General features: G+C 39.1%; 4 protein-coding genes across 6 annotated transcripts; all 4 read right to left on the reverse strand.

Moving 5' to 3' along the window:
- Nucleotides 1-1,088: 1,088 nt before the first annotated feature.
- On the reverse strand, nucleotides 1,089-6,655 carry LOC137594083 (putative gonadotropin-releasing hormone II receptor). The gene is made up of 4 exons (XM_068313367.1): nucleotides 6,533-6,655; nucleotides 5,360-5,944; nucleotides 1,696-1,900; nucleotides 1,089-1,600 (listed from the first exon to the last, which is right to left on the reverse strand). Exons 2-4 carry the CDS (start codon nucleotides 5,906-5,908, stop codon nucleotides 1,089-1,091), a joined length of 1,266 nt encoding a protein of 421 aa, XP_068169468.1. The 5' UTR covers nucleotides 5,909-5,944; nucleotides 6,533-6,655.
- A 15,022-nt stretch (nucleotides 6,656-21,677) lies between these two features.
- On the reverse strand, nucleotides 21,678-24,062 carry LOC137599691 (secretory phospholipase A2 receptor-like). The gene is made up of 3 exons (XM_068320740.1): nucleotides 23,588-24,062; nucleotides 22,785-23,071; nucleotides 21,678-22,519 (listed from the first exon to the last, which is right to left on the reverse strand). Exons 1-3 carry the CDS (start codon nucleotides 23,943-23,945, stop codon nucleotides 22,331-22,333), a joined length of 834 nt encoding a protein of 277 aa, XP_068176841.1. The 5' UTR covers nucleotides 23,946-24,062; the 3' UTR covers nucleotides 21,678-22,330.
- A 2,380-nt stretch (nucleotides 24,063-26,442) lies between these two features.
- Nucleotides 26,443-33,357, reverse strand: glo1 (glyoxalase 1). The gene is made up of 6 exons (XM_068315723.1): nucleotides 33,204-33,357; nucleotides 29,566-29,648; nucleotides 28,985-29,125; nucleotides 27,616-27,683; nucleotides 27,198-27,287; nucleotides 26,443-26,886 (listed from the first exon to the last, which is right to left on the reverse strand). Exons 1-6 carry the CDS (start codon nucleotides 33,270-33,272, stop codon nucleotides 26,795-26,797), a joined length of 543 nt encoding a protein of 180 aa, XP_068171824.1. The 5' UTR covers nucleotides 33,273-33,357; the 3' UTR covers nucleotides 26,443-26,794.
- A 3,717-nt stretch (nucleotides 33,358-37,074) lies between these two features.
- Nucleotides 37,075-57,140, reverse strand: eprs1 (glutamyl-prolyl-tRNA synthetase 1). Of its 3 annotated transcripts, XM_068319115.1 has the most exons (35): nucleotides 56,989-57,140; nucleotides 55,749-55,833; nucleotides 55,521-55,620; nucleotides 55,250-55,406; nucleotides 55,018-55,154; nucleotides 54,663-54,757; nucleotides 54,424-54,550; nucleotides 54,108-54,300; nucleotides 53,859-54,030; nucleotides 53,468-53,701; nucleotides 53,213-53,297; nucleotides 52,678-52,737; nucleotides 48,926-49,036; nucleotides 47,975-48,111; nucleotides 47,663-47,870; nucleotides 47,475-47,587; nucleotides 47,131-47,248; nucleotides 46,393-46,572; nucleotides 46,131-46,298; nucleotides 45,658-45,897; nucleotides 45,015-45,260; nucleotides 43,985-44,218; nucleotides 43,640-43,899; nucleotides 41,935-41,986; nucleotides 41,558-41,767; nucleotides 41,315-41,387; nucleotides 41,067-41,146; nucleotides 40,843-40,944; nucleotides 39,645-39,800; nucleotides 39,194-39,391; nucleotides 38,904-39,077; nucleotides 38,589-38,749; nucleotides 37,935-38,013; nucleotides 37,795-37,859; nucleotides 37,075-37,541 (listed from the first exon to the last, which is right to left on the reverse strand). In XM_068319115.1, the coding sequence occupies exons 1-35, from the start codon at nucleotides 57,029-57,031 to the stop codon at nucleotides 37,391-37,393; spliced, it is 5,004 nt and encodes a 1,667-aa protein (XP_068175216.1). In that variant the 5' UTR covers nucleotides 57,032-57,140; the 3' UTR covers nucleotides 37,075-37,390. The 3 variants fall into 3 exon arrangements, with proteins under 3 accessions (XP_068175216.1, XP_068175225.1, XP_068175234.1); XM_068319124.1 differs by lacking the exon at nucleotides 45,658-45,897; XM_068319133.1 differs by lacking the exons at nucleotides 45,015-45,260; nucleotides 45,658-45,897.
- Between the last annotated feature and the right edge of the window lie 486 nt (nucleotides 57,141-57,626).

Below are 57,626 nucleotides of genomic sequence, written 5' to 3' on the forward strand. Positions count from 1 at the left end.
TCCTCTCCTCGAGGATGAACGAGAAATTAGCCTGCACACAGCCAACAAAAAAATACTGTACAAATTCTATGTAAAAGTAATCAACAAGAAAGCCCTGTGTGACAGAGTGCCCACTGCCTGGACCAACAGGATGATGGGAAATGGACCTGACCCACAGTAGAGACTTTTATACAAATCTCCCCTCAAGAAAAAAACAGCCGACCTCCAGTGGAGGATTTTACATGGTTCCATCGTTTCCAATGCTTTTATCTCTGTTTTTAACCCTGCTATGTCCAGCCAGTGTCCCTTCTGTGCCCTTTGTGAGACAGTCTTTCATTCTTTTAGTGAGTGTAAGAGACTTGCAGTGCTCTTCACTCTTTTAACAAATGTTTTTAATCTGTTCAGTGAAAATTTTAATATCAGAAAATGTATTTATGGTGCTGGGTACAAGAAATTGAATCAAAAAAGGTGGCCGATTTTAAATTTTATTTCTGGTGAAGCAAAACCTGCAATTTATGTGACCAGAAAGAGCTAAATTGAAACTAATACCGTTCAAGAAGCAGCTACTGTTTTTTGTTGTAATGTCAGATGTCGCTTACTACTAGAATTGGTTTTTTATAAAATGACAAAAGACCTGAATAACTTTAGGAACATCTGGTGTTACAAAACTGTTTTATGCACTTTAGTTGATGATCACCTTAGTTTTGCAAATTTCCTGATATAGTGCACTGATTTTTAAATTGTATTTACTTTTATTTGTTTTTGGGGTTTTTTTAGTATTTTTGAAGCACTTTTCATATAATGTAAAATTGTAAAATGTTTGAGTGTGATTAAAGTGTTTTTGTAAAAATCAAAAATCTTCTTCTTCTACTACTACTACTACTACTACTACTACTATGACTACTAATACCACTTACAACACACAGGCCAACAAACAACTACAAACAAAGGTATACAGTATAATTTTAAAGTAAGGATGGAGAGTCTTGAGCACCTGACACACATCTACAGGTGAAAGATATATACACAACCAGTATACAGCTATCACTGAAAAGATTGTCCAGAAGTTGTCAGAGTTTGACCTTCTGTGCTCTGTCCTGCTCGTCTCATTATATTGAGCTCTCTTTGCTGAAACGGCAGGTTTTCTCTCTTTCTCTTCGACTGAAAGCAGTTGGGCACATACTGTCAGAGACTTTTGGCTCAGTTTGTCCACAACCTGTGTCTTTTTTACCAGTGGTCATCCTTCTTGTCGAGGGTAAAACAGTGGCAGTGTGTTTCAAAGACCCTGTGATCGACTTGTGAGGTTCCAATTCTCTCATGACTCTAGCTTTCCAGTAGCAGCTCCTCAGCCCTTTGCAGAAGCGTATAGTGAATAAGCCGTAGATGATGGGGTCAAGACAGGCATTAAAGAGTCCAAAGATGAACAGGATATGGGTGAGAGAGTGAGAGACTTTCCCCTCCAAGTCGTCTGGGAAGAACCAATACCACAAGCCCAATAGATAGTATGGAGTCCAGCAGATTATGAAACTGATCACTATTACAATGCTCATTTTCAGCGTTCTCATTCGAGCTTTGGGGATGTTGTTCTTGGAGCAACGAAGATGTAATTCATTTGAGAACACTAGAAGAAAAGAAAGAGAGTTGAGCTGGAACAAAATAATGAAATAGTATCATTTACATCGAACCAACCAAAACCAGGTTTAGCTGTGAACTTACAGTTCTTTTTCGTCATCTGTTTGGAGATCTGAATGAGGATCCTGGTATAGCAAATGATCATTATGACCAGTGGCAGCAGGAAGAGACAGGAGAAGGTGAACATGTTGTAGGCTGTCTCTTGCCAGTGAGCAACAAAACTCCCCCGAGTTGTGCACTGGGTAAAATTTGCTGGATAGGTGATGGTCACATTATGGAAAATGAATATCTGCAAAAAATATACACATTAAAAAACATTGAAGTGTAAAGTAAATGCCAGAAAATACCCTGAGTTTCCATATATATGGTCAAAGCAATGATGTCTCAGTGGTTTGACTAAATAATCCTATTACGGTGTTGTAGGTCTCATAATTTGCCTCTAGATGCGTTAGTTACTAATGTGTTCTTACTATGGCAACAATCAAATGTGTGATGGGCAACTTGACCCTTGAACTCATGTGCCTTTTTTGTTCCCCTCTGTTGTGCATAAATGTTGCAAAGACATAATGGGAGGGTCTGAATTTCTCCACCTCTGAGCCTGCAGTGACGGTAATAAGTGATGAATTGATGTCTGTATGAACAGAGTGAACAGTTTGTGGGTGCTGAGAATTAAAAATCACATTTGTTGTGCTGCACGTCATGTTAAAAACATAAGCTATCATAGCTAAATTGTCCTTTAACAAGTAAGCTAGCTTCCTAAGTCAAATGCATTAACCACATTACCACATAATGTGAACCACATTGCCTTTCCTAAACACAGCACTCTAAGTCTTTTCTCTTGTTGCATTAAACATTAAAAAGCACAACTGTCAGAAGGTTGAAGTCTTCTAACTGCCTTGCTTGCTATTCTGTAAATAAATAAAGTTCCAGTCTCATATTTTCTTAATTTTGAGAATATAATGATGAATTTCTTCCAAATTTATTTTCCCTATTTGTGCATGGTGAGGATATTTTCCTTTTTGACGTTCAGCTGTAACTTGAGGGTTTTTTTCTGCCAGTATAGTTATCTGTAGTTTTTGCAAAATTCTTTTTTTTTTTATGTCAAAATGAAAGCGTGGTGGTGTGGTTCCTTTTCAATTTATTCAGGGGTTGTTGCTGTACTGAGGCATTGTCTGGAGACAGTGGTGTTTCCATTTATATTTTAATATGCATCATGAAAGAGAAACATAAATCTGTTTTCCTTACAGAGACATTCTTGTAGATAATCTGCTTTGGTTTTGAAATGTGGAATAGACAGCTGTCTGTCGGAGATCATGCTGCGAAAGAATATATTTTTATACGAGTGTGTACTGTGTGTCTGTATATGGTTGGAATAGATGGTTTAAACATTTCAGCATATAGGCATTGGTTGTGATCCAGTCCTATGGAGGGTTGCCCAATATACACATTGTGTTATTGTTTAGTTAGAGCATAACATGACCACCAGTGATACGTGCCCGACTGCACATTATTAATTTATTATTACTACTACTACTACTACTACTACTACTACTACTACTACTGCTACTACTACTACTACTACTACTACTACTACTACTACTGCTACTACTACTACTACTACTACTCTTTATACTGGTGGTTAGATTGTATTTTATTATGTTATTTGGTCACCTGTGTTTATATGTCTGCAAGTTGACTATAATTGTGTGTTGGGATCTTGAGAAAAGGAAGAGCTGATTAAACTTTTGATTTAAATTCAGATATGGACTAGGTTTCCAGGAGGGAGATATAATATGATATTACTTAAGAAACAAATGTGATGAATGAACATCATTGTAGCTACTTCCAGGGTCCAATGAACAAACAATTAAGAATGCAAAATGGAATGCATGTGTTGTGCACACTAGCAACAGCAACCATGATTTGGCTCACTGATAATCAGTTGTTCCAGGATTCTGTCTTGATATAGAGCGGAAACTATTTTCAATTGTTCACGTTTTAGTGACCATGGCATTGGTGAAGGTATACCTTCTGAGAGTGCTGCGCTTGAGTATTTTATTCATCTTCTCAATGTATACTCTTTTATTTACTGTTTCAATCACTTGTTTGAAGATATGTACCCCTGTTTCTTATATTGAACTATATTAACTGTACAATAGTGTTTATGATTTTATACTAAAGCACTTTGTATTAGTGGTTTTATATATATATATATATATATATATATATATATATATATATATATATATATATATATATATATATATATACACACACACACACACACACACACACACACACACACACACACACACACACACACACACACACACATATATATATATATATATATATATATGTATATATATATATATATATATATATATATATACACACACACACACACACACACACACACATAAATATATCTAACCACTAATACAAAGTGCTTTAGTATAAAAACAACAACACTATTGTACAGTTAATTTAGTTCAATATAAGAAACAAGGCTATCTTCAAACAAAGCGGGAACCCGTGGAAATTCCACGATAAAACAATAATATGAGACTTGTTTTCTTTTTTTTTCTTCGCTGTCTCAAGAAAACAAACCGCTGAGTCCGACGAAGCGGTAACGGCTACATGTGTGTGGGACAGACGAACGTGAAGTAGAAGGCCGCTTCGGTATTACGGTCCGGCCATCCGGGTAGACGCTGGCTTTGTGAATTCGGTCCTGGTGAATAAATCCAAAACGGTTCCGTAAGTGAGAGACATGGACAAATGTGAAGACGGGAGCTAACTCGGCTAGTGGCCTGAACTTCCAGATAGACGCCAGAGGCGTGACAGTGTGAGGTTTTCAAGTGAGCTTATTCAAATATATAGGTGGGGATATATACTGCATATGCACTTGTGTGTATTCACTATTATATAACCCTAACACATTTTGCTATTACAAACATTGTTATTATTATCATGTCTCATTGCTAGCAGCAAAGCATCAATACTTCTAGGATTAGGAATACCAGTCCTTTTTGCAAACCAATGATAGAGTCACTAATCCCTCACAGAGTCCCTCCAGGACCGTTAAATCTTGCAGCAGATTTTCTTGCATCGAAAAGCCACAAAAATGTGCCACCTTTCATGCAAATATGCAGAAGACTGGGACGAGAGATAATGATAAACCATATGGTATGTAAAGATTGAATTCAAGTACATGTAAAGCCAGATTTAAGTTTTCTCCAGTATGTGCAGCAGCAGTTTGTGTGCACTTAAATATCTTTTTGGGAGTGAAGTAATGTATGCAGATTCATCCAGTCATCTGTTACCACATGTCTGCTCACACATATTATATGGAGGAGAGGTTTCAGTTAAACAGAGAATCCTAGCAAATGACAACAATGAGTCAGTCAGTCAGTCATCTTCAGATTACCACCACTATATCCGCCGCAGCGGGTCACAGGGATCCGGAGCCTATCTTGGTGGCACAGAGCGTGAGGTGGGGGACACTCCGGGTACGACGCCAGTGCACCGCAGACAACAATGAGTTAATACCCTAAAACAATATTCTCAGAAGTCCAATCGAGTTGCTTTGGTTCAGTTTAACAACTTTCAAAATGAAACCTATATAACTGATCTCATTTAATTTCACCGTGGCAGTCGAGTTTAAAATTGGATTCAAATCACCGTCTTAAATGTGGTCAAATCTGTTGCTTGAACAACATCTGTCGTCATCAATCAAACTTGGCCTTACCTGAGGGATTGAGAATAAGGCGCTCATAATCCATGCCACCATCAGCATGATTCTGTTCCTTTTCCAGGCCATGCTGATGGCCAGAGGGTTGAGGATAGCAGACTGTCTGTCCAAACTAATCACCACTGTCACAAAGGCACAGGAATACATGGCTTGCAGTTTGAGGAACATCAGAAACCTGCAGGCCAGGTCACCGGCCAGCCATTGAACTGTAATGTTCCACACTGCATCCACAGGCATCACTATGAATGTAACTAAGAGATCGGCTGCAGTTAGATTGACTATCAGCACACGGACATGGGATTTGAGCTTTTGGCGATTGGCTGCCCACAACACAGCCAGATTGCAGAATGTGGAAATACCACACAATGTAAAGGTTATAATCACTCTGACTTTGGCCGCTGTAGAAAAAGTAGGTAGCTGCACTGGTGAGTCCGTGGATGTCCAGTTGCAGGGAGAAGCCTGCCAGTCACAGCTGGCATTGAGGTCATATCCTAGGCTCTGCTGATACATGATGACTGGAGGACCGCAACAAGAGGAGGCATTCATTTTCTGACCCTCATGGAAGACTCAGCATTCTTTTAGCTGGCGTTGCCAAAGGAAGATAAGACAAAATTTTAATGTAAATAAGCTTTTTTCATGCAGTGGTTGCAAAAATATTCATCTGCATGTATTTGCATAAGAAGGATTAAGAAGGAAAGTAGACATTAATACAAAGAGAGTCCAGTGTGATGTGTAGAACACAAATCACTGATGTGCACTATTGATGATGACTGTCAATAGCAAACCACATTATAGCATGTGATATTTGTAAAATAATGAATATGGAGATCTAAGAACAAAATGATACAGTATTTTCTTATCTGACATACATGCAAAAAGGAATTGCTTTTTATCAGGTGTGCACACATTTATTTTCTGTGGTGAAACCCAACCGACAATTTCAAGAAGAAACATTTACTTTTAGGAACTCAAGTCTTTTAACAGTGAATATCTCCACTAACAGCTATGTTTTCTCAGCCAATCCATTTACTTAATGCATATGAATACTGTAAATATATACAGTATTCATATGTATTATCTCTCTCTTTCCCTCCCTCATAAAAGACAGAACCAGGTATTTTCAGTAATTAAAATACTAAAAAAATATTTAAAATGTAACAATGAACTCACATCTAGGTCCGTGTTGAGTCTGTTTTTTCCAGGTCAGTGGTAAAAGTGAAATCCTCTCTGTCGAAGTGCTCGGAGCGGCAGCAGCTCCATCTCCCTCCTGGACTCTAAGGTGGAGACTGCAGCTTCTGTTTGTCCGTATGGGCATGTCTTCTCCACTCCACGTCACGTCTATTTTTCTTGAGCCCCCACTAAATTACAGATTACAGTGTGGACAGGATATTGCACTTTTAGAATTGGAATGAATACAGTTTTATTTACTGTGATTTTGTGACTAGTCCTAAACTATTTAGTTACTTCTGCCTCATTTTATGCTAACATAATTATAAATTTATTCTGTTCCTGTGTTTTGTGAATATAATTTCTTTTGTGCATATCATACTGAAGAAAGGTAATGAGAAGAGCCTTAATAGTGGACTCATCAAGATCAGAATGAAGAGTGAACAGTTTAACACCCCTCTCATCCAGTGATTCAATAAGCAATCACAGAGATGAATTATGCAAGGCAGAAATGGAGAGCCAACCAAAGCACAATCTGAAGATTATAAAGGGAGAATGGAATGCAAAAGTTGGAAACAACAGAATGATTTAAAGAGCTGTGAGAAAAGAAGGTTGCAGTAATAGGAATGATAATGGGAAAAGGCTTTTAGAATATTAAAACAACTATGATTTTGTTGCGTGGGGGACTGTCTTTCCACACAAAGACATTCACAAGTTGACATGACAACAAATGGCAGAGCCTGAAAGCAGACTGACCAGCTACTGATTAATAGGACCTGGAGAAGATCGTAACTTCATGTGAGAATGAAGCAAGGAGTCGAAGTTGGTGGTGACAACCACTTTGAAAAAGCAATATTCAAAGTGAAATTGAGGAAAACAGGAGTGAAGAAGTTGGATTATGATATACCAGTAATGTACTGTAGAGAAATTCTGTGATCCATTAGTAAAGAATGTATTTGTACTACAACTAAAGAACCACCTCCAAGCACTATCAAGCATGGAGAACCACACACATCCTGATACAGATGAAATAAGCACCAAATGGGAAAAGGTCAAGACTGCAAACCAGGAGGAAAGTGAAATATGCCTTGGAACTCAGCGGAGGAATAGTGAGTTGAAAATATAGAAGAAAAACAGAAAACAAGGCAGACTTCTTATGACTGAGGTAGAACAATTAGGTAGAACAATTGGCTCGATGGAATCAGCATTTCAGTGAAATTTTAAACAGACCACCACCAAGAGTGGAAGCTAATATACAGGAAGCAGAAGTTAATCTAGACATTAGAACCAACCTACCAATCAGAGGTGAGATAATAGATAATAATGGAAAAGCCCCAGGCCAACACAACCTTGGTGCTAAGCTGTTCAAGGCATGCCCTTTACTGACAGCTGAATTTCTACAGCCACTCTGACATAATCTGATAGGAAGCCAAGGCTCCTGATAACTTGGCAAGTGGAGTAATTGTAATTGAGTCTGATGCCATTTGTAAAGAATGGATGGAAATGGTTCTTTTTTGATTTGATTTTAACCAGTTGCGCCATTTTGGACACTGTGCAGCAGACAAACTGAGGAGAAAACCTGCTGTTGTCATGTCACTGTTTTAATTTTGAGCTGCCTATGCACTTCTGTAGTATTGGATCGGCAGGGCTGTTCAATGTGGTGGAACAGCTGGTTGTTGCTAGCTGATGCTTCAAGCAGATATCAAACTCTGGGCTCCAGACCAAAGAGACGATACCCTGCTCAGCTTCACTCAAAGTGGCGACCATGCCAATGGCAACTACATTTAATTGCCCTTATGCTGTTTTTTTTAAAGTGCATTTATTTGTGCACAGCTGGAACATACACATACACACACACACCCACACACACACACAAACACATAAACATACACACACAAACACACACACACTCACACACACGCACGCACGCACGCATGCACGCACGCATGCACACACACACACACACACACACACACACCACATGCGAAAGGAGAGCTTTACACGTCTATAAAACAACATTGTTATTGAAACTCTAATATTAGAGTTATTGAAACTAGTATTAGAGTTTCGATAACAATGTCACTGCAAGAACGAGTAGCTAAGACACATAAAGGGAACCCTGTGAACACATTTCCAGACCCAATGAACAAACCAATATCCCAATGATTTCATAAATATGTTCAGGTTTGGTTAAAACTGACTCTGTTGCCTTTACCTGGTTAATAAGGTTAATTAAAACAGGTCTGAAAACTATCAATTATCTGAAGATCGCATGGACCAAAAGTGACACTACAAATCCAACATAAACATATAAGAAAGCGTATAAAAAAACTATTATGGGATGGTGCAGCAACAGAGCCTTAAAAACGGGATATTATGGATATGGATGAAAGGGGTATATGTTGGTGTTGGTATGAGCTGTGTATGCGAGCGTGATGTGTTGAGGCTGCAAGTGGAGCAGTGTGGTCCAAAACAGCTTCTGGTGTTGAAGCATGGATCTGGCAGAAACAAGTTTATATTTTAAATTTCTGTGCTGCCAGCATCTGTCTTGTTAGTTGTTGAATCTTGTGAGAATTTATTCTTTCTAATGCTGGTATGTATAGAATTTTATTGTGTACGTATTTGCATCTATGCTGCTGTAAATAGGATTATTACCTGCTCAAGTAAAATGCTGGTCTACCTTTCAGTGGTCTGCGAAATTAACTCAGAATACCGCCACCTGCAGATACTTTGAACATGAATCCTGGACTTTGCTCTGGTAACTTGGGCAACCTTTGAAACTCTCAGGTTTGAAGTTGAAGAACATGGATGAGTGGGCAGGATAACAAAGATGTATGAAGGAGAGGAGCAGTCTCTCTCAATAGTAACATGTGAAAGACTTATAGTATAGTTGGTTCACTTTACACTTACATGATTTCAGCTGCATGTTTTAAACCAGTCAGTTATATTTTAAATGTCTGCAGTAGTTGAAGAGGATCCCTGCTTTATGAGAAATCTCTCTTAAATTCGAAACATTTAGACAGAATTAAACAATATAAAATCCAGAGTACTATAAATACGCAGCAACCTGTCTGTAAATAAAGCATTTAGTTAAAATAAACCAAAACCATCTGATTGTTACAAATTTTTCTCAAATGCAGTGTTTCTAAGCTTACCATAAACAATGGCACCAGCAAAGTGAAGTCACATAGTATATTTTTGTTAAAAATAAAATGGACATTCGTAATCCGACGAAGCAGAGAGAGGGCTGTGTACCACCTTTATCGCCTTCAAGAGCTCTGATCCAACTGATTTGCGAAGAAACAATCAGAGCAATGCATAAAAACAACAACCGTCACGAGTCATTCAGTTGAACAAGCCCCTAACAAACAGAATAAATCCCTGGTAAATGGATTTAGTGATGCAAAGTGGAATGAGTACAGGGTTCCACTAATCAAAGAAAACCATGTTGTTTGATTACATTCAGTGTGCATACATGTGTATTTGCATGTGTTTTACAAGAATTACACAACAGATTGACTTACAAAAAATTTTGATTGGAAAAATAAGTAGGGAGAATGCAAAATAAGTTAAATCACTGAAGTTTATTTTAATGCATCCTTAGTGTTTTTGCTAGTTTACCATATGTGAACACAAGACTATATCAGCTAATTATAATTATTCAATTATTTTTTAAAGTTTGTCCTATAAAGTTCTGCAAATTTTTTTGTAACGCAGACTTTTATATCCTGGTATTTCTGTTCTTTTTTCATTCATTCATTCATTTTCCAACCCGCTTAATCCGCTAACGCAGGTCGCGGTGTAGCCAGTGCCTATCCTGGCAGTCTCAGGGCGTGAGGCGGGGGACACTCCGGGCACGACGCCAGTGTACCGCGGAGCCACACAGAAACAAACAAGCATTCACACACACACTCACTCCTATGGTCAATTTGGGACCGGCCAATTAACCTGAAGCGCATGCTTTTGGAGGTGGGAGGAAGCCGGAGAACCCGGAGAGAACCCACGCAGACACGGGGAGAGCATGCGAACTCCGCACAGAGCGGGACTTGAACCCGGGTCCGCCGTGATGTGAGGCAGCGGCGCTAACCACTGCGCCACCGTGCCGCCTCTGTTCTTTTTATTTCTTCAAAATAGACATTAACACAGGAACTGATATTTATGTAATTACATATAAAAAACTGTTTAACGGTGAGAGCAACAACAGGCTGAATTTAAGTTACATTCAGTATCAACTGTGGAAAATTAGGTGGTAACTCTCAATTAAGCAAAAAACATTCAAATTTAATTAATTTTTTTAGGTTTTTATAATTTGTCTGAATTTGCATCTGATTCACTCAAACATGAAAACACACTTAAAAAACAACTGTATGCAATGTGGACACCATTTCAGGCATCAATATTATTTCGGGGGCAGCAGTGGCTCAGAGGTAGAGCGGACATCTTACAACCAGACATCGCCCCAGGCATCGGCGGTTCAATTCCCACTCCTGTCAGTTCGATTCCCACTCCCGCCAAAACATCCTCAAAGTGTGAGCTGACTGTGGGAGTTGTCAGCTCACCTCCCAGTCACTTCCGACGCCTTTGAGCAAGGCGCCGTCCCCCCCTGCAAGCTGCCCTTTGGGGCGCACACCGAAGTCGCAACATGTCACCCCCCTTTACTGTTTAATTGCATGCCTACAGGCCCCTAATGTGTTGTATTTCAGGGGCTTATATACAACTTTGTTTGTGTGTTGACTAACACATATATATGCATGTATTGTGCTGAAGAGTGTAAAGAGAATTTCTCCTCTGGGGATTAATAAAGTGTATCTAATCTTAATTTATCATTTCTCTCCTATTGTTCATTGTGGTATGCTACAGAGAAAGTTTCTTCGTTCTTTAAGATCCATAGTCTTCCAGTGTTTGTTGTTTTTATCCGGAGCACCACAGTACTGCTGCTGACTTGGACATGAAGGAAGGTAGGAGCTCGTAATGGTTTCACCACTGATCCACACCCACTCACCTGCCAGGAAATTTCAAGTTAATTTTCATTCTAATCCATCATGCATTTAGGGTTACGGAAACTGAAATGAAAATCCCCACCTTGTTTCATGAAAACCTATGAAGCAGTTGTTTTGTAAACCCAGCAATTATACAAACAAGCAGTCAGAAAAGACAAGCAAAATCTGGTAAAAGCTAAAGATATTGGTGAAGACAACAAAGGTTCTATCATTTTTTTGATACATGAAGGGAGTGATGTTTCATGTTATATCCCTTTATATAATGTTACCTTCTGGTTTGCAGAGATTAACCATTAAGTGATCACTAAGATCATCTTGTGAAGAACCTAAACATCACTCCATCCAATAGTTGTTATATTGCGCTAAAAAAGTAAAAATCGTTGACATATTAGAGAGTCTAGCAGCATGATTTTTCTTGAGATATTTCAGTCCTGACCGAAGTAACAGACCAATGTTAGCACCAGTCTAGAGTAAAGCTGGTTTAAATCCCAGACACTGTGAATAAGGGATGTTGTACAGCTCAATAATGGTCTCTGTTTTTCCTATAAATCAAATTTGAATCCCTTCAGTTGTGAACATTAAAAGAAGTTTACACTGAAACATAAATTCTGGACACTCACCAGAATCCCAAAGGAAGAAGGAAGCTTGATATCCGCTGGACCAGTGCCATGAAATTTTTTGAAACCTTAAGCCAATCCATCATTGAAAAAAGGGAAATTAACTTGCCACCTCCTGGGATTTTATGGAGACCAAGTCCGTAAAGTACCATCTGCATCTACTTTGAGCTGTAATCCACGTTGTAGGGTTGTAGATTTGGACAACCTTTGAAACTCTCAAGCTTGAACTTGCGGAATTTTGATCAGCAGTGATGTCAAAAGTTGAAGCGTCTTGACGTTCTGAAGTCGCACAGCACACCATGTTATCTGATGAAAACCTTTAAAGAAGAATATGATCACAAGTAGATAGATAGATAGATAGATAGATACTTTATTAATCCCGGAGGAAGTATGACATGAGCTGCATGTATGATAACAGAAAGATAGTAATAAAAGTATGTCCATCCCTTTCTCTGACAACTTATCCTGTATAGGCTTGTGGGAGGCTAGAGCCTATTCATGGTGATTTTGGAAGAAAGGTGACTAGTAAATAGAGTATTTTATTTTATTTTATTTTATTTTATTTTATCAGATTATCCAGAGCATGAGGATTAGGTTCTCTATTGAAGATCGAGTCAGTTGGTCATCTTTTTCTTGTCTGCAGGAATTGAGAAGGCACATTGTCGTATGATAAATCTCTCTTACATTAAAAATATTTAGACAGAAATACGCAATAAAGAAATAACAATAGAGTAATGAATCCTGAGTACTATATACAGTATATATATATATAAAAGAATATATATATATTCTTTTTTTTCTTTTTTAAAATAAATATTAAATAAAGAATTTAAACTATCCTACTGTGAGCAACTTTTGTCAGATACCTGTTCATAAATATACCATAAACGATGGCACCAGCAAAGTGAAGTCACGTAGTAGATCTTTGTTCAAAACAAAATGGATATTTGCCATCCAAAGACAGCAGAGCAGAGTGCGTGTGGTACACCTTCAAGATCCAACTGATTTGCAAAGAAAAGATCAAAGCAGTACATAAAAACAACAACCGTCACACGTCATTCAGTTTAACAAGCCCCCTAACAAACAGAATAAATCCCTGGTAGTCAAATGGATTTAGTGATGCAAAGTGAAATGAGTACAAGGTTTTCACTAATCCAAAAAAAATCATGTTGTTTGATTACATTTAGTCTGCATACATGTGTATTTGCATATGTTTTACAAAAATTACATGACAGACTGACTTACAAAAAGAATTTGGTTGGAAAAATCAGTAGGGAGAATGCAAAATAAGTTAAATCACTTAAGTTTATTTTAATGCATCTTTAGCGTTTTCACTAGTTAACGATGTGTGAACACGAGACCGTCTCTAAGCTAATCATTGTTGTTCAATTATTTTTTAAAGTTTGTCTTATAAAGTTCCGCAAATGTTTTACCGACCCAGACTTTATGCTATTGAAACCCTGATGATGCATCAAGAAACAAATTGTGAAAAACAGTTGGACAGCTGGATCACAAATTGGAAATTGCACACTTTTATCTATTTTGATCTCATATCGTGGTATTTCTTTTTTTTAAATTTCTTCAAAATAAACATTATCACAGAAATTTTTAAAAAAGCAGAGGTACACTCCAAAACTTGATACATTTGCAGCACATATTTTGTTAATTACTGACAGTAACACTTAATATTAACTCAATTAAGTGAAAAACATTTAAATTTGATTACTGTCATAATTTCAGATTTTCATAATTTGTCTGAGTTTGCATCTGATATATCACATGTATTATATGTGCTATGTGTGACGTGTTTTGTCACATGTTAAATTCCTGTGTTTTGTTATAAGTGACAGTATATTTTAAAGATATTTTTATTGAAGCATTTCTCAAAACACACTTCTTCCAGGAAAAAATCAAAGAATTATGAGTTCCTTCAGTTACATCAGCAATATTTTATTTAGTAACTTATATTCTATGCTTTATAGAAGAGGGAGTGTGAGGGAGAGAGAGAGAGAGAGTGAAAGAAAGAGACAGATTTGATTTTTAACATCACGTTTATTCATAAATGTCAAATTACAAAATAATCATGTTGACACAAAATCCAAAAGAGATTCCTGTAAAGAAGATTTTCAATAGTACCTTGTGTTTTCTGAACAAAGAAACATCTAACCTTTTAACATTTATCAAACTAAAAAAAATAGACAAAATTAAGAAGAGATAGAATTTTTTTTTTTTAAATCACATTCATTCATGAAGTCGATATTACAAGATAGTTACGTTAACAACGTCGAAGAGAGATTCACTTAAACATGAACACACACTTTTAAAAAAAACTATCATATGAAATATAGGAAAAATATACATGAATTAAACCACTGACTGAACATGAGTTCCTCATCCAACACGGAACACAAGACGCCTTTGACACACGATAGGTTTGTAAAAGTGTCTAAATCATTCATAGCTCTGAAATAGTTAAAATTGATTCTGATTCTTGTTTTACACATTCTTCTTAAGATGGCTTCTGCAGTCAGAAAAACCTTCAACCTTAGAGAGAGCGAGAGAGGGGGGACAGGGGGGAGCACACCAGCATTTTAGGCATCAATTTTTCTCTCCTATTGTTCATTGTGGTATGCTACAGAGAAAATTTCTTCGTTCTTTGCAATCCATAGTCTTCCAGTGTTCGTTGCTTTTATCCAGAGCGCCACAGTACTGCTGCTGACTTGGACATGAAGGAAGGTAGGAGCTCGTAACGGTGTCACCACTGATCCACACCCACTCACCTGCCAGGAAACGCAGTCCAATCCACACCTTCAGGAAGAAACAGGAAAATAAGATGAAACAAATACTACCTCTGACAGCTCCATAGTTTCAAAATGGTAGGACACACTGTTGGGAAACCAAACACAATGTGTAATATTTTATTTGTCACGATTCTGTTCTGTTGTCTTCTTCCAGGCTCAGACTGCTGCACTACAGAATATTTCCTTTTTCAAAGGGCATGTCGCATCAGTGGAGTTCAAATTATCTTATAAACCTTCTCAGGACATTTGTCAGCACTTCAAACATTTTATATTAATTACAACAATCCAGAGAAAACCAAACCTCAGTAGTGTTTGCCATTTCTATTGTCTCTCTATCCAAGATAGCGTGGTGTTTTTCCGGCAGGCTGGCAAGGTGGAATGGGTTTGACGTTTTTACTGCAGGTGGTCCCACACCCTGCAACTTTCTACAGTACCGATAGGCTTCCTCCCATGTCTTCATCTCCTTGACCAGAATCATTCTCTCATCAAGGCACATGAAGTAATGTCTGTTCGAGCAACGATCGCTTGACCAATGTACAGTATCTTTATGCTTGAATGCACAAGATCTATCAGGAGTTGGTTGACCTGTAAGAACAAGAAAAGAAGAAAATTACTATCACAACAGTGTTTTGATAAGCCTATTAAGCTATCCCAGAAGCTTGATAAAATGCTAGAAGTGTTTGTAACATTCTTTTGAGAAAGCTAATTTATTTCTTGTTTTTTGTTTTAATTTAACTGAACATTACAGGACAGAACGCACCGGTACACATTTTCTGTCACTAAGTGTTCCTCACGGAGAAACGTTCGCAACCAAAGTAATGTTTCAGTTTTTCCATTACACTTACTCACGTTCAGACTTCATCCAGCGCCTTGCTGAAGGTTCCAGTGACAGTTAACCAAATGAAATACAACATCTTGAACGAAGTACAGGTGGCAAAGGGTTGTTAAAAATATTGAGGATAGTATAAGAAAACAAACCACCAAAATGTGTGACTACACCTCAAACAGATGACCAAGTAAATCTCCATTCTAATCCATCATGCATTTAGGGTTATGGAAACTGAAATGAAAATCCCCGCTTTATTGCATGAACACCTGTGAAGCAGTTTCTTTGTAAACCCAGCAATTAGACAAACAAGCAGTCAGAAGAGAAGTTTTTTTGTTGAACACATTAAAGGTTCCATCATTTTTTAATGATGTAAGGTAGTGATGCTTCATGCTATATCCTTTCATATAATTTTACCCTCTGGTTTGCAGAGATTAACCATTAAGCGATCATCAAGTTCTTCTTGTGAAGAACATGAACATCATTCCATTCAATAGTTGTTATTTTGTGCTAAAATAGAAAAAGCTTTGACATCAGGGGCGCTGGTAAGAGAGTTTGAAATTGTGAATATTTGATGTCTTGACCAAAATAACAGACCAATGTTAAAATCAGTTCACTAAAGACGATTAAAATCCCAGATAAAGAAGGGAGGTTGTACAGCTCATCAATGGTCTTTGTTTTTCCTATAGATCAAATTTGAATCCCTTCAATTGAGAGCATTAAAAGAAGTCTACTCTGAAACATAACTTCTGGACACTCACCAGAATCCCACAAGTAGAAGGTGGAAGTTTGATTTCCTCTGGACCACTTCCATGAAATATTATTCTGAAACCTTAAGCCAATCCAACCTCGAAAAAAGGGAAATCTGTTTGCCATCTCCTGGGATTTTATGGAGACCAAGTCCGTATAGTGCCATCTGCAGGTATTTCGAGCTGAAATCCACGTTAGACGATAGTGGAATTGGACAACCTTTGAAACGTTCAAGCTTGAACTTGCAGAATATGAAGCAGTAAGGATGTCAAGGATGAGGAGAAGTGGGATCCTTCTCTCCATGTTATCTGCTGAAAACCTTTAAAGAAGTGATCACAAGTATGATATGAGCTGCATTCATGATAACATAAAATGAGCAATAATGCCAGTCTTTTCTTTTCTCTGATTACTTATTCCGTATAGGCTTGTGGGGGACTAGAGCCGATTCGAGGTGATTTTGAAAGAGAGGTGAGTGCGAAATTGACTATTTTATTTCATTTCATTTCATTTTATCAGATGATCCAGATCATGAGGACAAGGTGCTCTGCTGAAGATTAAGTTAGTTGGTCATCTTTTTTTGTCTACAGTAATTGAGAAGGCTCCATGTCGTATAACAAATCATACATTAAAAACATTTAGACAGAAATACGGAATAAAAAATTAACAAATTAACAATAATGAATCCTGATTATTTTTATATATATTTTCTAAACTTACCATAAACGATGGCACCAGCAAAGTGAAATCACATAGTAGATTTTTCTTAAAAACTTAATGAATATTCGTCAATCAAAGACACCAGAGAGAGGGCTGCGTACCACCTTTATCGCCTTCAAGAGCTCTGATTCAACTGATTTGTCCAGAAACGATCAGAGTAGTGCATAAAAACAACAACCGTCACGAGTCAGTCGGACAATCACCCAACAAACAAAATAAGTCCCTGGTAGTCAAATGGATTTAGTGATGCAAAGTGGAATGAGTACAGGGTTTTCAGTGTTCAAACAAAATTGGATTATTTGATTACATGTATTTGCATGTGTTTTACAAAAATTACACAACAGACTGACTTACAGAAAAAAATTGATTGGAATAATGGGTAAGGAGAATGCAAAATATCAAGTATTAGCCAAAAATTACGCTACAGCGTTCACAGTACAGTGAAAAGTCACTGGGCTACGAGAAACTCAGTTCAACATTGACCTTTTGTGGTATTTTTAATCTGTTTATCGTCATTTATTGTCACAATAACATTGAACACAGACAGAGACAGACGGACAGACAGATAGATAGTTTTTACATTAAAATATTTCTGTCATGAATCTCCAACAAATTTTATAAAGATGAATTAGGTTGAAGATTGCAGATACCAAACCACAAAATAAACAATAAGATGTGGTAGTGGTGCAGCTAAACTCTCTGAGAAATGGAGCCAGTGAGGAGGACTTTGTCTGAGGTGTGAGCAGTCCTGGACAACATCTCTCATCTTTCACATCCTTTCATGTGAGACTCCCATAACCAACGTGCACCACTGACTGCTGCAGGAAGTCATTATTGTCTGTGGCCACTGGGCTGTACAACTCCTCCCTCAGAGTTCCAGATACTCAATAAAGTCTCTCTCATTTCTCTGCCATGGTTCATCGTGGTATACTACAGAGAAAGTTTCTTCGATCATTGCAATCCCTCATCTTCCAGCGTTTGTCTTCTGGACCCATGGCGCCACAGTACTGCTGCTGACTTGGACATGGAGGAAGGTAGGAGCTCGTAACGGATTCACCACTGATCCACACTCACTCACCTGCCAGGAAACGCAGTCCAATCCACACCTTCAGCAAGAAACACGAAAATAAGAAGAAACAATCACCATTCCTGACACCCCCCCATAGTTTCAAATTTTTAGGGAAACTAAACACAATGTGTAGTACTGTATTTGTTTTCTTCCAGGCTCAGACTGCTGCATTACAGAACAGTTGCTTTCTCTGAGGCCATGTTCCATCAGTACTGAAGCTCAAACAGTCACAGTTCTAAGTATCTAACAAACCTTCTCAGGATATTTGTCAATGTTTTAAACGTTTCCTTGGATAGTAACAAACCAGATGAAATCAAACCTCGTAAGAGTCTGCCAATTGTAATGTCTCTCTATCCAAGACAATATTATTTACTTCTGGCAGGCTGGCGAGGTGGTATGCGTTAGATGCTGCTATTCCATCTGGTCCCTCATCCTGCAGTTCTCTACAGTGCTGCACGGCTTCCTCCCATGTCTTCAACTCCTTGACCAGAATCATTGTCTCATCAAAGCACATGAAGCGATGTTCGGTGGAGCAATGATCCCTTGACCAGTATGCATTATTTGTATGCTTAAAAGCACAAAATGTATTTAGGATTAGCTGAACTCCTACACCTACAAGGAAAGACAAAAAAATAACCGTTTAATTAACATGACAATGTTTTGATAAGCTGAACAGGTAGCATCGCCTTCCAGTCACACAATACTTGTAGATACTCCATCTATCTGAGTGCAACAAACAGTAAATATTTTGGGCCAAAAGGTATTTTTCAATTAAAAGATGATGCAGGTACCTTGGGACCATGGGAGATACTTTTTTTTTTTGTGACTCACATAGAAGTGTTTAAGTTCAAGATAAAGTTTTAAAGTTTCCAGTTACATTTAGTCACATTCACAGACTCAGCATGGCTAAATATTCAATACGGGACACAAGAAGGAATGTAGTCCAGCAAAACATTGTCCTCTGACTGCTGTCTGAGATCAAATTTGAATACCTAACAATAAAGATAACATTAAAATAAGTTTACAATGAAACAGAACTTCATGACACTTGGTGAGTACACTCACCAGATACACCAGAATCCCAAAAGAAGTTGGAAATATTATTTCCTTTGGACCAATACCATTGAAGAGATTCATTGTAGCTTAAACCAATCCATCCTTCAAATGAGGCAAGACTCTTTGCTTCACCCACATTACTAATAGTGACCAGGTCAGAATAATTAATTTTGCAGAAAGCTTGAGCATTATCCCAGGTCTTCACATCAAAGATTTGAACAACTTTCAAAACTCTCAAGCTTGAAGTCGCAGAGCATGGTATAGAAGGAAGGACCACAATGATGAGGAGAAGATGGATGTCTCTCTCCATGGTTACTGCTGAAAATCTACATAGTAGAATTTGATCACTGAACAAATATATGATCTAAGCTGTAAGAATAATAACGAAAAAATAGCAATAATGTGTCTCATTCCTTGTTTCTGACAACTTGTCGTGTATAAGGTCATGGGAGCTAAAGCCTATTCCAGGTGATTTTGGGTAGAATGGTGGTGCAGTGGGTCGAGTTGTTCCCATCCGGGGATAGTCTACAATAGTTGAGAAGGATCTCTGCTGTCTATAAAATCTCTATTACATCAGAAAAAAAGAATGATGAATCCAGAGTACTATATACAGCAACCTGCCATAAATAAACAAAAACCATTCCACTTTTAGCAACTTTTGTCAAATGCACAAGACTGATTCTACACTTACCGCAAACAATGGCACCAGCAAAGCGAAGGAACATCGTAGATTTTCGTGGACATTTGAAATCCAAGTACAGAAGGGAGGACTGTGTACCACCTTTATAGCTTTCAACAGCTCTGATTCACCTGATTTGCACAGAAACGATCAGAGCAGTGTATAAAAACAACAAACATCAGGAATCACTCAGTTGAACAAGCACCCAACAAATAAAATAAATCCCTGGTAGTCAAATGGAATCACTGATGCAATTGGAACGAGTACAGGGATTTCAATGTTTAAACAAAATCATGTTATTTAGTTTACATTTAGTCCACCTACATACAGTATGTATTTGCATGTGTTTTATAAGAAGTACACACCAGTCTGCACTTACACAAAAATTAAATTGATTGGAATATTTAAGAGCAGCATGGTGGTGCAGTGTAGTGCTTTTGCCTTCTGGGTTCAGTTTCTTTCTGTGCCTCATATTCCCCCCATGTTGGCTTCCTCCAGCCTTCAACAGCATGCATGTGTAACGTGTGGTCACACCAAAAAGTCTGTGAGTGGTCGTTTGTCTTCCTTGTGGGCTGGCGATGAGCTGACGTATTATCTGGTGTGTACCCTGTCTTTCATCTGTTGCCAGCTGGGGTAGGCTCCAGCAGAGCCGTGACCCTCAAGGTGGATAAGCATCTGTAGACGAGATATCAACCATCTCACCTCCAAGAAAATGGATGGATGGAATAATTAATTAGGAAAAAAAACCTACTGGCTACAGTTTACACTAGAGTGTTCACACTGCAGTGAACAGGGCTAAAGAAACTCACCTCAATGTCAAATTTCAACTGTTTACATTAAAAAAAAAAAATCTCCCATAGCATACTGTATATTACTAGTCTTTGACATTTACCAATAAAAATGCTGTTGTTGTTTTTTTTCTCTTTACATAAAGACTAATTCCTGCCAGAATCAAAACTTGGCACAATTAGGCATGTTAATCTGGAACAGATAATTGAACAAGTTTATAGACAGCATTTATTGAAATTTAAAGTGTCATGTGCTCTGATGACCCCACTGTCACCAATTCACACTGCTGAGCCCCTTTGAAGATATACTGTGTGTGGGAATATTGGGAAAAGGTTTTTGTAGAAACTGTAATCCTATAGAAGAGTGAAAATGTTTGTGTTCATTCTATAAACCTGCAGAAACACATGTACAACTTCAGTAACTACCGACAGGCTCTGGTAGGAGGTGTCTCATGAACATAAAACAGCCTTTTCTGCAATGTTGATTTGTTTCTCCTGCATATAGTGTGAACTCCCTGAACTCTTTTCAGACTCATTCTTAGAAAATGTCAAATGTCAATGAGTTTCAAGTTGACTGAAATTACACGAACTCCTGCAATCTTTTTAAAAGTTTGCATTTTAATATTCCAATGCAACTCTTTAGGCATAAACCTACATAATAGATAAACAGTTGTCCTGTTTGTCAAATTAATTTGAATAAATGCCAAAGAGACGACCGTCTGATCTTTCCATCATTCACTCATTTTCATAGCTGCTTCTTCCACTTTATTGGGTCACAGGGGTTGCTGGAGCCTTTCTTGGTTTTGTACTGTTAGTAGTATAAGAAACCACAAATCCATTTGAACGGTGGCTCTCACATTTATTACAATGCAGTACAGCTTTATTCCAGCAATGCTGCTTCAAGACACATACAAACTGATGATGGCAGATAAACTCAACAGCTACACAAAGTAGTTGGTACTTTAAAGAATGAATGTATTTATCCATCAGTCCAGTCCACAGCAGCACACTGAACACAAGTGATCCTGCTCCAGTCATTCTCTGGCAAATTACTAAATTCTTTGCTAACCCTTAATATTCTGTTCTCTGAGTGAAGCCACAGCAGGATTGTAGACATGCATAGCACAGATAGCTTGTTGAAGGTGAGTTTATTTGTTGAAGGTTGAAAAGTCTACAAGCATACATACTAGTCACACCGCAAGAATAAAATGACGAAATCTATAGGAGAAAAATCTATATTAATGTCGATTCCAGAACTGACTGTTATTCAGAGGTGGTTTCAGATGATTATAACAATCTCTGACGTTCATTACGGGAATGTATGTTATATACTCAAAACCTGCCAAGTTGTCTGCCTACTCTGAATACCATTTATTTATTTTGTGCAAGAGAATTTACTGTCACATGACAAAAATTTTTATTGAAAGCAAACAGGAGAGAAGGACAGAAAGAGAGAGACAGGGAAAGAGAGAGAGGGGGGTCATTTCTCTGCCATCGTTCATCGTGTTATACTACAGAGAAAGTTTCTTCGTTCATTGCAATCCCTCATCTTCCAGCGTTTGTCTTCTGGACCCATGGCGCCACAGTACTGCTGCTGACTTGGACATGGAGGAAGGTAGGAGCTCGTAACGGATTCACCACTGATCCACACCCACTCACCTGCCAGGAAACGCAGTCCAATCCACACCTTCAGCAAGAAACACGAAAATAAGAAGAAACAATCACCATTCCTGACACACCCCCATAGTTTCAAATTTTTAGGGAAACTAAACACAATGTGTAGTACTGTATTTGTCTTCTTCCAGGCTCAGACTGCTGCATTACAGAGGCCATGTTCCATCAGTACTGAAGCTTAAACAGTCACAGTTCTAATTATCTAACAAACCTTCTCAGGATATTTGTCAACATTTTAAACGTTTCCTTTGATGGTAACAAACCAGAAGAAATCAAACCTCGTGAGAGTCTGCCAATTGTATCGTCTCTCTATCCAAGACAATATTATTTACTTCTGGCAAGCTGGCGAGGTGGTATGAGTTTGATGCTGCTATTCCATCTGGTCCCTCATCCTGCAGTTCTCTACAGTGCTGCACGGCTTCCTCCCATGTCTTCAGCTCCTTGACCAGAATCATTGTCTCATCAAAGCACATGAAGCGATGTCTGGCCCGGCAATGATCCCTTGCCCAGTATGCATTACTTTTATTCTTGAAAGCACAATATTTATTTAGAATAGGCTGAACACCTACAAGGAAAGACAAAAACATAACCATTGAATTGACATAACAGTGTTTTGATAAGCTGAGGAGGCAGCATCCTCTTGCAGACACACAATGCTTGTAGCATTTATTGCCTTTAAGTTCTTTGATCACCAAAGTTCTTTTACTTGTTGTTTGTTGTTCCAAGATTCCGTCTTTCTGAGTGCAACAAAGCACATACTGTGTGCTACAAGGTGTTTCTCAATTGAAAGGTGAATAGGGACCTTGGGACCATGGGAGATGTCTTTCTCTGTGTGTGTGTGTGTCAGGTAAAAATGTTTATGTTCAAGATAAAGTTTTAAAGTTTCCAGTTACATTTAGTCACATTCACAGACTCAGCATGGCTAAATATTCAATACGGGACACAAGAAGGTATTTAGTCCATAGAAACATTGTCCTCTGACTGTTCTCTGAGATCAAATTTGAATACCTAACAATAAAAACAACATTGAAACAAGTTTACAATGAAACAGAACTTCATGACACTCAGTGAGTACACTCACCAGATACACCAGAATCCCAAAAGAAGAAGTTGGAAATATTATTTCCTTTGGACCAATACCATTGATGAAATCCATAGAACCTTAAACCAATCCATCCTTCAAACGAGGCAAGACTCTTTGCTTCACCCACGTTACTAATAGTGACCAGGTCAGAATACTTCTTTCTGCAGAAAGCTTGAGCATTATCCCAGGTCCTCACATGAAAGATTTGAACAACTTTCAAAACTCTCAGGCTTGAAGTCGCAGAGCATGGTATAGAAGGAAGGACCACAAGGATGAGGAGAAGATGGATGTTTCTCTCCATGGTTACTGCTCGAAATCTGTAAAGTAGAATTTGATCACTGAACAAGTACATCATATGATCTAAGGTGTATGCATAATAACAAAAAAAGAGCAATAATGTGTCTCATTCCTTGTTTCTGACAACTTGTCCTGTACAGGGTCATGGGAGCTAGAGCCTGTTCCAGGTGATTCTGTGAAGCAGGTGGGGTGCACCCTGGACAAAGGTAAATTAAATTGAATTTCCAGCAGCATAGTGGTGCAGTGGGTAGAATTGTTCCCACCTGAGGATAGTCTACAATAGTTGAGAAGGATCTCTGCTGTCTACGAAATCTCTCTTACATTTAACCAAAAATAAATAAGGATGAACCCAGAGTACTATACAGCGGCCTGCCTTAAAAAAAAACAAAAAAAAAAACAACAGTCCACTGTTATCAACTTTTGTCAAATGCACAAGACTGTTTCTACACTTACCACAAATGATTGTATCAGCAAAGCGAAGGCAAGTAGTAGCTGTGAACCACTTTTATAGCCTTCAACAGCTCTGATTCACCTGATTTGCACAGAAACGATCAGAGCAGTGTATAAAAACAACAAACATCAGGAATCACTCAGTTGAACAAGCACCCAACAAACAAAATAAATCCCTGGTAGTCAAATGGAACGAGTACAGGGATTTCACTCTTCAAACAAAATCATGTTATTTGGTTTACATTTAGTCCACCTACATATGGATTTGCATGTGTTTTACAAGAGGTACACACCAGACTGCACTTAAACAAAAATTAAATTGATTGGAATATTTAAGAGCAGCATGGTGGTGCAGTGTAGCGCTGTTGTCTTTTTTAATTTTTTTATTTTATACACTGGTTTGATCCCCGAAGGGAAATTAAGAATGCACACTCTAGCTACTGATTCAAACGCATGCATACATATATATATTAGTGAGTACAGGCCCCTGTAGGCATGCAGGGGAGGTAGAGTGGCAGGCAGCTCCTTCTTGGTGCGCCTCAAATTTGTAAAGGGGACGACACCTTGCTCAAGGTTGTCTTGGCAGTGCTCTGGAGGTGAGCTGACACCACGCACTGTCAGCTCACCTCCGGGTATTTTTTTGGGGGGTGGGAGCGGGAATCGAACCGCCAATCTTAAATCATGGGACGACCCGCTCTACCGCCCCCTTTTACCACTAAGCCATTGCCGCCCTTCTGGGTTCAGTTTCTTTCTGTGCCTCATATTCCCCCCATGTCGGCTTCCTCCAACCTTCAACAGCATGCATGTGTAACGTCTGGTCACACCAAAAAGTCTGTGAGTGGTCGTTTGTCTTCCTTGTGGGCTGGCGATGAGCTGACGTATTATCTGGTGTGTACCCTGTCTTTCATCTGTTGCCAGCTGGGGTAGGCTCCAGCAGAGCCGTGACCCTCAAGGTGGATAAGCATCTGTAGACGAGATATCAACCATCTCACCTCCAAGAAAATGGATGGATGGAATAATTAATTAGGGAAAAAAACCTACTGGCTACAGTTTACACTAGAGTGTTCACACTGCAGTGAACAAGGCTAAAGAAACTCACCTCAATGTCAAATTTCAACTGTTTACATAAAAATTGAGAGAACTCACCTGACAAAAAAAAATCTCCCATAGCATACTGTATATTACTAGTCTTTGACATTTACCAATAAAAATGCTGTTGTTTTTTTTCTCTTTACATAAAGACTAATTCCTGCCAGAATCAAAACTTGGTACAATCAGGCATGTTAATCTGGAACAGATAATTGAACAAGTTTATAGACAGCATTTATTGAAATTTAAAGTTTCAGTAACTACCGCCAGGCTCTGGTAGAAGGTAGGTGGTAACGTGAACATAAAACAGCCTTTTCTGCAGTGTTGACTTGTTTCTCCTGCATATAGTGTGAATTCCTTTCAGCTTCCTTCTTAAAAAATATCAAATGTCAATGAGTTTTAAGTTGACTGAAATTACACGAACTCCTGCAATCTTTTTATAAGTTTGCATTTTAATATTCCATCCAACTCTTCAGGCATAAACGTACATAATAGATAAACAGTTTTCCTTTTTGTCAAATTAATTTGAATAAATGCTATGGAGACAACCGTTGGATCTTTCCGTCATTCATTCATCTTAACGGTTGCTTCTTCCACTTGTGTGGATCACGGGGGTTGCTGAAGCCTTTCCCAGCAGACTTACAGGCACATCCCTGGTGCACTGCAGAGCTGCGTAGAAGACAAATAATGGCTCAAACACACACACTCACACTTACGGATAATTTGGAACTATCAATTCACCTGAAGAATATGTTTTTGAAGGTGGGTGGGAGACGGAGAACCCAAGACTCCACGCAGATACAAGGAGAACATACAAACTGTCCTCACTGTCTGACCTGTCACCTTAAATTCATCTTTCAATGTAAATCTCAAGAAATTTGTGTAAAAAAAGTCCCAATAATTTAAGTCACAACTGCTTATCATGGTTGATTAAGTTTAGTAAAGTGAGAATGTATTCTTTGTGAGATGTAATTCATATATTTGGAATTTTGCTGCCTTGATTGATTTCGTACTCTCACTCGTATAAGAAACCACAAATCCATTTGAACGGTGGCTCTCACATTTATTACAATGCAGTACAGCTTTATTCCAGCAATGCTGCTTCAAGACACATACAAACTGATGATGGCAGATAAACTCAACAGCTGCACAAAGTAGTTGGTACTTTAAAGAATGAATGTATTTATCCATCAGTCCAGTCCACAGTAGCACACTGAACACAAGTGATCGTGCTCCATTTGTTCTCTGGCAACCTACTAAATTCTTGACTAACCCTCAATGTTCTTTTTCCCAGTGAAGCCACAGCAGGATTGTCTTTATGCAGCAGCAGGTAGCTTGTTGAAGGTGAGTTTATTCATTTATTTATTTTTAGGAAGTAATAGACACCATGTTGTTTGGACTCAGGATCTCAATCCAATAACCGTCAGGGTCCTGAATGAAAGCCAAGCCTTGCATTTTACCTGGGAATATAAGAAGAAAAAGGAGGAGAACAAACAAAGAAACGTTAATTGCAAAATAATATTTACTATTGTAAAGTTGAAATTTCTAGAAGCATTCTAGTCACACCGCAGGAATAAAATGACAACATCCACAAGAGAAATCCATATTTAATGTTGATACCAGAAGTGACTGCTGTTCAGAGGTGGAACGCGGAAAGTTTCGTCATAATTCTTAAGTCAAAAATATTTTTTTAGTATGAGACAATAACAATCATTTAGAGAGCATAGGGTAGGTAAAATAATAAAGACCCGTTTATCCACAAATATCTCACCATCTTTGGGCTTCTTAACAAATGTGACTCCTTGCTCTTCAAACAATTTGCATGCTTTGTAGACATCAGGAACAGCAATTCCAATGTGTCCTGTCAAGAAACAGTGGCTGATGATTAAAAAGAAACAGCATGAACATTCCTACATTTTTGTCAAGTCAGCTGAGAATCACATTGAAAGAGAGGCAGGAGAAAAAAGATGGTAGTGCCACAAGGATGATAAAAAGGATGCAATTGTTTTTGTTGCGTTTTTTGTCTGTTGTTTTTGTGACAACTGTTTTCCCCTTTATTACAGTGTCATGTGTAAATCTATGTAAACAGATAATCATTCTAGATTAATAAAGGATCTATCTATCTCCAGTGACAAGCTAAAAATTGCCATCTATGCTGTTCATTTTTAAAAATAGAGAAGTGACCTTACCAAAGCCACGAGGATCTGAGTTTCCGTTGTGGTAAGACTGGCTCTCATCAACTTCTGAGCCCCAGTTACTAGGAGGCAGGAGGGAAAAGAGGAAGAATGAAGGATTAGAAGAGAAATGTAGATAATAACATTTCAGTTATCATTTTCATAAAACTGTTGAGGACTGACATGTTCCAGATTGTTATGTGGTAATGTGTTACAGGAATGTTAAAAATCAAAGTTTTAAAAATAGAACAAAATTCTGCACTGTGCCTTGAAGATGACAATTTTGCAATCAAATAATTTTGTCTTGTTATGGCCCCTGGGGTCCTCTTGGGTGTGCTATCCAGTATTAACCTCTGCTTTTCAACAGATGCCTGATTGAGGAATTAGGGTAGGATTAGGGAGCCTGTGGGGCATAGTCATCACGGTCTTTAAATAGTCTGCCTGTAGTTTTGCTGCTCTCGTTGCTCCCTCTGCTCTGTGTCCAGCCTTCCCCAGAAGTATTCCACATTCTTCATTCTTCTTTGATTGTATAGCTCTACGTGTTGTTTCGTTGATGCTATTGTTTTTCCCGTTCTGACACTCCTTCACTTTCACTCATACTCACTGACTTGAATCATGACTCATCTACATCCTATAAATACTCGTAGAGTAATCCCTCGCTTATTCGGGTTTCAAGATGCGCGGCTTCACTACATCGCGGATCTTTAGTAGGTAGTCACGCGATACCGTACGCGCATGCTATTGGCTGACAGCATCTGTGTGTGCGCTGCGTTCCAAGACTCAAGGTTCCTCCTGCAGCTTTCCTTTAATACAAAAGTATTTTAAAAAGTCTGTGATAACTCGTGTTGTTCTGTTGTGTGTGTTACCCTGAGTTGGTCTACGTGTGTGTGTTCTACATGTGTTCACGAGACTGAGAGTGAGATCGTTGTCATTTCTTGTTTGTTCCTTGTTAACTAGACGCCAAATAAAGACCGTTTAAGAAATATTGTGTACGTCATCCTTGCCCATCATAAGAAACACCGGGGGTGTTACAAGTAAATAAGAGTGTGGGAAAAGGTAAAACAGATATAAGGTGGTTTAATATCAGTATGAGGAGGGTTCATAAAGATTAAAATTACCATAAATAATAAATACTTGGTTGCTATATTGCAGAATTTTGTTTTTCGCGGTTGGTCCTGGAACGCATTAACCTCAAGTAATGAGGGATTACTGTAATTTTTTTAATTTGATCTAAATTAATTTAGTTTTGTCCATTTTCATTTAATAACATATCTTTGCGTTAACTTCATTCATGGTGTGTTCCCCTTCTTTATTGTGTCCTTGAACCAGGTCAAATCAGTCTAAAAAGACTGATGAAATCTAATGCCAAGACATGAACACTTACTGTGTGAGCTCAATAGTGGCTCTTCTGGAAAAAGTCCAGGATGTCAGATCCTTCACATTTGTAGGAATCTCCTTTTTGTCCTCGTAGCCCAAGAAGAAGAGAGAGAAACGCATGGAGGGAAAGTCAAACTTTTGCAGTAGCCTGAAAAATTTTGCACAAGAGAGGGAACATCACTTCAGTAAAAAAAAAACCAGCATCTATCTAGATAAAGATGTTATTATATAGACATCCTGCTAGTAATACCTAGCCTGGAGTGTACACTTCACTGTCTCCAGGCTTTCATTTTGACAGCTTTGTATCGCCTGCAATGTCTGCTCTCGTTTGTTGAACATATTGCGGATTTTCAGAATGTTATTAACGATATCCTGCTGCTTTACTTGGAGAGTCATTACTAACGCTGGCCACTATAACAATAGGTGGAAATGGCTATTCACAGAAGTTGAACCTCTTCAATGTTGAACCTTCAGTACACTCTTGCTTTGCAAGATATGTAATTACCTTAATTTCATACATGAATCCTCTATGTTAAACTGTGAATCAGTTTCTGTTCAATAAGCTAAAGCTGAATCCTGAATACTCACGTCATTCCGAGGATTCGGGTGTAGAAATCCAAGGATTTAACAGGATCTTTAACCCGCAGCATAGTCTGCTGCATCATGAAGTCCTGAAAAGCAACAGTTTGGATTTATATAAACACTTATATGAGTCTCATATGTATATAACATCTTATATCAAGTGGTCTGCAGCAACATGAGGCAACCACAAATACTACATGTTCATAACCCAGCTGTTTAAATACCATATGAATGTTTGCAGAGCAGTTCTTTTCTTTTTTTGTTCCGACTATTCCTCAGTTCCAAAAGGGAAAAGATGGAAAAAATATCCTGACAATCACTTGTAGGAAATGTTATTTTATTCTTTTTAACCAGAAATCACTTCAGCATTTATCTCTTTTGCAAGAGAGACCTGGGTAAGCCAATATTAACGGTGACGAGATCAGACCTGCTTAGATATTAATGCTTACGTACTTGGATTTCTATGCAGACAAGTTACAGAACACATCAACTGTTCCAAATTTTCTAAACTTGGTACGAACAAAGAATGAATTTAACCGTTTGTACCACTTAACTTTTGACGTGAAGATCACCGACCATTTAGTAGCACAGAAAAACACTACAGCACTACTGTGGCCACTTATTGGTTTTAATTCAAAAGAAACCACAGAGTTTGATTGACTTTCAGGAGGTGATCTGTCAAAATTGCAGTAAAAATATCACCATCAAAACCACTAATAGATCAAACCTACCCACAAAAATCCATTATCCACGACCACACACAACTCAGTGAACGTCGACAGATGGAGCTGCAGCCATTATTATCTATTGATGAGGCTTTCAAACGAGTATGAAAAGTGACAGTGTTAATAATTAATAATAAATATTCTGGAGTAATAAATAATAAAGTTAATAAATGTCTTCTCTAAAAGGTGTGTTTGTATTATGAATCTGTGATTATACTTCCTATATAGTATTTAATGGTGGGTAAAAAATAAAAAGATAAGTCTTGGGCTGGGGACCAGAAGTTGCTGGTTTAAGACCCGGCTAGGACAAAATTTCGGAGTGTGAACTGGCAGAGTGTGGTGCCAGTTCACCTCCCGAGCACTACTGAGGCGTTCTTTTATAAGCTGCTCATTGAGCGCACCTCCAAGTCGTTGCCAGCCGCTATACCACCCCATCACCTGCATACAGGTGCCGTATGTGTGTGTTTTTGGCCTGTACTCATTTTTTAAAATATATATACAGTGTATATGTATATATATAAAGAATTTCCCCTACGGGGAACAATAAAGTAAATTTAATTTCATTACATTAATTCTGCAGTGATCTCTAACATTTAGTCATGAGTACAGTTTGTAAAATTGTAAGAAGTAAAATAAATATATAACTTCCACGTTTGTGAAACCAAACATTTGCTGTGTGTGTGTGTGTGTGTGTGTGTGTGTGTGTGTGTGTGTGTGTGTGTGTGTGTGTGTGTGTGTGTGTGTGTGTGTGTGTGTGTGTGTGTTTCACAGTTGGTGTTTATCTCTCTGGCTAGTAACTGCTCCCCCTTCCTGTGCTGCTCCTCCAGTAGGAGAAAAAATGTCACACATTTCTTTCACAGCCACTCTTCAAACACACGCTGCTGCAGAGTAACTATGTAGATACAGAACATGTAGAGTTTTACTCAGGGAGTTCTTAAAGTTCAAGAGACTTTATGGGATGACACAGAGCATGCTGGCTGTGTGGCAAAGCAAACAGATAGATGGATAGATAGATATATAGTTTATTAATCCCAGAGGAAATTGCACATATCTACTCATCAGGCGTACATAATGAATACTGGATAAACACCAGGAGAAAAACAAACACTGACACCACAAGACATACCACAAGACAGACTACACTAACTGACACATGCAGCACTAACAGGACATATACTAAACTAAAATATAAACAGTATAAAACAGAATAAAAAGTGAAAGTGAAGGTGAAGATAGTAGGAGGCCCACATGGTGGGTAAGGTATACCCTTCTTACATTGTAAGGCATGTCACTATCTAATGTCACAACATCACAACTCCTTGGCCCCACTACACTGCAGCACAGGCTGACATCCCATCTCCTCCCCTCCATTCAACCGCGTGCTGACCACGCTGCCCCCCCCCCACTCCTCCTGAGAGTCATTGTACCCCCTGATGGCATGGGGCGCAAAGGAGGACCTCAGCCTCTCTGTGGAGGCGCTGTGTGACAGCAGTCTGTCGCTGAAGGTGCTTCTTTGCTGGGAGAAGGTGGTGTGTAGGGGGTGGCTGGTGTTATTCATGATATCCTTGACTTTGGACATGGTCCTGCTCTCCTTTCTAATAATACCAATTACTAATAGTTACTTTCATCCTGTAGCCAGCAAAAACAAGATGTGATCAGCGACCAGTGGTGATTCGTCTCTTCTACTCCTTGCGGCTCCATCAGTTTGAAGTCAAGAGCAGGACAACAACATGATGACATTGTTTAAATCTTCAGTGTTTACTTGTAGATCATAATCCAACTTGTCTGGTAACTTATTGTCAGCTTCTGCAACATAATACAGTTATGATGTAATTGTAAAGTAAAAGAAAGGAACTAGGCTTTTTATAACAAACTTATATCATGAGCCAAAAATCAATAACCATAGAAAGTGAGTATTTCAACCTGCTAAGATTAAAAAAATGCTCGATCATTCTGCGTAATTCACAGGACTTTAGTGGATTTACCAGCAGCTGTTGATGTTCTATAATCTGTTAAAAGGATTGCACATAAAAAAACGAGATGGATTTTGGCAGCAGGGCTGCAATGGAGAACCCATCGCAAGTAGCAGTGGATGAGGGTAGAGTATAATTCAGGATGTGGTGTCCTTGTGTGTTGTAAAGGTGCCCGCAAATAAAATGTGTCACTATTATTACTTTAATTATTATTATCATCATTACCGCCTCCAGAATGCCAACACAACAACCCTTGTCATGTTGCTGCACTCCTGTCTTACAATTCTCTCAAAGTCTTGGACTTTCTAGATGACAGTAAGTTGTTGTTGTCAGTAATTATCTTTAGGGCTTGTTGGTTAAAGGCACTGAGTCTAAAAATGATTCACAAATATCAATCAACTATCAGCAAAACTCAGGATCAGATAATAAATGCCAAGGTAATATAAGTGTTGCATTGGCCCAGAGGTTGGGGACCACTGCTTGAACGCATGATTTCATGATTTTAGCTGGATGCTGTAAGTCTGGCAGGTTATGCTCGCACCACTGCCCACATGAGCCTTTAGCCATAGCATGTCTGGTCTGCTTCGGCCGCACCTTAACACCAGCTTGACAACACGGACAGTGGTGGACGGACGAGCTGACCGTCACCTCGACTCTCACCAAGTTCACGTCCAGTGTCCGAACGGGAAAGTTCGTTAGCGAGTTAGCTAAGCTAGCTAGCTGACAACACGGAATAAACCCTGAAGCATAAGAAGTGGCACAGCTCCTCACAGGCGTTAGTAACTCATTATAATTACTTTCTAACAACAAGGAATAACTTGTCATCGACTGACCGAACACATTTTGTAAAAGAACTTTTCCCTGTATGGAAATCATTAGCCAGCCGGAGTGGGTGACTATGTTCGGCCGCGGTCTAGGTTAATTTTAAGACGAACAGTCAGCCTACCTTGGTGGCTGGATCTCCATCTTTACAAGCTGCTGCCACCGCCTCGTCTGACAGACCCTTGTCGCACATTTTGTCTTGACAGACGGTCCAAACCCGATCCGCAGCTCGGCCGGTCGGACTGACAGGGAGTGGGAGTCCGCTGTGGGAAATTAACACAAACACTTCCGTTGATTTTCAAAATAAAAGGTAGAGCTACGAATGGAATTTTACTTTGGCAGCAGCTTGTGAGCCCTTATTGAGCTGCAATAACCCCCTGATGATTACTACTCCATTTTAAATGAAGACTAATAAGACGGCGCACATAAGATTGGCTTTTAAGTTCATTAACATGTATTGCAGGTTTAATTATCTTCTTCTTTTCCCTTCCGCTGTTCCCTTCAGGGGTCGCCACAGCGAATCAATTGCCTCCATCTAATCTAACCCTGTCTTCTGCATCCTCTTCTCTCACACCAACTACCTTCATGTCCTCTTTCACTACATCCATAAACCTCCTCTTTGGTCTTCCTCTAGGCCTCCTGCCTGGCAGTTCAAAACTCAGCATCCTTCTACCAATATATTCACTATCTCTACTCTGGACATGTCCAAACCATCTCAGTCTGGCCTCTCTGACTTTATCTCCAAAACCTCTAACATGTGCTGTCCCTCTGATGTACTCATTCCTCCTCCTATCCATCCTGGTCACTCTCAAAGAGAACCTCAGCATCTTCATCTCTACTACCTCCAGCTCTGTCTCCTGTCTTTTCCACACTCTCCATTGCTCTGGACTGTTGACTGTACTTAAAATCCTCCACCTTCTTGATCTCTTCCCCCTGTAACCTCACTCTTCCACTTGGGTCCCTCTCATTCACACACATGTACTCTGTCTTACTGCGGCTAACCTTCATTCTTCTCCTTTCCAGGACAAACCTCCGTCTCTCTAGCTTCTCCTCCACCTGTTCCCTGCTCTCACTGCTGATCACAATGTCATCTGCAAACATCATAGTCCATGGAGATTCCTGTCTAACCTCGTCTGTCAGCCGGTCCATTACCTCATCGAACAAGAAGGGGCTCAGACCTAATCCCTGATGCAGTCCATACTCCACCTTGAACTCCTCTGTCACACCTACAGCATACCTCACCACTGTCTTCTGCCCTTAGTCTAGCTTCCACTACTCTTTCCCATTACTTCATTGTATGACTCATCAGCTTTATTCCTCTGTAGTTGCCACAACTCTGTACATCTCTCTTGTTCTTAAAAATGGGCACCAGCACACTTCTCCTCCATTCCTCAGGCATCTTCTCACTATCTAAGATCCTGTTGAACAACCCAGTCAGAGACTTTACTACCATCTCTCCTAGACACTTCCAAACCTCTACAAGTATATCATCAGGACCAACTGCCTTTCCACTCTTCATCCTCTTCCATGCCCTCCTCACTTCATCCTGACTAATCTTTGCTACTTCCTGGTCCACAGCAGTCACTTCTTCTAGTCTAGTCTCTCATTTATCACATTCATCAACTCTTCAAAGTACTCTTTCCATCTTCCCATCACACTACTGGCACCTGTCAATAGATTTCCATCTCTATCCTTAATCACCCTAACCTACTGCACGTCCTTCCCATCTCTGTCTCTCTGTCTTGCCAACCGGTATAGATCAGTCTCTCCCTCCTTACTGTCCAACCTAGCATACAAGTCATCATAAGCCCCTTGTTTGGCCTTTGCTACCTCTACCTTCACCTTACGCTGCCTTTACTCATGTCTATTCTCCTCAGTCCTCTCAGTGTCCCACTTCTTCTTAGCTAACCTCTTTCTCTGTATACACTCCTGTACCTCCTCATTCCACCGCCAAGTCTCCTTATCTACTTTTGTTCCAGATGACACACCAAGTACTCTCCTACCTGTCTCCCTGATCACATTAGCTGTAGTTGTCCAGTCATCTGGAAGCACCTCCTGACCACCCAGAGCCTGTCTTAACTCCTTCCTAAAAGTCATCCAACACTCTTCCTTTTTTAGCTTCCACCATTTCGTCTTCTGCTCTGTCTTTGTCCTCTTCATCTTCCTCACCACCAGAGTCATCCTACACACCACCATCCTATGCTGTTTGGCTACACTCTCGCTTACCACTGCTTTGCAGTCACTGATCTCCTTCAGATTACACCGTCTACACAAGATGTAGTCTACCTGTGTGCTCCTACCACCAGTCTTATAGGTCACCCTATGTTCCTTCTGGAAGAAAGTATTCACTATAGACATTTCCATCCTTTGTGCAAAGTCAACTACCATCTGTCCTTCTGCGTTCCTCTCCTGGATACCAAACCTGCCCATCACCTCCTCATCCCCTCTGTTTCCTGCACCAACATGTCCATTGAAGTCTGCACCAATGACAACTCTCTCATTTCTAGGTATGCTCTGCATCACTTCATCAAAGTCCAACCAGAATTTCTCCTCCTCCAGCTCACATCCTACCTGTGGAGCATACCCACTAACAACATTGAACATCACACCTTCGATTTCTAGCTTCACTCTATCTGACACTCTTTGTACCTCCAGGACATTCCTAACAAACTCCTTCAAGATAACTCCTACTCCATTTCTTTTCCTATCTCCACAATAGAACTTGAACCCTGCTCCTAAACTTCTAGCCTTTCTACCTTTCCATCTGGTCTCCTGGACACACAGTATGTCTACCTTCCTTGTCTGCATAATGTAAAACAACTCTACATTTTCCTGTCATAGTTCCAACATTCAACGTCCCTACTCACAGTCCTATATGCTTGGCTCCTCTTTTCTCTGTCTTTCTTCGACCAACAGTAGTCCAATTTCCAACGGCGCCCTGTAGGTCAACAGCAGCAATGGCGGTTGTTGTTAACCCGGGCCTCGACCAATCCGGTATGGAAGTCATAGGTTTCATTCGCATGTTTGATTGGGCAAAAGTTTTACACCAGATGCCATTCCTGACGCAACCCTCTGTATTTATCTGGGCTTGGGACCGGCACAATAAGACACTAACTTGTGTCCTCTTGTGGCTACATTTGAAGATTTAATTAAAAGAACAGCAAATAAAATAGGTTGTACGTTTGTAACTAACGTCTTTATCGTCCTAAAAATATGAATGTTGTATGAGGGTGAATCACCTTTCAACTCACTTTGACTTTCTAACAGGTACCAATTTTATTTTGAAAATAAATTCAAAGTGTGGTCCAATAATATGTAACCAAGGAATGTAACAAGTACTCCATAGATTCCTTACAAGCACACCATTACTTAAAAGTAACACTTTAACAAATGCCTTTATCTAGTAACAGCAAATTGTTTTGAAGCTCATAACAATCAGTGTGAAGCTTTATGGTACTCTAGTTTGGCATTTGGGTTTTATTATATTATTGTTAGGTAGTCATAAGTATTTTGTGTCATTGCAAGTACTTTCAATGACTTATTTCCCTTTGACAAACAGCCCTCGGAGTGGAACAACACCAGTAATAATTCAATAAGCCACTGAGATACTGCCAACCACTGAGGACCAAACAACAATGCAGAGCAGTTTACGATGGAAATTTCTTTATTATAGATAAGTTGCTGGGTCATACTGGGACATGTTAGATTCTTAAAAATACACTTTTCATCAAAGCATTTGAAATTGGACTCTTGATTGGATCAGAATTTTTTACTCAGTCTGAACTTTGAGACCTTTAGTGTAACATTTACACAGACAAGAGGGCTGATAAAGCTGTGATGATAACATCCCATATAAGACTAAGCAATTGCAGAGTTCCCGACACAGTGACATGGGATAGCTAACAGGCACCGTGTATTTTCCCCCTGATGTTCTCTTTAGGAACTTTCCGAATAACATCCCAGTAAATTCATAAATGCAGAGGGAAAAAATTCACAAATGGTTTCCACATTTATTTGCCATAATTTGAAAAAAAAAGATCACAGGTTATACATGGGAAAGGTTTAATACTTTGCTGAAAATTGCTTACCATCCTATTATAAAACCCTGCCTATCTCCACTTTTTTCAAATGTATAATAACAGTGCTAACATGATAGAAAACCAAAAAAACATCATATCCATAATCTAAACTTACTTCCCCACCTCCATAAAAGAAGACACCTGAAAAAAAAAAGAGGTCAACAGAGATAAGAAAAGACAGGGAAGCCCTTTTTGACTATAATAGACCATCTTGCTCCAGCTAAGGATGTGTTTAGTAGCTGCGGCCGAACAGAGTGTAGAACTGGGCAGGCTCCTTGCCGCTAACACACATCTGACCCGGCTGAAGTGTCTTCAGAGGGGAAAAGGGGATACAGAGGCTCTTGGCGCCCATAGATGGAGCTCCAGGCTCCAAGTCCTGGTCCCTACAAAATAGCAAAGCACAAAAGTAGCTGTCAAAATTAAAAGAATTTGGCCATAGCTGTGACGTATGCCAGATTTGAATAATATTTAACATTTTGTATTTTCCAAATGTAAACATGACGTAACAATGTAAAGAAGACAAATAATGACATGAAATGATGAAAAACATTTTTTTTCTCTCTGCACTGACTCATATTTGATGGATACTCGTGTTAAAACAATGTTCAGCCATCATATCAAATACATAGGACGTACTTGGCAGTGGTTGTCTTGATCCAATCCTCACACTTAATTCCTCCACAGAATGGGATCTGGACGATCTATCAAGCAAGGCACATGTATTATTGGTCATTTACTTACGTGAGGGCAGACAGAAGGCTGGTTGTGTTACTCACCTTGCCATTTTCCAACTCCTTCTGGAACTGTTCCATTGTGTCTGCAACCACCATGCTATTCTTCAAGTCAGATGAAGCTCTGACAAAAGCAAACACATTCTTTTATGTTTGACGCATGTAAAAACCTCCTTCACATTCACAGCTGGATTTTCATTGTCTATTCAATTTATTTCTTTAAACGTGTTACCGCCCAGCTGTTTGGGAAACAGGTTGTTTAATAACTTTTTGTTTTTGGTCAACTAGTGGCAGCAGCAGTAATATGTAAACATTAAATTTCTTTTGAAACAACATTCAGTCCACTTAAATTTAGATTATGTTTTTGGTTGCCTACCTCTGCTCTCTAAAAAACTCTGGAAGGGAAGAATCTGTCTCTAAAGACACTAAACATTCTACTATGTTCACCAGGTAATCTGCCATTTGCTGGGATGTGACTCTAAATGTGACTTATTGAGTTTTATCTACCAGTAATTCCTCTACACTAATGGTAAAAACATGCCTTTTCTATTTTTAAGTCTTTTTTGATATGTTCCATATTTGATGACCTATTTTTAACAAAATGGATCTTAAATTTCTCTATATTTTTTTAATTATCAATCAGTTAAATAATCCAAACATAGTATCGAGTCTATCCCGATGTGCGGTGCTGCATCTTACTTCTTAAACAGGCTGTTCTGGATGTCTTCCAACAAGACAAGCAGCTCCTTCTCCACCTCAGTTTCTGGAACTGTGATCTTTACACCTGAGTCTCTCCTCACTGCAACACACTGACGCTGCTGCATATCTTTAGGCCCTACTTCCAGACGGATAGGGACACCCTGGACAAGAAACATAGATCGAAATATAAGTACTAGCAGCCACCGTAACTATAAATATGGTCACAACCCCAGGCTGTTGATATTACCTAACTTTTATATTTTCCTACTCTGTTAAAGCATTTAATTAACAAATGCTATCATTTTGTTCCTTTACCTTAAGTTCCCAGTGGTTGAACTTCCACCCAGGGGAATAGTTGTCTCTGAGGTCGACCTTTACCCTGATGCCTGCATCTTGCAGCCTGTTCAGGTATTTGGAGCACTGGGTCAACAATGCCTCTTTCTCCTGCTCTGGGAGGGAAGCGGTGATTCCACAAGGGATGATTACAACCTGGAAAAGCAAAGTCAAATTTTATCAATAAAAAACAAAACAAAAAAACAAACCCCACACAAATAGAAAAATGTATTGTTATCATTTGTGTCTTTGGTAAAACATCTCTACTGTACCTGCAGACATGCCACCCTGGGTGGAAGTACAAGTCCCATGTTGTCTCCATGGACCATAGTAAGGACTCCGATGGTCCTGGTTGTGATTCCCCAGGAGTTCTGGTAGGCCAGCTGTTTCTCACCTGGCCTCTTCGGATCCTCAAACATGATCTCAAACATCTTGGAAAAGTTCTGACCCAGATGGTGGGAAGTAGCACCCTGAGGAAACATAACGTAATGCCCAGCTGACTTTTTTTTTCACAATGTGGTTAAACAAGTCCAAACTTTCTTCCTGAGTGGAAGCGACAAGTTATCATGAAACAATGTCTACCTCTGCAGTTTCTTTACTTTCTGCAACTAACTGTTGAACATTGAGCTATCATCGAAAAGGTATTGAAATCTACAAATCAATTATAAAATTCTGTTTTCCTCAACTTGAATGAATGATGACTACTCTTGTTTACTGGAGTACCTGAATAGCTCGGCCACTGGCAGAGATGAATGCCTCCACCGTGGTGGTGTAATCTCCTCCAGCAAACCTCTCCTTCTCGGTCTTCCTTCCTTTCACCACAGGGATTGCCATCAGCTCCTCATAAACCTTGGCATAGAGTTCCAGGATCTGAAGCACCTAAAAATAAATAACATGCAAAGCAGACATATATGCGCTGCTTAGACACACCATAGTTAAATATATACAAATTTTGGTACTTTGAATTTGGGATGAGTGAGTACACCATTATCTGTATCTGTTCAACCATCTAAATTATCTGTATCCGTATCTGTACTCGGAATGGGTGGGACATAAAGCGGAAGTGGGTGCGGTTTGACTATTTTAAGTCTGAAATTGATATGGATTGATCAGAAGTTGCTATATTTACTGTTTATTTTAAAACTATCTACAGAACAGCTTAAAAATTGAGATTCAAATCAATGTTTTTGATCAATAAAGTTTTTCATGAACTCAGAGCATGAAGTGCATTAATGAAAACAACGCATAGGAAATTATGAACTACAAAGTATGCATGAACAAGAATTGTCATACTCAACACAACTTTCTCATTGTTTTTCTTCTTTACCCTTTGATTTTTTTGATTTTTAGAGCGAGAGAGACCATGTGTGTGTGTGTGTGTGTGCACGCACCATATTTAACTGTTAAAATATCTATACAGTATATAAATTGTTAATTTGAACTGAAGAGTTAAAGTGTCAAACTAAGAGCAGAGATTCTTTGTTCTGCTCCATCCGTCTATGTCAGTGGTCCCCAACCACCGGGTCACGGGACATTAGGTACCGAGCGGCACCGAATGTTTGACTTTCTTTTTTTTATTGATTACAAGTCTAAAGATGATTTATTTTGAAAAATGACGTCTGTACGGAATGACGCATAATGATTAACAATCATTAACGATTATCTAGCAAATGAAGGCTGGTACGTGAAAATATTTTCTTAAATGAAACCTGTCCATGGCGCAAAAAAGGTTGGGGACCGCTGGTCATGCGGATTCTTCAGCATCCGAGCACGAGTATTGACGAGTTTTAGTCTTGTAATGCTTGTACTCGTCAAAAACGCTTTATCCGTACCGGATACTCGTAGTACCCGGCTCAACCCTACATTGAATGTTCTACACGACTCAGTACTGAAACAACAGCACTGGGGTGCTTGTGGATACCTCTTCCTCTGCCTCCTCTTTGGTGGCAAAGGCTGAATGTCCCTCCTGCCACAGGAACTCTCTTGTCCTCAGGAAGGGCTGGGGATGTTTGAACTCCCATCTCTGGAGTGGGAAGTGAAGGAAAAAGAGGTTAGTCAAGAGAAAAGTAATTCAGGACTCCATGGGATATACATTAAAAACTCTGAATGAAGATGGTATAGATGAAATTGTGGGAGACTACTGACCACAACATTACACCACTGGTTGAGCTTTATTGGCAGGTCTCTGTGGGACTGGACCCATTTAGCGTAGGCAGGGTACATCACTAAAGCAAACCAAAACAGGGCCAAAGGGTCAAACCATACATTTCAGGGCAAATTGATACAAAACTGCATCACAGAATCATTACTTAGATGTACTTTATGCATATTTTATGGACATCTGTACTGATATTCGCTGACTGGTCTTTAGTGTAAAAAGCTGTGTTTCACACCTGTCTCACTGGTGGGTCTGACAGCGATGGGCTCAGCCAGCTCAGTCTTTCCTGATCGCGTTACCCAGGCAACCTGAAAAAGTTGACAATATCAAATTAACATCATGTAGTTGTATTATTTCAATAATTCGTAATATTTGTATCTTTTCTATACAGTAGTGTGGATTTTTTACTGCCTTTAATGCTGTAATGCATGCATGCATTTTCTTTCCTTTAGTGTCGATTTCTTTTTTTTTTTTTTACCTCTGGGGCAAAGTCTTCAATGTGAGACTTTTCTTTTTCTAGGGCAGCCTGAGAGACAAACATCGGGAAGTAGCAGTTTTCCACACCCAGTTTCTTTATCTCCCGATCGAAGAATTCTTTGATGCTTTCCCAGATGGCGAAGGACCATGGCCGTAGCACGTAACAGCCGCTAACATCATAGTACTCGATCATCTCTGCTTTAGTGATGACCTGGAGGAGATGAGTAAAATTGCATTTAAAGGGGAATTTTCAAAAGATGCTTCAGATGAGACTTTTTGATGATTTCTTTCTTTATGTTAATATCAGTTTAGTCGTACCATTTGGCAGGAGAAATAAAATGATTAAATTGTGTAATAATTTGTATCATTTTAGGTCACCTGTGAGTACCAGTCAGAAAGGTTCTCCTCTTTCTTGGCCTCCAACCCTAACCTGTAAGAGACAAAGTTAGTCTGATGGCAATGCAATGCAAGCAATGAGCTTGTGACACACATAACCTACATCATATATGTGTGTGTCAAGAAAACTTGTTGAATTCTTAGAACATTTTTGGTGATTTAGACTTCATTCTTTTTTCCTGGCCCTGTATTCAAGTATTTGTTACTCAAATGGTTTTCAATTTTTGATGACAAATGGCCGAACCCTAGACTGTCAAATTATAGTTGTAGAACAAATCGGAAAACTGCTATAGCTTGAAAACTGATGAACATGGCAGACTAGCTATTGAAGCTCCAGGTCAAAGATGGCTCCTGAGTGCATAAGAACAAAATACTAGGAAATACACTGCCATTCCAAATCCAGCCAAACATGCAACTCAAAACACATCATCAACTATTAAACCAACAAACCAGCTCATTAACAACAGAAGTAGAGCCTGAACGTGAAATCAGAACACAATAGCATGATCAAAATTATTAGTCTTTACTTGAGGAACGCAACTGTTTTGCTTTTATTCTACTTTTTGCATCTTGTATTAAAGCCTTCACTGTTAACCTAAGCAGGTCTTCAGAATGAGGGTTGTAGGTGTTTGTGCGCCTCGATGAGCCAAATGTGTTTTTTACTAGAAATAAAAAAAACATGCAAGATATAAATATTTATATGCATTAGTCAAGCAGTACAATCACTGAGCAATTGGACGTCCTTGAGGCTGACAACAAATCACAAGCACAAATCAAGCACATGAAAAACATACCAGCCATTTCAACTCACCGAATAGGAATATTAAAAGGGAAAAAAAAGTGTCTTCAGTTGTTTAACTACAGCAGTGGAGAGTTGTGCATACAGACGATCCATCTTCCGTGTCCAAAAAACAAATCCAAGCATGTGCCTCTGTCCTCATAAAGCTGCTGCATTTGTTTAAAGGTTAAAGTATACAACTCATGGTTTGATTAACTATCCATCCGCTGTTATCAAACCACCTCCATACGAAAGAACTCTACTTGTTAAACATTCTGTTTACTCTGATATGATTAATACAGAATTCTACCAGGATAATTCAGTATGACGCTTTTTATTAGCCCAATCAATGTCAGTAAAGTAACCTAAAGTACAAACAACTGTAACTGTTGTCTTGCCATAAATCTGTTTGACCCAAAAGACGATATTCATTTAACTTCACTTCACTTCAGTCTGCAAAGCCTTGCTGCACAGGACAGAATATTTCTAATTAAGATTAAATTAAAGGTTAAATCACTAACACTTTATTTGTCCACAGAAATGGGGAAATTATCTTTACACTCCACACTTGTACACATATATATGTACATATATATATATATATATATATATATATATGTACATAAATAATGTCACTATATTTACAATTTCTGAAATAAATAAGCTGATGTTTCAAATTATAGTTTAATAAATTTACACTTCAAAGGTTTCAAAGTCGAAATTTTGACTTCAGATGCATAAAGTAAATAAAATTAAGTTCCTCAATATCAATATTATTATTATTTGTATTAAAAATGATAATTTGGACTGATATCACGCATCAAGTACTCCAGTTCAACTTTAAACATTGTGCTTGCTGCTTGAGAAGGGTGGATTTACTTCTCAACTCTTCTGATGTCAGTCTCTCACCGTGTTTGTTTCTTTGATCCTTGTCCATCTCCTGAGCCTCCTGTTCCTCCTGAGGCATCTTTGCCCTGGCTTGCTTTTTCTCCTTTACCTTTCTTCCCTCCTCCTCCTTGTTTCTCAGACTTGTTCTCCTTCTCCTTGCGGTTTTTGTCCTCTCCTCCAGTTGCTCCGGCAGCAGCTACAGGCTTGTATTCTTGTCCAGTAAGCGTTTTGTACTTGGTCTTCAGGTCCAGAAGAGTCTTGACGGCTTCATCAACCTGGTCCTGCAAAGGGGGACAGTCATCTTTTCAACTCGCTTTTTCTTAAGGTACCAGTATATTTCTTTTCACTCTGTGGTCCATTTCTTACCTTGGGGGCCTTTTCAGCCTTTAGTTTCCGGACCAATTCTCCCTGAGTGGAAACCTTCTCAAAGAGGCTGCTTTCGGAAGGAGCAGCGCTGTTCTGAACTGGAGCAGGTGCTTTCTCCACTGGGGCGGGGGCCTTCTGAACAGGGGCTGTTGCAGGTTTGTACTCCTGACCTGTGATTTGTTTGTACTCTGTTTTCAAAGCGAGCAGCTGTTTCACTGCTGCATCAATCTGGTCCTGTCAACGCAGGCACAACGATTCAGGTCATTCAGCTTTTATAAATCAGGTAAACACATTCATATTTACCTTAAGATTATAAAATATCCAGATGTTTGTGATAAGAAATTTATATAAACATATGAGTCTAAAGGCCAATTTTCCAAATCACTGGAAGGGCTAAGCTTTTCATTATTTGTTTCTTTAGTTGTAGTTTTTATTCTGTGTAATTCATAGTTTGCTTTGTTTATTTTAATGTTACTAGGTAACCCATCCTTGTTTTATACCTTTTAAGAATTCCTTTCTTGTATATTCTTCTGTTTCCCAAATTTAAAAATAATATTAATAAAATCATGATATGAAGAAACATCGGACTCCTGCTGAAGTTTTGCTGTTACTGCAAATATGTTTATATTGGCCCAAACTGCAGAGGCTTTCCTAGATCGATGAATGTGAAATCACCGCTACCTCTAAGAAATATGGAATTTATCTGCAGAGGCTGCTGGAGTAAGAAAGTGTACTTATTTTTCCATGAATTTGTAATAATTGTCTGGCAGCTTGCTGCTGGCAGTTTTAACCAGTGACTTTGTTCTGAAAATCTGGCTTCAAATCTAAATTTTTTCTCTGATATTACAGATTCATAAATAATGCAAAATAAAATAATAATTATAGTAAAACTGTAAAGCTGATCTGCTTTTCCTTTGTTTGGGTGGGACCTTAATCAGACTAGTGACACACCAAAAGACATTCCACTCAGTCATTTCATAATATCTGACACTTTTCAATCACAGAGTCGCTTCTATCTGCACCAGAATACCTTTGAGGCTTTCTCAGACTTCAGTTTTCTCACAACTTCACCATGTTGTGCAACACGACCATACAGGCCAGAAGGAGAAGAGGAAGTGGAAGATGAGGAGGAGGAAGAGGAGAAGGAGGTCACAGGTGAAAGAGCAGATGAAGTACGATTGGAAGGGGGCATCCCTGGTTTGTAATCCTGATTGGTCAGCTTTTTAAACTCTGCTTTGAGAGCGAGGAGCTGCTTCACTGCTGCATCAATCTGGTCCTGGTATCATCAACAAACCAGTTTAGAGTTGAGGGTAATGAGAGATAAACTTGACTGACAAACAAACGATGTGGTAACACGATTAATGATGGGACAAATCATTTACAGAGAATGTTGACTGAAATAATTCCACAAAAATTAAGTGGAAAAATTATAAGTGGTGAAAGAGGACATGAAAAGTAGTTGGTGTGAGTGAAGAGGAGGCAAAGGACAGGGTTAGATGGAGGCAATTGATTCGCTGTGGCGACCCCTGAAGGGAAAAGCCGAAAGGAAAAGAAGAAGAAGATGCCAATGACTTAAAATTGCTTAAGAAAAGGAGGGGGAGGGGCTGGGACAGCAGTACTAAATGTAAAAGATGTGGACATGAACGGTAACCGGTCAAAAAATATTCAGGTACCTTAGGTGCTTGCTCTGCCTTCAGCTTCCTGACCATCTCACCCTGTTGTGCAACATGGTGATACAGGTCAGGAGGGGAGGAAGAGGAAGAGTAAACGAAGGAGGAGATGGAAGTCACAGGAGGAGGCTCAGAGGAAGCAAGAGTGGAAGGAGTGATTCCTGGTTTGTAATCCTGACCGGTCAGTTTTTTAAACTCTGCTTTGAGAGCGAGGAGCTGCTTCACTGCTGCATCTATCTGGCCCTGGTGCCATCAACAAACCAGTTTAAATGGGTTGGTAGTTTAGAGCCAAACTTGTATGGCATGCAAATAATGTAGGGGCATGATTAATGATGGGACAAATTAATGGGGTCACTAGAAGAGAATGTCTATTCAAATGACTTTGAACGCAAATTCACTGGACAAAGCATTGCTTTTGAGGAAGTCGGTGCTAAATGGACACACAGATGTACACATGAACAGTAAAATGAGGTTACCTTAGGTGCCTGCTCTGCCTTCAGTTTCTTGACCAGCTCACCCTGCTGAGCAACACGGGCATGAGGGCAGGAGGCAGGGCCTGTTGGTTCTGTGGGTGGAGCTGGATCAGAAGTTGGAGGAGTCATGCCTGGCTTGTAGTCCGTACCAGTCAGCTTTTTAAATTGTGCCTATAGAAGGAGAAGGGATTGAATGAAACTTCAAGTCACAAAAACGAATCTGTCTTTATCTGGTCTTGCCTACATTACACTTCAGTCGGTGTACCTTTAGAGAAAGCAGCTGCTGAACTGCCTTGTCCACCTGGTCTTTGGGAGCCTTTGGGAGACTTGTCTTTAACTGGCGGACAGTTTCGCCTTGTGCTACAATGCTTGAAAACAAATCACCAGCTGAGACTGAGGGAGGTGCTGGGGCTGAGGTTGAGGCAGCGTTGGAAGGAGCAACAGGCTAAGATGAGAGATAAGGCAGATTCTGAGACGGAGAAAAACACCCACACATTGCAGGTACTGCTGGACATGATTGAGATGCTATTTCTTTCTTCTAATCCATTTCCATGGTGTTATTAATACTGAGAATAGATATACTTTGAGCACAGATTCATCTCTCTTTGGTCAGTCTTTGCAATACAGGTTAGAGGTTGGCATCCACCACTTCTGTTGTATGCTCAACCGGCTGTGAAGCAGCACAGGCAAATTTGAGATGGACTGTTTAAATAAAATTTGTTTTTGTAGTCAAACAGATGAATTGTGACAAGAACCACCTGTGTGAGGTCTGACAGGGTTTGACCACCTCTCTATACCAACCCCATCCCTGGACAACCTTGCAGGAGGGAAACGTTTCCTCGTGATTTTCCTGACATCTCCCTCTAAGTAAGTAGCTTAAACAATAAACTATAATAGAACATTTCGCATTCTCACCAAGTAGAAGAAAGGAAACAAAAGACCACAGTGCACAAGTGTCAAACACACAAGCTTGCTTTATAGTTTGTACTTGAGAAGTACTCACTGCACTTTTGGAGGCCTGATTCTTGCTCTTGTCCTTGGATCCAGCAGTTGGCATCTCCTTGACATGTCCATCAGGAATGTAGAGCAGAACACAGGGGCTCTCCTTACAGCTATGAGGACTGTGAACATAGTTGATCATGGATCGTCAGAGAACTGTTATGGTTTGACAGCATGGGGGAGGGGTTGATCGTAATTTTTTGTTTGTTTTTTTTAATTCTTTTTTATTTTAATTTTGTACAACACTTTGTATTGCATTTTTTATGAAAAGTGCTCTATAAATAACGTTGACTTCATCTGATTTGATACATCAGTGCAGATATTTCCTTGCACTCTGTTTCCTCCCACCTGACTGGTTCATAGGGCTGGTCACAGATGTAGAAGCCTCGTCTTTGAAGCTGAATCATATCTCCTTTCTTCAGGCTCCTCAGACATGGATCTCCAAGCATTTTCTCCTCCAACTGAGAGTAACGACCACACAAAGTCAACAAGATTTAAAAATAACCAGGGCAACACTGCGGGTTAAAATTACAAACCTTGCTGCTTTTATTAATGTAGTCTTTAAAGTTGTCGTCTTTTGTGATGACTGCTTTGGTGATGAGAGGCTGGTAGTTGATGCAGATGGTGGGCAGCAGAGGGGCATTGTTTGTGTCAGCCAGCCAAGTGATCTTTGTAGTTTTCTTGTAATCCTTGTTCTCCAGATTCAGGCGAGCCTCCATGGATACAACCTTACCATCAGCCCCTCTGAATAGTAAAGTTTGGAGACAGACACGTGGAAAAGCACTGTGTTATTTTAATGCGATACAATGTGACCCAATATGAATTAAGTGACTAATAATCCTTTGTACTTGTTGATCTTGGTGATGATGAGGTTGCCCCAATTTATGAAGGTGACCATCTCTCCCTCTGAGAATGTCTCAGCGTCAGCTCCCTCAATAAAAACTCTGGGTCCATACCAGACCTCTTTCAGGCCCACCTCTGCATTCTGGATGAACATAGAATTTAAACAATGATGAGTTAGAATAAAATACCTACAGTATTTTCTGCACCATAAGGCACACCTTTAAAGAGTTGTTTATTTTATAATTCATTTCATATATAAGGCGCACCGGATTATAAGGCGTATATAATAAAAAAATTAAAATAGATTTAAAAAACTAGTGGCTGTAGTTGCGCTATCCGTCCACTAGCTAGAGCATTCATGACTGTGAGTACCTTTAATCAGCTGTGAACAGCTATTGTTATTTCAATGAGGCCGTTCTGAGCGTCATCAAGGAAACCTGATCACTTGATCACTTTGCCATCTTAGAAAGAAGTCAACACGCATATTCAAAAACCTGACATTAAAAACTGTTTAAATTCATTACGAGTGGACCACTCAGTGCTAACAGGGCAGATTATTTCCTGATCTGAAGTCTGAAGCAGATATTTAAGCTCCGACGTTCGTCTTTGTTTATTAATTAAATATTGTTTCGATCGATCGGTAGTCCAGTCGGAGGTGAGGTGCAGCTATTTGCTGCTGTGTGTCCTGAACAATTTTTTAACTAGTTTTTAATGTCAGGCTGCTAATTTACTGGCAAATGCGACACTGTTTTACTCATAGAACTGACTTTAACGTCGGTGTATCACCGCCGCGAATCTCGCTGCACGTCGCTGCCAGACAGAATAATGCCAGAAGAATGAGTTTTACCTTTGAGAAAGAGTACTGCCTAGTTAACAAGAGCAAAAATTCATGTTTCTCTACTCAAAGCGTGTATGAATGAAGCAAGGATTAGAATGATCAAAGACAGAGCTCTAACCTTTGGGTGCTTGGCCACCTCCTTCATCTCCTCTGTAGCATCTGGGACAGAAACAGGTACCACATAGGAGCTGGAGAGAGCCGTGAACCTGGGAGTGATTGGATCGATAACCTAACACACACATACATACAGAGACACATATATACACACAGGTCAATAAATTTAAAGGCACACTAATTTCAACAAACAAAATGCTGAACAATGAAAGGACAAAGAAGAAAACAATATGGCTTTATTTTAAAAAACAGTTTTCACTGAATGCAAACTCCAACAGAAATCAATAAAAACTCCAGCTCCAGCTCAGTAAGGAAGAAATGAACAAAGTATAAGACACAAGCAGAAAGATGAGTTGAGAAAGAAAAGCTGTGATGTGATTAACGTATGGAGGGGACCAAGCCTTTCTTCTGCTGGTGTTTATAGCCACCACTAAGATTCACTGCCGGCTCAAGCCCAAACAATCTATGATGAGCATGAGAACAGATGGTCCAAGCAAAAACACAAAAACCAAATGTTTTAGTGTACAGATACACCAACTGCTTCACAATACACCAGAAATAGGTATTTTCAGTAAGCAGGCTCCATGTTGAAATTACAGTAACAATAATAATGATGGAATGAAAAGCTCAGTGTCCTCTGACTCCCTAAAAATAAAAATGATGTGGTTGTTACATAAACTGTCCCTTTGGTGAGAGCTTCAGTGTATATTAATAAGCCAAATATTATATAGTGGATGCAGTCATTAAATGTGGATCTGGCCTTAACTGCCCATCTTTAAATCTACAATGGCCTAACGGATGAAGGAAAGGAAGGAGAGGATGAGGATGATTTAAAGCTGGTGAAGTTCATGGGTGTTTTTAATATAATTTACCATTTATGTAAACAATATTGAAAAGATTTAAATTCAGTTTAGAACATTCAGACAACATTACCGCTTGGGTTTAAATCAGCCTAACTCACTGATTTTTAGATTAGGTCACAAATTATAACTAAACCCGGACATAGACACGCAGCATTTCCTAAACCATCAAACCGTTTCTTCTCTACAAAGCGTCGGTTTAAACCAAAGGCTTCTTCTACATCTCCAAAGTCACAATAATTTTCTCAAAACAAATTATGTTTTAAACACTTAAATCAGAACAACGCAAACTACTCAAATCAACAGATGCAGAAATTAAGTCGATGAAAGCAACAAAATGGAAAAGAAAACAACATGAATTGAAGAGAGAAAAACGGATTATTTTAAATTGTTTCATGAACTTTATGCCATGATACAAGATTGCTGATTCGCTATTGTACTGCACCCTCTACAGGTCAAATTAAAAAACAGTGCTGTACACCCACATATTTGATTGTTTTTAATGCGTTCTCTTCGACGCGTTCTCTTCAACTCATACAAACAAACATATGTAAATCTGCCTGGCTGGTGACATAGTGAACGCTACAAACCAGCCCATTATGAAAGCAGAGAGAAGATGGTGGAGGAGTACCTTCAGACAGCTAACTGGCAGCTTGGAAACAGAAGAGTGACATGCTGTTTAATGTCAGATACAGAAAGGGGGGGAGAGAGAGGAAAAAGGTAGACAAACATTTAAACAGAATGGACTGTTGACAAATTCCTTTCATTGCTTTGACGTTGATACTATTAAATCCTCCTTTTTTTATCTTGTGTATATTTTTGATTTACCAATACTGGAAGAAAACCCTAAACTCTAATGTTTATAAACTGGACAGATAAAATATATTTTTCTTCGACAATGAATTGCAAATATGTACTGAATGAATCCAGTGATCGCTTATAATATGGACTTTTTCTGTTGCCCAACAAAACAAAACAGAAGCAAACAGAGATGCCCAACTTAGAAGGGGAAACAAAAATGACAGCAAGTGTCAAGAGAAGTGCTATAATGTTCAAAAAATTTACTTAACACCACAAAGTACACTGCATTCAGCAGTACAAATAACACCCCCTGCAGAGACAGCAGATCAAATCTCAATTCATATTTAGTAACTCAACTGAGTCAACCAAGCTTTGTTACATCTTTTGTTTTATTGCAACTTTTACAATTATAGTTGCTTATAAATGTGTCTAATTAATCAGTGACGGTCCCATTAAACTCAAATATTGGGATAGTCATTACATTTATTTAAAAATGACTAGTATACACTGTAAATTCTCACAAAACTGTTTTGTCTTGATTGTTTTTTTGTGCTGCTAGTAATGGAACATGCCCACCAGATGGTGATAGTAATCAACTCACATGCTGCTACTAACAAAAGAAGAACACACTATGCTGGATACCAGGAAGGCATCAGGAACACGCTACCACAATCAATCAATCATCATCATCAACCTTCAACCTGAAGAGTATTTTTCCTTCAAATGCCAATCCTTATGACATACCTGTTGACCTTACTTCTATTCATTGACCAAGTCAACTTAGAATAAAACTATCTGGTGCAAGTTCACAAAAAGTATCAGCTAGACACAAAATAGTCCTTGAACTGCTTTAAAATAAATTGTTAATATATGAAAGGTTTCTGTCCACTGACAACAAAATCTTCATTTGAGAAAAACATTCCTGTAGATGTAGTGCAGTAATTTTCACTGAGTAGATGGGAGGAGAGCAAAACAAAACTTAATACTGAAATCACACACATTAAAGCATGAGACAGTAGAATTTGCACCACACCGTTACTGATTAATGTCATCACAGACTGATCAAATCCTATATTGGACCACCAACAAAAAGTTGCAAGAACGATCTATAACTAATGCATATTCAAACATAAGCTCCTGTTAAAGGAATTTTAAAGTTCACATGAAGGAACTCTTATCTATCTGAAGGAGGCAGCAAGGAGGAGGTGCATGCAAAGCCTTTTACGAAAGCAGAAGAAGCTGTTAATAAGATACAACATTGCTGTCCAAATGCACCTTGTCCACAATGTGTCCTTAGAGCCTGTCATCAACTCCTACAATCAGACATAATGTAAGACCTTTCCTATTCTTAATTTGAAACTGAAAATAATGATTGTTTCTTTCTCTAGCAATAGTTATGCATGCTGTGTCTAACTCACTCACTTCTGTTTATGTACATTTTAAGATATTATCTTGAGGGATGAAGTAGCAGGTGCCAGCAAGGACAGCGACACAGTGGAAGCAACACTGATGTCCACACAGACGAAATGGTGCACGAGAAAAATGATTACAAACCAATGTGAAATGAAGCAGAGGTTGAACTTATGAGGATTTCCATGTTACTGGGGGTGATGTGGAGAATAAAGATGCAGTAATGAGGCATGAAACCAGGCAGCAAAATAAAAAGTTTAACAGAATGAGAAGAGCAAAGCACTAAGAAGCCATGCCAGCACCAAAACCAAAAGTAACTCAAGCTTGTTACATATTCATTCATTCATATTGTCTTTCTCTTATATATAAATTAAACTAACAAACTGAGAAGTTGATCTCATCCTTTTAAAACGGCACATCAAAAACATTTATTATAAAACACTGTAAATGTCAGATTGATAATAAAGAATACATTTAGTCTTTAATTCAGATTTTGACACAGACACTAGTCTATAGGACAATTTGAAATATTAGACATTCTTAGGTCTTAATTTTACAACAACAAACAGTGCTTAAACAAAAAGGAACAAAACTTTAAGTCAGAATCATCTTACTACTCCTCAAGCAAAAAGCCGGATTCATACCACTAAACTTAGATAAAGAATTATCAAAGAATGAAATTTACCTTCTTGTTGAAGGCCCAGATCTTGTCCCACTCCATATTCACCACTGACCTGGATCCACCCTAGAAAGAGAACCATAAAAAACATTTTTAAATTAAACAAAACACAGACGCAGGGAAGTTTTAAGCTAATCCATGACATCTCATTAGTGTACACTGTGCCATGTGTGCACTAACTAAAAAGAATACAATAGTTATCTCTGTCAAGGACATTTTACTTGTGTTGGTTTGTCCTATTTTCTGCTTCTGTCTGCATGTTTGCAGGGTTACACAAAAACTATCTGGCACGAGATATGGAAGACGAATGGGCAAAAAAAGAGAGCCAATTAAATTAGGGTTATTATGGGACTACTGAAATTTATATGAAATAAGAGACAAACTAAGCCCCTTGGTGGAAGTACTGCATAGTTCCGTGTGGTTTCATTTGGTAGAGTGGAGAGAACACCACCTCCCATTAAGTCTGCAATCATAAAACCCTCTTTGTGTCAGGAGGTACAGCACCTTTCTCCCTGCCCATCGCCATCTGTGGCAGATTTACCTGGGATGCTATGAACTGTTTCAGACCTTCAACAGTCATTCCTCTCCTCAGGACTCCTCTGACAGTGGGAAAACGAGGATCATCCCTGGATGTTGAGATGAGAAAAGTGAACATGGCAGTGATAAGTTTAAATAGAAAACCCAAAAGTTATGAGGAGGAAGAATACATTAAGGATAGGAGGATGGAAATGATTCTGGAAATTTTAAAGGCAATAGCCAACTTCTATGTTCGGAGTAAGTCGCCGCATGAACCTACCATCCATCGACGTATCCCTGCTCAACAAACCAGGTGAGCTTCCTCTTGGACAACAAAGTGTTGTTGAGATTAAGTCGGGAGTACTCCCAGATGTAAGGCTTCCTGAGGCGCAGGGCATCAATTATCCAGTAGAATTGCTCATCACGGTCGTGGTACTCGGTGGTCCTGAGGGCGTGGGTCACCCCCTCCAAACTGTCCACAATGGGACATGCAAAGTCGTACGTTGGGTATACTCTGGAGGACAGATTCGGGACAGCTTTAACAACTTCAAGAATGCTGGCAAATATTTGGCACAAATACAATGGAAGATAATGGGCAAATTATTGCCATTTTATTTTTTTTATCACTAATAACCACAATTTCTCTCCTTGGACTCATTAAATTCAAATACTTGTATGTGTTTCCAGTGCGAGGGTGGGGTGCATTCTTGCAGCGGAAGAGGGTGGGGTCTCTCATGCAGCCGTTGTTGGAGTTCATGTCCATTTTAGCCCTCATGCAGCAGGTCTGACCAAACTCTGACCCAGCTTTCATCTCCTCCCACATTTTCATGTTCTGTTCCACCGCTAGACAAGAGAAAAATGAGCATTCAGCTTGAATATTCACTATGACTGACAATCATTTCATCTTTCCCAAGACATACTGTTTTTTCTGCATTTGGACTCCACGCGCTGCTCTCTTTCCTGCTTCATTTGCTCAGGAGGTGTGTCATCGATGTAGGCTTTACCCTCCGAGAGCAGCTGTTCACCAAACTGCATGATGATAGGAAAACTATCGCTCGTGTAGGTGAACTGGTCAGGATGGATCTGAAGCATGGCAAGATCTTCAAGGATCACCTAAGGAAAAACAAATACATAAACAAGACCATAAAAGTGTTTTTAATACGTGAATTATAAGAAGACCACTTTCAATTTCTATCAAACAACTATTTTTTTCTCTGTGCTCTAAGGGTTTTTCACCTTCTCAAAGTCCTCCTTTTCTTTCTCGGGATTGGTGTCATCAAACCGCATGATGAGCTTGCCCTTAAAAGTAAGCTGGTAGTGTTGATTGAGCAAAGCAGCCTTGGCATGACCAATATGCAGATATCTAGGCCGACAGACAGAAGAATGTGTCACCAAACAACGCTCCAGTTTCACATTCACACAGTGGATGACAATGCACAATTTTTACTTCTTCTAATCTACAGATCAAGACTTACCCACTGGCCTCAGGGGGGAATCGAACCACCACCTTACCCATCTCTGCTCCTGGCAAATCTACAAATTTGCCAACATCCTGCTTCTTCTCATCTGACTGCCAAACAAAGACACAACAACCCTCTGGTAAACAACTGCATAGCATTGATTTTGTACTTTAACGCTCCTTTGGTTCAACCAAAAAAGTTACAGATAAAGGGGAAATTACAATTAAAATGAAGACAAAGACACCTATCAAGATAGCTGTGGTTTTATCAAGTTGACTTTTGCAACACAATAACAGCAAATGCTATTGTTATTTCAACAATGCAGTTTTACTTAGGTTATTCAGTATAATAAGCATACAATAATACTCACATTGGATTTGCTCATTGTAGCTTTCTTAGAGGAATACTTGTTCCCCACAGATGTGAAGGGAACCTGTGAACTCAGGAAAAAGAACCAGCGATTGACATGGGTGAAGGATTTGCCTTGACTTGGCCAGCCTCCATTACCTGCAGAAAAAAACAAGAACAACCTGTTGTGCTGCAGTTGGACTTCAGTTCGTCGGCAGATATTCCACTTAAGCAAAAGAACAAAAAAGACTGACATTTGAGGGCAGCCCAAACTGAAAGATCAGCGAGGGTGACTGAATGTCCAACCAGGAAAGTCCGTAGGGAAAGGGCTCTATCAAGTTCCCCCAGTACCTCAGTCAAAGCAGACTGACTGCATAGGCGCTGAGCACTGAACTCCAACCAGTGGTCAACCTAAAGACACCAGAATGTCAGAAAAAAGTCTGCACTGTCAAACTATTACATCACTGACACTCTCTCTCTCTCTCTCTCTCTCTCTCTCTCTCTCACACACACACACACACCTACCTCAGCCTGTTCCATTGCATTTGCTCCATAGAGGCCAAAAGCAGGAGCCACCCTAGCCAAATACCTACTGATAGAGTTAGAATCACTGAACTGGACAGCACTGCGGGAAAGAATAAGAGGAAAGTTAAGATGAATGATAATTAAATTCAACAAATCACAAAAAATTAAAAATGAAAGTTAAATATACTGAAGTTTCTGTAACACAATATTAAAGATCAAGTGGCCTACTCTGAGACATGGAGTTGAGTGTCTTTTCCCTCTGCTACCGACACTTGCACACTGTCCTTCACATGTTCTGCTGCCAGAAGAGCCCCTGCAGAAAATAGGAGAAACATTATCCCACGGATGGGCTTCATTGTGAGTCTTCATAATCATACCAAAGTAACTAAAACATATACCCTTTGGTTAATTTATCATAATGAACTTTTCATTTTCACATTAGTAAGGCCCATGTCTCCAACTCTTTATTAAAATTTACATAATTTCCTCTATGGAATTTAAGAAGTTATTTCTGCCTTCTTTCTTTCATATTAACTATTTGTATAATGTATATTTTATCCTCCAGGTCCAGATTATGACGGAAATCTTTATTCAAATCCTAATCTTGATCTAGATATCAGTGTGCATGGTACCAGAACATCATGCTATGTCCATGTGTGTGCACTGATTTATTTATAGTTGGCCCATTGTTAAAAATAAAAAAAATAAAAATTTGACATAATTTTTAAAAAGGCCAAATCTCATGATGGTGATCATTAAAAATATCCAATCCTTACTTCAGTCACTGACCTGCCTCAGGATTTGATTAACCCTTTATTGGCCAAAGAACTCGTCTGAATTAATGTGTGGCAATGTTTGAAAACTTTTTTTATGCTGCCAAAGCCACAATCAGGGTCACTTGTCATGCATAAATGTGTCTAACATCTCCCCAGCTTTCCACTCACATCTAAATGCCTTCATATTAAGCGTTTCAACTTGCTTGCATCAGACTGCTATATTCAGCACCACCGCCACAGCGCTGTTTAGCCGCGGTCAATTATAGTCAATGAAGTATCAAATCTTATAAAGCATCCCATACAATAAACTCTTGCATATTACTAAGATATATAATAAATAAATTTTAGCAACATCTGATCTTGTATATGACTAAGAGTACCCACGCAGCTAAGCTAATTTAGATTAGCTAACGTCAACGAGTTAAATCATCCATAATTTGCAAGGTTAGTGTTCCATGTGTCAATTTCATAAAGTTATTTTTCATAGAGAAGCATATTTATAACAATCCCACTGCAGTGCAGGATAGGTGTAATGCACAACCTTAACGTAGCTAATAGCAATAAAAAGACTTTAAAGAAGACCACATGTTGTGGTTTGAAGTGCCACGACGACAAGCAAGCTAACATTAGCTTTCTAGCTGTAATTTATACATACGACTAATGAAATGGTCGTTTTGGAGGCTGCCGCTCACCTAAAGGCGGGTTGCTCGTGTTGATAATGAGGTTTAACGCCATACTGTGAAATTAGTTTGTCAAGCAGAGTGAAGTCTTTTCACAGGAAACCCAACAACAGCTGACAGTCAGCACTCCACACAAGCCACCGGTACCAGAACAGCAGCACAGCATGTACAGAAACAGACTGAGGGGCTGCGGTGTCACTTTTTCTTCGTTTTGTGATTAGCGCCTGTTTGGTGCAACACTCCCACCAAGTGGACAAAAGGATAACAGCTGGTCCTGGTCCACAGTCCTGTGTTCAAAAACCAACTGCGTCTAGATTCTGGACACAGTTTGTTCTTTCTAGACTCTACAACGTTTGGCTGCACCGTAGCTGTAACAGTTCATTACAAATAATTTCCACTTTTAATTATATTATTGCATTTTCATAACTTTTTTTTTTACTTGTGCATTTGTAATATATGTAATAGATAGATAGATAGATAGATAGATAAATAATATGCGTACTTAAAAATATTTTTGTTTTAGTTTTTACTTTGACTTTATTTTTTATCAACATATGGTATAGCTATAGCACTGCTAGATTATTTTTTCAGTTGTTTGTTGAAAATGCATCTTCAGTTATTTTAAGTATTGAAGAGTCTGTCGTGACTCA

Source organism: Antennarius striatus, chromosome 1 (assembly GCF_040054535.1).
Source record: "Antennarius striatus isolate MH-2024 chromosome 1, ASM4005453v1, whole genome shotgun sequence".
NCBI lineage: Eukaryota > Metazoa > Chordata > Actinopteri > Lophiiformes > Antennariidae > Antennarius > Antennarius striatus.

Excerpts from the sequence above, each read along its gene's own strand:
- LOC137594083 (XM_068313367.1), bottom strand. The coding sequence starts at position 5,908 with ATGAATGCCTCCTCTTGTTGCGGTCCTCCAGTCATCATGTATCAGCAG. Across the intron at positions 1,901-5,359 it reads CCTTATTCTCAATCCCTCAG|ATATTCATTTTCCATAATGT; the intron begins GTAAGGCCAAGT and ends TATTTTTTGCAG. Across the intron at positions 1,601-1,695 it reads ACAGATGACGAAAAAGAACT|TGTTCTCAAATGAATTACAT; the intron begins GTAAGTTCACAG and ends CTTTTCTTCTAG.
- LOC137599691 (XM_068320740.1), bottom strand. The coding sequence starts at position 23,945 with ATGATGTACTTGTTCAGTGATCAAATTCTACTTTACAGATTTCGAGCA. Across the intron at positions 23,072-23,587 it reads TTGGGATTCTGGTGTATCTG|GTGTTCAGCCTATTCTAAAT; the intron begins GTGAGTGTACTC and ends CTTTCCTTGTAG. Across the intron at positions 22,520-22,784 it reads AATTGGCAGACTCTCACGAG|GTGTGGATTGGACTGCGTTT; the intron begins GTTTGATTTCTT and ends TTCTTGCTGAAG.
- glo1 (XM_068315723.1), bottom strand. The coding sequence starts at position 33,272 with ATGTGCGACAAGGGTCTGTCAGACGAGGCGGTGGCAGCAGCTTGTAAA. Across the intron at positions 29,126-29,565 it reads ACCCGAATCCTCGGAATGAC|GCTACTGCAAAAGTTTGACT; the intron begins GTGAGTATTCAG and ends AAAATTTTTCAG. Across the intron at positions 26,887-27,197 it reads TGTTAAGAAGCCCAAAGATG|GTAAAATGCAAGGCTTGGCT; the intron begins GTGAGATATTTG and ends TTATATTCCCAG.
- eprs1 (XM_068319115.1), bottom strand. The coding sequence starts at position 57,031 with ATGGCGTTAAACCTCATTATCAACACGAGCAACCCGCCTTTAG. Across the intron at positions 44,219-45,014 it reads AGTCTGAGAAAGCCTCAAAG|GACCAGATTGATGCAGCAGT; the intron begins GTATTCTGGTGC and ends CTGCGTTGACAG. Across the intron at positions 38,750-38,903 it reads TCAACCACTGGGAACTTAAG|GGTGTCCCTATCCGTCTGGA; the intron begins GTAAAGGAACAA and ends TTTCTTGTCCAG.